Source organism: Arachis hypogaea, chromosome 11 (assembly GCF_003086295.3).
Source record: "Arachis hypogaea cultivar Tifrunner chromosome 11, arahy.Tifrunner.gnm2.J5K5, whole genome shotgun sequence".
NCBI lineage: Eukaryota > Viridiplantae > Streptophyta > Magnoliopsida > Fabales > Fabaceae > Arachis > Arachis hypogaea.
Window position 1 is genome coordinate 106,626,984 of NC_092046.1, and position 72,089 is coordinate 106,699,072.

At 38.0% G+C, this 72,089-nt stretch overlaps 2 protein-coding genes, 1 long non-coding RNA gene and 1 pseudogene across 3 annotated transcripts; all 4 read left to right on the forward strand.

Annotated features, from left to right (window-relative positions):
* The first annotated feature begins 20,557 nt into the window (after positions 1-20,557).
* LOC140176163 (uncharacterized) lies at positions 20,558-21,742 on the forward strand. Its single transcript, XM_072206053.1, has one exon. The coding sequence runs from the start codon at positions 20,558-20,560 to the stop codon at positions 21,740-21,742; it is 1,185 nt and encodes a 394-aa protein (XP_072062154.1).
* A 923-nt stretch (positions 21,743-22,665) lies between these two features.
* On the forward strand, positions 22,666-23,892 carry LOC112721598 (uncharacterized). The gene has a single exon (XM_025772646.1). The coding sequence runs from the start codon at positions 22,666-22,668 to the stop codon at positions 23,890-23,892; it is 1,227 nt and encodes a 408-aa protein (XP_025628431.1).
* Positions 23,893-39,534: 15,642 nt separating this feature from the next.
* LOC112722343 (probable boron transporter 2) lies at positions 39,535-44,181 on the forward strand (annotated as a pseudogene).
* A 172-nt stretch (positions 44,182-44,353) lies between these two features.
* On the forward strand, positions 44,354-50,316 carry LOC140176377 (uncharacterized). Its single transcript, XR_011867656.1, has 2 exons — positions 44,354-44,589; positions 49,696-50,316. It is a non-coding gene; the product is annotated as an uncharacterized lncRNA (long non-coding RNA).
* The last annotated feature ends 21,773 nt before the right edge of the window (positions 50,317-72,089 follow it).

The window sequence follows — 72,089 nt, forward strand, 5'->3', positions numbered from 1 at the left end:
TGCTTTTGGACCACGACTTTAACCGCTCAGTCTCAAGTTTTCACTTGACACCTTCACGCCACAAGCACATGGTTAGGGACAGCTTGGTTCAGCCGCTTAGGCCAGGATTTTATTCCTGTGGGCCCTCCTATCCACTGATGCTCAAAGCCTTGGATCCTTTTTATTTTACCCTTGCATTTTGGTTTAAAGGGCTATTGGCTTTTTCTGCTTGCTTTTCTTTTCCCTTTTTTTTCTCTTTTTTTTCACATTTTTTGTTTTCTATTCACTGTTTTTTCTTGCTTCAAGAATCAATTTTTTTATGATTTTTCAGATTATCAATAATATTTCTCCTTTTCCATCATTCTTTCAAGAGCCAACAATTTTAACATTCATAAACAACAATATCAAAAATATGCACTGTTCAAGCATTCATTCAGAAGAGCAAAAAGTATTGCCACCACATCAAAATAATTAAACTATTTTAAAATTCAAAATTCATGCACTTCTTTTTCTTTTTCAATTAAAAACATTTTTCATTTAAGAAAGGTGATGGATTCATTTTAATAGCTTTAAGGCATAGACACTTAGACACTAGTGATCATGTGATAAAGACACAAACATAAATAAACATAAAGCATAAAAATTCGAAAAACAGAAAATAAAGAACAAGGAAATTAAAGAACGGGTCCACCTTAATGATGGCGGCTTGTTCTTCCTCTTGAAGATCTTATGGAGTGCTTGAGCTCCTCAATATCTCTTCCTTGCCTTTGTTGCTCCTCTCTCATAACTCTTTGGACTTCTCTAATTTCATGGAGGAGGATAGAATGCTCTTGGTGCTCCACCCTTAGTTGTCCCATGTTGGAACTTAATTCTCCTAGGGAGGTATTGATTTGCTCCCAATAGTTTTGTGGAGGAAAATGCATCCCTTGAGGTATCTCAGGGATTTCATGATGAGGGATTTCCTCATGCTTTTGTCCATGAGTGGGATCTCTTGTTTGCTCCATCCTTTTCTTAGTGATGGGCTTGTCCTCATCAATGAGGATGTCTTCCTCTATGTCAATTCCAGCTGAATTGCAAAGGTGATAAATAAGATGAGGGAAGGCTAACCTTGACAAAGTAAAGAACTTGTCTGCCACCTTGTAGAGTTCTAGGGATACAACATCATGAACTTCTACTTCCTCTCCAATCATGATGCTATGGATCATGATAGCCCGGTCTATAGTAACTTCAGACCGGTTGCTAGTGGGAATGATTGAGCGTTGGATGAACTCCAACCATCTCCTAGCCACGGGCTTGAGGTCATGCCTTCTTAGTTGAACCGGCTTCCCTCTTTAATCTTTCTTCCATTGAGCGCCCTCTTCACAAATGTCTATGAGGACTTGGTCCAATCTTTGATCAAAGTTGACCCTTCTAGTGTAGGGGTGTGCATCTCCTTACATCATTGGCAAGTTGAATGCCAACCTTACATTTTCCGGACTGAAATCTAAGTATTTCTCCCGAACCATTGTAAGCCAATTCTTTGGATCCGGGTTCACACTTTGATCATGGTTTTTGGTGATCCATGCATTGGCATAGAACTCTGGAACCATTAAGATTCCGACTTGTTGAATGGGGTTGGTGAGAACTTCCCAACCTCTTCTTCGAATCTCATATCGGATCTCCGGATATTCACCCTTTTTGAGCTTGAAAGGGACCTCGAGGATCACTTTCTTCTTGGCCACGACTTCATAGAAGTGGTCTTGATGCCCCCTTGAGATGAATCTCTCCATCTCCCATGACTCGGAGGTGGAAGCTTTTGTCTTCCCTTTCCTCTTTCTAGAGGTTTCTCCGGCCTTAGGTGCCATAAATGGTTATGGAAAAATAAAAAGCAATGCTTTTACCACACCAAACTTAGAAGGTTTGCTCGTCCTCGAGCAAAAAAAGAAAGAAGAGAGTAGAGGAAGAAGAAATAGAGGAGATGGAGGGGGGTTATTGTTTCGGCCAAGGGATAGAGGTAGTGTTTAAGATGTGTGAAAATGAATGGGTGAAGATGGGTTTATATAGGAGTGGGGAGAGGGTTTGGGTTCGGCCATGTATAGGTGGGATTGGGAGGGAAAGTGGTTTGAATTTGAATGGTGAGGTAGGTGGGGTTTATGATGGATGGATGTGGATTGGTGAAAGGTTTATGGAGAAGAGGGTAGGATTTGATAGGTGAGGGGTTTTGGGGGAAGAGGTATTGAGGTGATTAGTGAAGGGTATTTGGGGAAAAGTATTATGAAAAGGTGTGAGGAAGAGAGAGAGTGAGTTGAGGTTGGTGGGAAGTGTCAAGGATTTCTCATCCCTATACCAATTAGGCGTGCAAAACGCCCTCTACTGCCAATCCTGGCATTAAACGCCAGGCTGCTGCCCATTTCTGGCGTTTAACGCCAGCTTCTTGCCCTTTTCTGGCGTTAAACACCAGTCTGGTGCCCATTTCTGGCGTTAAACGCCCAGAACGGTGCCAGACTGGGCGTTTAATGCCCATTCTGCTGCCCTTACTGGCGTTTAAACGCCAGTAGCCTTCTCCTCCAAGGTGTGCTTTTTCATTCTGTTTTTCAGTTTGTTTTTGCTTTTTTAATTGTTTTTGTGACTTCACATGATCATCAACCTACAGAAAACATAAAATAACAATGGAAAATAGAAATTTAACATAGATATGTAAAATTAGGTTGCCTCCCAACAAGCGCTTCTTTAATGTCAGTAGCTTGACAGTGGGCTCTCATAAAGCCTCACAGATACTCAGAGCATGATGATGGCCTCTCAACACCAAAATTAGAGTTTGGTTATGGCCTCCCAACACCAAACTTAGAGTTTGAATGTGGAGATTTTGTTTGACTCTGCAGTGAGAGAAGCTTTTCATGCTTCTTCTCCATGGTTACAGAGGGAGATCCTTGAGCTTTAAACACAAGGGAGTCCTCATTCACTTGAAGGACCAATTCTCCTCTGTCAACATCAATCACAGCTTTTGCTGTGACTAGGAAGGGTCTGCCAAGGATGATGGATTCATCCATACACTTCCCAGTATCTAGGATTATGAAATCAGCAGGGATGTAGTGGCCTTCAACCTTTACCAAGACATTCTCTACAAGTCCATAAGCCTATTTTCTTGAATTGTCTGCCATCTCTAGTGAGATTCTTGCAGCTTGTACCTCAAGGATTCCTAGCTTCTCTATTACAGAGAGAGGCATGAGGTTTATGCTTGACCCTAGGACACACAGAGCCTTCTCATAGGTCATGATGCCTATGGTACAAGGTATTGAGAACTTTCCAGGATCTTGTCTCTTCAGAGGTAATTTCTGCCTAGTCAAGTCATCCAGTTCTTTGGTGAGCAAGGGGGGTTCATCCTCCCAAGTCTCATTACCAAATAGCTTGGCATTTAGCTTCATGATTGCTCCAAGGTACTTAGCAACTTGTTCTTTAGTAACATCTTCATCCTCTTCAGAGGAAGAATACTCATTAGAGCTTATGAATGGAAAAGTAAATTCAATGGAATCTCTATGGTCTCAGTGTGAGACTCAGATTCCCATGGTTCCTCATTAGGGAACTCCTTGGAGGCCAGTGGACGTCCATTGAGGTCTTCCTCAGTGAAGATCAATGCCTCTTCCTCTTCTCCAGGTTCGGCCGTGTGGGGTATGTTGATGGCCTTGCACTCTCCTTTTGGATTCTCTTCTGTATTGCTTGGAAGAGTACTAGGAGGGAGTTCAGTAAATTTTTTGCTCAGCTGACCCACTTGTGCCTCCAAATTTCTAATGGAGGACCTTGTTTCAGTCATGAAACTTTGAGTGGTTTTGATTAGATCAGAGACTACAGTTGCTAAGTCAGAGTGGCTTTGCTTAGAATTCTCTGTCTGTTGCTGAGAAAATGATGGAAAAGGCTTGCTATTGCTAAACCTATTTCTTTTACCATTACTGTTGTTGAAGCCTTGTTGGGGCCTCTGTTGGTCCTTCCATGAGAGATTTGGATGATTTCTCCATGAAGGATTATAGGTGTTTCCATAGGGTTCTCCCATGTAATTTACCTCTTCCATTGCTGGGTTCTCAGGATCATAAGCTTCTTCTTCAGATGAAGCTTCTTTGGTACTGCCTGTTGCTGCTTGCATGCTAGACAGACTCTGAGAAATCATATTAACTTGCTGAGTCAATATTTTATTCTGAGCCAATATGGCATTCAGAGTATCAATCTTAAGAACTCATTTCTTCTGATTTGTTCCATTATTCACAAGATTCCTTTCAAAAGTGTACATGAATTAGTTATTTGCAACCATTTCAATGAGTTCCTGAGCTTCTGCAGGCGTCTTCTTCAGATGAAGAGATCCTCCAGTAGAGCTGTCCAATGACATCTTAGACAGTTCAGATAGACCATCATAGAAAATACCTATGATGCTCCATTCTGAAAGCATGTCAGAAGGACACCTTCTGATCAATTGCTTGTATCTTTCCCAAGCTTCATAGAGGGATTCGCCTTCCTTCTGTCTGAAGGTTTGGACTTCCACTCTAAGCTTACTCAATTTTTGAGGTGGAAAGAATTTTGCCAAGAAGGCATTGACTAGCTTTTCCCAAGAGTTCAGGCTTTCTTTAGGTTGTGAATCCAACCATGTTCTAGCTCTGTCTCTTACAGCAAAAGGAAAAAGCATAAGCTTGTAAACCTCAGGATCAACCCCATTGGTCTTGACAGTGTCACAGATTTGCAAGAATTCAGCTAGGAACTGATAAGGATCTTCCAATAGAAGTCCATGAAACTTGCAATTCTGTTGCATCAGAGAAACTAATTGAGGCTTAAGCTCAAAGTTGTTTGCTCCAATGACAGGGATTGAGATGCTTCTCCTATAGAAGTCAGGAGTAGGCGCAGTAAAGTCACCAAGCACCTTCCTTGCATTGTTGGCATTGTTGTTGTTTTCGGCTGCCATGGCTTCTTCTTGTTTGAAAAGTTCTGTTAGGTCCTCTATAGAGAGTTGTACTTTAGCTTCTCTTAGCTTTCTCTTCAAGGTCCTTTCAGGTTCAGGATCAGCTTCAATAAGAATGCCTTTGTCCTTGCTCCTGCTCATATGAAAAGAGAGGAGAAGAAAATATGGAATCCTCTATGTCACAGTATAGAGATTCCTTGAGGTGTCAGAGGAAGAGAAGAATAGAAGGAGAAGGTAGAGAAGAAAAAATTTGAACTTATCAAGAGGGATAGAGTTCGAATTGTACATTGAGGAGGAGTGTTAGTCCATAAATAGAAGGATGTGAGAAGAGGGGAAGAATTTTCGAAAATAAAGTAAAAAGATTTTGAAATAATTAAGAGAAATTTTGAAAATTTGGTAAATGATTTTCAAAAACTAAGATTGGGAAAGAAATTAAGTGATTTTTGAAAAAAATTTTGAAATTAGAAATCAAAAAGATATGATTGAAAATTAATTTTGAAAAAGATGTGATTGAGAAGATATGATTGAGAATCAAATTTAAAAGAAGAAAGTTTTTAAAGTTAAAGTTGATTACTTGACCAATAAGAAATTAAAAGATATGATTCTAGAATTAAAACTTTTGATCCTTTCTTACTAGGCAAGTAACAACTTGAAAATTTTGAATTAAATCACTAATTGTAGCAAGGATTTTCAAAAATAGTAATAAATAAAAAAATTGAAAAGAAATTGATTTTGAAAAGATATGATTGAAAAGATATGATTTGAAAAAAATTTGATTTTGAAAAATTATGAATATTTGAAAAATATTTGAATTAAAAACAAAATCTTTCCTCTAGTGTCCTCCTGGCGTTAAACGCCCAGAATGGCATCCATTCTGGCGTTTAACGCCCAAAATGCTACCTTTTCCAGCCAGGTACCCTGGCTGCCATTTAAACGCCAGTTTTCCTTCTTCACTGGGCGTTTTGAACGCCCAGCTTTTTCTGTGTGATTCCTCTGCTGAATGTTCTGAATCTTCAATTCTCTGTGTTATTGAATTGAAAAGAAAAAAAAATTTTGAATTTTTAATGACGAGACACAATAATAAAAAGGATGCAACTAAGATCAAATAAACAATGCATGCAAGACACCAAACTTAGAAGTTTGTATACTAAGGACTATAACAAATTGAAAATGCATATGAAAAACAACAAAAGACACAAAATAAGAGAAATTAAAGATCAGAGCACTGAAATCATCAAGAACAACTTGAAGATCAATGAAGAACATAATGCATATATTCGAAAAATGCAAGAAGAATGCAATTGACACCAAACTTAAGATTAGACACTAAACTCAAACAAGAAACATAAAATATTTTTTATTTTATAAATATTATAAAAAAATTTTCGAAAATTATATGGAAAAGAAAATAAAGGATTCAAAATTTTTAATGAGAATTCCAGGAATCATTGCAATGTTAGTCTAAAACTCCGGTCCAGGAATTAGACATGGCTTACTAGCCAGCCAAGCTTTCAGTGAAAGCTTCGGTCCAAAATACTAGACATGGCCAATGGCCAGCCAAGCTTTAGCAAATCATTATGTTCAACAGCAAGATTGATAGAAATCAACAAGCCCTTGTGATAAGTTGAAACCTCGGTCCAAAAGATTAGACATGGCTTCACAGACAGCCAGACTTCAACAAATCATCATGAAACTCTAGAATTCATTCTTAAAAACTCTGAAGAATAGAATAGAAAATTTTTTTGTATTTTTTAAATTTTTTTTTCAAAAATAAAAAGTAAAAAGCTTAAACATAAAATAAAATTACCTAATCTAAGCAACAAGATGAACCGTCAGTTGTCCAAACTCGAACAATCCCCGGCAACGGCGCCAAAAACTTAGTGCACGAAATTGTGATCATCAATGGCACCAACAACTAGGTACGCACAATTGTAATCTCAACTCTTTGTCACAACTCCGCACAACTAACCAGCAAGTGCACTGGGTCGTCCAAGTAATAAACCTTACGTGAGTAAGGGTCGATCCCACGGAGACTGTCGGCTTGAAGCAAGCTTTGGTCACCTTGTAAATCTCAATCAGGTGGATTCAAATGGATATGAAGAATTAATAATTAAAAGATGAATAAAACATAAAATAAAGATAGAGATACTTATGTAATTCATTGGTGAGAATTTCAGATAAGCGTATGAAGATGCTTTGTTCCTTCTGAACCTCTGCTTTCCTATTGCCTTCATCCAATCATTCATACTCCTTTTCATGGCAAGCTTTATGTTGGGCATCACCGTTATCAATGGCTACTTCCTGTCCTCTCAGTGAAAATGTTCTAAATGCGCTGTCACCGCACGGCTAATCATCTGTCGGTTCTCGATCATGTTGGAATAGGATCCATTGATCCTTTTGCGTCTGTCACACGCCCAACACTCGCGAGTTTGAAGCTCGTCACAGTCATCCCTTCCCAGATCCTACTCGGAATACCACAGACAAGGTTTAGACTTTCTAGATCTCAGAAATGGCCGCCAATAATTCTAGCCTATACCACGAAGGTTCTAATCTTAGATTAGAAACCCAAGAGATACACATTCAAGCTATTGCAAGTAGAACAGAGATGGTGGTCAGGCACGTGTTCATAGGTGAGAATGATGATGAGTGTCACGGATCATCACATTCATCAAGTTGAAGAACGAGTGTATATCTTAGAGAAGAAATAGGATTGAATTGAATAGAAAAACAATAGTACTTTGCATTAATTCATGAGGAACAGCAGAGCTCCACACCTTGATCTATGGTGTGTAGAAACTCTACCGTTGAAAATACATAAGAACAAAAGGTCTAGGCATGGCCGAATGGCCAGCCTCCCAAAGCGTGAACATACAAGTTCCAAGATGAAAAGTATGATCCAGTGTCTCAAATACAATAGCAAAAGGTCCTATTTGTAGAAAACTAGTAACCTAGGGTTTACAGAAATGAGTAAATGATGCAGAATCCACTTCCGGGCCCACTTGGTGTGTGCTTGGGCTGAGCATTGAAGCTTTCACATGTAGAGACTTTTCTTGGAGTTAAACGCCAGCTTTTGTGCCAGTTTGGGCGTTTAACTCCAGCTTTTATGCCAGTTCTGGCGTTTTGACGCCAGAATTTCTATGCTGACTTGGAACGCCAGTTTGGGCCATCAAATCTTGGAAAACGTATAGAATATTATATTTTTCTGGAAAGCCCAGGATGTCTACTTTCCAACGCAATTGAGAGCGCGCCAATTGGGCTTCTGTAACTCCAGAAAATCCACTTTGAGTGCAGGGAGGTCAGAATCCAACAGCATCTGCAGTCCTTTTTCAGCCTCTAAATCAGATTTTTGCTCAGGTCCCTCAATTTCTGCCAGAAAATACCTAAAATCACAGAAAAACATACAAACTCATAGTAAAGTCCAGAAATGTGATTTTTAATTAAAAACATAATAAAAACTAACTAAAATATACTAAAAACATACTAAAAACAATGCCAAAAAGCGTATAAATTATCTGCTCATCAGGGACGTATGGAGAGATTTAAAAAACTTCAATGGAAGCGATGAGAAGAAAGCGGTGCATTCATTAAAATTGAATTCAAGCTGAATCAAGGTACAAGATTCAAAAAATAAATTACCAGAATCAAGGACGTCGTTTGCAAAATCCAAGGGAATGTGTAGGAGCGCAATCAATTGAAAGGTCAACAAGGAATAAATAAACTTAAGAGGAAGATCATCTTACTTAGTAAAAAAAAGAAGATATAAAATAAATAATTGAGGGAATTAAACAAAATATAGATGTTTGCGTTACCTCGAAGTTCTGCAACTCCTTAAAACCTCGTACACTTACCAAATTCACTTTCTACACGCACAAATCGCGTCCCTAAAAGCTAACATGTAAGAAATACTAAACTTGAGAAGATTACAAATAACACAAATGATATTTGCAAGAAGTCAGGAGGATAATCAGGTGCACAATTGAACAAGGATGGTACTTCACAAGGATTTGAAAAAAACGTGAGATTATCAATAGACAATATAAGTAATGAAGTGTAGTGTAAAGGGAGTTAATTTGAAAGCTCAAGAAGGAATTCTGAATCAAAGAGTTTTGACATAGGCAATAATAGGAAAGAGAGTACAACAATTTAGAGCAACTTCAAATTGAACCTAAAGGAATTGATTTATCTTTTTCTAAAGAAAGTGTATAAATACAATATTTTTCAAAAAAAAACTAAATAAATGTAAATATTATGTTATGCTAAATCAAATTCAAATTAAAATAATTTGTGTGAAGTTTATTAAATGAAAATTTAACTGAAATAAAAATAGAAATCTTGCTTTAGGAAGTTTGAAGAGTTTGTAGATACATAGTTAAGTATATATATATATATATATATATATATATATATATATATATATATATATATATATATATATACAAATTTAGGATAATGTTACAAAAGATCAAATTATATTCAAATAAGAAAATCTAAAGTAAAGTATTCTTGTAAAGATAAATAAAGACAAAGTAGTACTCTTAGATAGAAGTATATTGTAACTATATAAAGAAATTATTTATTTTTTTATTATTATTATTTATTATTTTTTTTTTTTGTAGAAAAGTACTTGCAAAATCAAAGACTGTCGTATTCAAAATCCAAATGATGGTTACAATCAGAATCAAACAGAAAAAGAACCAAAATGGAACTATTTTTAAAAGAGATTCTAAAATAAGAGTTGTAAAAGAAAACTACTAGAATTGATACATTTTGTTAAAATAAGGTCAGTTCTCATCATTTTGCAAAGAAACAAATAACCAAAAATTGTAACCTGAGCAGGACACACAATAATTGCAAAACACGAAACAAGAGAACTAAATCGCATAATCAATTTACTACGAATCGCGACTCTTAAGATTTCAAATAGTTTAGGAATCAAAGAGTATGCATTGCACCAAAACTAATTGGAGATCAAATCGACAAATACTAAATTTATGAACAGTGTTAAGGTTGAATGTTCCTTAAAGATTCAAGCAACAATTAGGAACATAATCAAGCAAGGATGTATATGGATGAGGAGATATGGTAGAAAAATATTAAAAACACATTTCAAAAAGAAATCAAGAACTAGAGATTCCAATACAATTGATAAAGAAAAAGACAATCTCAAGCATGAATAAAGATTATACGTCGAAACGGAACTAATCTCTATAACTAAGTTTCTAACGTTCCCAAAACCCGCGACTCGCGTTATCTATGACTCGCATATCGTCTATGACAACCCATTAATGCTTACATATATATAATTCACTAGTGTTAAGCCGGCCAAATTTAATACCAGGAATTATGCAATGCAAGACTAATGGCATTAATCAATAGACCGTGATGTGCATTAAGCTCTATTCTCGTTATTCAAACAAGACCTACTACATGACAGACTCTCAGGATATGCAATTGAAGCATAATCAGTCCATTCCCAAGGCTCTATAGGAAAGACCGCTCTAATACCATATTGTAACACCCTCACTATCAGAAGTCACGCTTCCGGCTGCGCTACTCTGATAGCAAGAAGTATTACGACTACTTTACGTACTAAATAATAAAATAGGAGCCTGTGACTTGACACTGTATCACTGATTTCTTTGAAAACTAGAAATAAATACTTTATTTTAAGAAAAGTACAAGCAGGCATAGATTCAGATACAAGACTCCTTACATAATAACTCAATATATTATAATATAAAACATACAATTCCTATCCCTCTTACAAACTTGTAATAACAAAGACGAGGGAAGAAAAAAATCTAGTTAATACATCAACATATATAAATCAAACGCAGTATAACTCTCCAGAATGCTTCCTCTTCTGGTTCCTGAAAAGGTAAAGCTGTAGGGGGGGTGAGAACCTAACCACACGGTCTCACCACGAAATTTCAAAGTTGTTATAAGAAGATATTTATTAAGAAAACTGTTCTCAAGCTCAGTGATTATCATTGCCTTATGAATCTTTTAAAACCCATAGGAAATCATTTAAAAACTTTTTCAACGGAACAATGTTTAATCTTTCACAAATCCAAAATCTTTCCTTTCTTATAAGAAAATCTCAATCAAAAACCAACCACGCAATCAAACAACACAATCATTAATTCAGCACCAGAGTTCAATCTCAAATGTAGCACGCCAGGACAAACACAGACAAGGCAGACAAGGAAAGCACAAATAGGCAGCAGTTACAGCAAATAATTCAAGTAGCAGTTACGAATAGTTTAGCAATTAGGCAAACCAAAATAAGTTAAAACTCAAGCAAAGCATACAAATGCATATGATGCATGCCTGTCCTATGGCTGATGAGGCTCATCTGCCATCAGTTATCCAGCCAACCCGACAAGTGTGAATTATACTTAGACTGTCCCCCGACGTGCATCCCAAGAGTCTATGCATAGCTTTTTCTCAAATAATCAATATTACTCAATGGGGGTAACATTCCCAGGAATTTATATAGTGTCCGGTCACACACTTACGTCGTAGGGTCAACAGAGTATCGAGTTTTCAAGTTGGTACACGTGGTGGCAAGCCACAGCACTTAATCCAGGGAACCTCGTATCTCAGATATTTCAAATTCATAAGCCATGTGAATAATCCAAAGTTCACATCTCAACATTCTCAACATCATAATCATTCATCAATCCAAATCTCATTTCCAAGTTCATTTCAAAGCCATATTTCAAATAAAATCCTCATCATCCTCTTTTTCATTCTGTTCGTTAACAATCTCAATTCCAAAACAAAATTCTTTCTTTGATAGACAAATCAATCTTAAAACGTATAATGCTTAAAAACAAATCTTTTTAATTAATTACTTTAAATAAAACTTTCAATTTTATAAAATTTCGGCAGCATCTCCTCTAAAACTCGGACATTGCCACCCTTTTCGGGTCCCATCCAAATATTTCTCAAACCTTTTCTCAACCATTTCCAAATCTCAAACATTTTCCAGAATTGAACCAGTTCCAATGTCAAATATTTTCAAATTAACCAATTCTAACAATAAAACTCTTTTTAAAATCGAATCAGCTCAAATATTAAATCATTCATAAAATCAAACCAACTCACAATCAAACCGCTCCCAGAATCAATTTATTTTCATATCTCAAATTATTTCCAAAATCGTTTCATTTATATTACTAAGTAAACTCTAAAACCAAGAAAATCCACCTGTATTAATAATCAAGTAAATGACATTCCAAACCGGTTTTTATCCACAACCACACACCACTCACGCAATCAAGCACCCAATAATTCAGTCCAACAAACCATCACATCCATAAGACAAATATAATCACAGAAGTAAATCTCTTTGCATCGATATCTATTTATCACAACTCTGTAATATAAAATAGATTTTAAGAAAACTCCTACCTCGATTAGTCGCAAGTTGCCTAATTAAACCCATTAAATCCTTATTCTCATGTTAATTGGCAGCAACCGTAGAAATTCTCAAGCAACCGCAGGGATCACGGCAACAACCACATATCTGACATAATTTAGAATTAACGCGGAATGGATATTGAGCGATATTAGAACATAATTGATAATAGAGTATTGCGATAAACAAGAATGGAACCGAATAACCTTACCATGATAAACAAAATAGAACGACACAATAACAGCTTCCAAATTGACCGGACAGCAGCTTCGATACTGGCCGAAAACTCTGATGGTTCAGCAGCAACCTCAATTTTGACATGCAACCCCATAAAATTGACCTTACAACATCTATACATCAGAATCCTTAACTGCAGATAACTAGAACAATTACAATACGAGTTTCAGAGCACAGGAAACTTACTGTGAAGGGAAGAATGACGGAAGTGGAGCAGCAACTTTGACGACAGTCTCCTACAGCAACAACACCATTTCCCGGCAGCCAAAGGTGCGGCGTCGCAGCCTCCAGCAGTGGCAGTGGCAAACGGCGGTGCTTTTCTTCCTCGGTGCGTCTCTCAGTCGCACGTCTCCTCCCCCTTCCCTGGACGGCGACGCACAACAGTGACGGAACCATCGGTGGCCGCGACAAGTTTCAGTGACGACGGCGGCGTGACGGCGGCGTGACGGCGGCCCACACCCTACCGGCGACGTATCTCCCCTCTCAGATCTCTCCTCCATGTATGTGAATGCTTTTTTTTTGTGTGTGAATGGTTTGAAGGTAGAAAGAGTGAGGAGAGGAGGGTTGGGGCTGCGCAGGTGAAGAGGAAAGAGAGGTGGTGAGGATAGAATTAGGGTTAGGGGCAGTTTGGTCATTTTACTAAAATTAAGGGTAGTAGAGTAATTGAAAACCAATTTTAATTCAACAAAATCATCTTTAAAGAAAATATTATTTAATCATAAATTTACAAATTAATTTCGATGAAATATTCTAACTAAAGGATTAGATATAATATAATTAATTTTCTTTATCTTTAACTTAAAGTATTAAATAATATAAATATAAATCATCTAAAATCAAATCATATAAAATTCTTATTATCTTTAATAAAAATAATTTCTGAAATTAAAACTATAAATAAATATATGATTTGAGATTGATTTAAAATAAAACTTTTCAAAATTCTTGGGTCTTACAGAGATCGCTCTCAAGGTATTTTTGGATTAGCAAAAAAGAACTATATCGAAAAAATTTTAAGTAGATATGACATGAAAAGTTGTAGACCAATGGACACACCTGTAACTAAAGGAGATAAGTTCAGTCTCAAGCAATGCCTAAAATTGATCTTGAGAGGATAGCAATACATGATAAACCTTATACATCAGCACTAGAGAGTTTAATGTATGCTCAAGTCTGCACACGTCCTAATTTATCATTCATAGTGGGAATATTAGGCAGATACTAGAGTAATCTTGGCATGGATCATTGGATAGCTCTTAAACGCGTAATGCGTTATCTGAAGAGAACAAAGAATTACATGCTTACTTATCAGAGATCAGAAAATTTGGAGATCATTGGGTACTCTAATTCTGATTTTTTGGGATGTCAAGATAGTAGATGCTCTACTTCAGGCTGTATCTTCATGTTGGCTGGAGGTGCTATTGCATGGAAGTCTAACAAATAGACTCTTATAGCTTCCTCAACAATGGAGGTAGAGTACGTTGCTTGCTTTGAGACATCCAAACATGGCATATGGTTGCGAAACTTTGTCACTGAATTTCGTATAGTAGATGACATTGAAAGGCTATTGAAAATGTTTTATGACAATAAGTCAGCAGTACTATACTCCAACAACAATAAGAGCTTGACAAAATCGAAGCATATAGACATCAAGTTTTTAGTTGTCAAGGAGAAAGTTCAAGAAAAAGAGATTCTCATAGAACATATAGAAATAGAGTATATGTTAGCAGACCCATTAACCAAGGGATTGATCCCTCAAGTCTTTCATGAACACACTGCTCGGATGGATTTCAATATTTTTGATACCTTGGTTTAGTAGGAGTTTATTTTATGCTATATGTCATATGATAGATATTGAATTATCTTTCTGCAGAATTAATTTAATGGTTGATTTCATGTTATGTGCAACGTTTATTTTGTAATATTTGTTTTGTTTTTTTATTTCAATAAAATTGTAAAGTTAGACTAGCTGGAAATAGACATGCACGAGATCACTTGACATATAATTTTCATATTACTCATCCAAATTTGATCTATATCGTTAAATATATTAGTATGATGATCATCGTAGTTTAGTCATGACACTAATGTAATAAAAGCTACAGTAATTCTATATCTAATATATGAGACGGACGAGATTGTTAAAGTAATAAGGAAAATAGTATTCAGATGCGCGCATAAAGTTTATAAGATGTGATTATCTCAAGAAAGAATATATATATATATATATATATATAGAGAGAGAGAGAGAGAGAGAGAGAGATTATTAGGAAATTATTTAATTTTCTAATTTGTTTGTGGACAATACATATATTGATTATAATCACAAATTATGCTATTTTAAATTAAATGACTTATATAATGGTGATTTCATATTGTTATACATGCTAAATTGAACGCGTTATAATTACTTTTGATTTGAAATTAAATAAGAATAAAACTAGATATTATCTTTTGGACTTTAGATACTATTTTTATTTAGATTTTAGGGTTTAATGAATGTCATCCTCAAATATAAATAGTGACTTTAGGGTTTCGATCCCAACATACTAAAGCCGCCTCAGCAACTCTTTTCCCATTAGAGGAGTTGCAATTCAGCCGACCTATTAAGAATATAGAAGATTTTGATTAAGAAAGACTGAGACAATTTTTTTATTAATTTTTAATTTCTATGAATAAAAATACGCTTCCGCACAATAATATATGTTTTTGGTGATTTAAAATCAATGATCTGAATTAATAAAACAATTTATTCTAACATGAATTTCTAAATTTCGAAACCTAACCTAGCCCCCTGCCGAATCACCCACCGATTTGCCTCAGGAATCTTAATTCACATTTTCTTTATCACCACTGCAAAAATGTCAATTGGAATCAGGGTCCACCCAAAATGGAATGGAATTAATCACTTTATTCAAAGCTAATAGATCCTAATTCTGAGAGTATTATTCTTCATCAAGTTCTCTTCTAACAATATTATTATTGTAGCGTGAACTGAAAATACTCAAAAGAAGATCTCAGTTTTTCCAACAGAATCATACAGCCAACTATTGGTCCCTTAAAAGCACACCCAAATATATACTCTAAATCTCCATATTTCTGTTCATAAACAGCATCCCCACTACCCTAATTAGGTCATCGTATCTAAAATTATCAGCTGATGATCAAGACATCTCTGTAGAATTCGTTATTTCCTCTTATAAATTTGTTCTTGTTAAATATTTTTTTAATGCTATCCACCAAATATCTTTATGGGGTTCCTTACATTTGCTGCCATCCACTAATTTTTTTTTTTAATTTTTATGTACATAGAGGATTGGTTAATTACCTCCAATAATTATTTGAAGCCCTGATTAATTGTACATGTTAGGTACTAGTGCTCATCAGTGCCTAACTTCTAACATTCTAAAATGGGTAATTTAATTATTTATAGTTTGCGTGGCTCAAAATTATATCGATTATACACTTGCCCAAAACGAAATTATTGATTATTGTTCAAACTTGAATTTATGCCCCTTTAAAGGATAACAAATTTAGGCTTTGGTTGAGTGAGTTTTTAATTAAAAAAAAAATCTGTTTTTAAGTGCTGTTTTGAAAAAAGATAATATGATGTTTTAAAATTTAAAGTATTTTTCATTTATCAGTTATATTTTACTTCTGTGTTTTGCAGTTAGGATTATTCTATAGAAGATGGGATTCAATCACTTTTAGATTTTGTTATTCTCTCTTCGGATATATTGTTTAGGTTTTTTCCCTGTATTTTGCAGAAGAATCCTATTCTTCTCTTGTTACTAACCTTCAAAGTTGTTTTTGCATTTTTCAAATTGGGCAATTTAAAAAACCTAATCAAATTTATATATTGCATAAAATTTTGTAATTAGATTCTCAGTAATTTTCCATGTGGAGCAAATTTTATAATTTTTTTACTAAAAATGTTAATCTTCTAATATTTTCCTTCTTTTAAACAAAACAACACAACAATAAATTTAATTTCCTTATATTATATAGTCCAATTGGAACTTACGTGAAATTATAAACAACTAAAGATTATTAACCCCTTTTCTTCAACTCTATTTTTCATCAGCCTAAATCTCACAAACTAAGGATGTGCAAGAATATATTTATACAATATGCATAGTTATATCACCTCATATTTATACACACTTATAAAAAAAGAATAAATATTTTTTTTTGTTCCTTGTCTATTTATCTAAAAGACAAAACATCTCTCAATAATTCAAAAATCTCTAATTGATTTCTAACCATTTAAATAATTGGCTTAAGCGGCTCTTCTTACTAGTTTAAGCAATTTCTAATATATGAATATGTCACTATTTTCATTTTATAAGGACCACTTAGATCAATTACTTAAATAATTAAAAATTGATTAAGAATTTTTAAATTATGTAGGATTACTTTATTTTTTGGACAAATAATCTAAAAATGGCGTTTTCGGAAATAAAAAGGAGTCTTACAATTTTATTTAAGATAGAATAATATTAATTGCCTATCTCGTTGTAACTGTGTGCACATACATACATATAAAGCAGTAGAAGTGTAGAACTGCATCGTCCATAAAATTTTCTAAGAATTCATCATGCATCAACATTAAATAATAATTACCACATACATATTATGGTAGGTTATATGAAACTAGAATCCTTTTAGTTGTGTTTAAAATATGAAAAACACACGTATTTAGATCCAAAAGAAAAATAACAGTATGATACGGAGATAGATTTCATAGATATGGAAAGCTCCTTCAGCATAAGATTTTATAATGTTTGGAGACTTTGGGGCACACTTCACTATCTCACTTCACTTTGGTATGGCTGAGCTAATTTTGGTGGCGACTGGCGACAACCCACTATCAAACCTACTTTAGTACTTTGCATGGCTCTTTAATTTATATCAAACATATAATAGTATGCATTAAAACCCTCTAGTTCTTCTTAAATAATATGAAAATTTAAAAGCTATTTCAAAAGCTTAACCAACGCAAGTTGGTTTGAGAGGTACATGGCCATTTAATTTCTCCTTAAACAATAATGTATTAGGTTTCAGTCTTGTGAATACAAAAAGGTTATCGTTTAAATAAAATTAGTATGTCTTTTACAAATTAAGTAATATACTGTATTTCTGTTCTTTGTTTTTTAATTTATTTTCGAAATTTTGGTTCCTCCGTCAACCTTTCTCTTCTTTTGTCCGAATATCTCTGTCAATATATTTGATTAAAAATTAGTTATTTTTAATGATATAATTATATATAATTAAATGTTTGTGTTACTTTTTTTACACCGTCAATTAATAAAAGTAAATTGTTGAATGATATATAATATAGGTAAAGTAAATAAATAATAGAGATATAAAATTTACGGGTTATGCTACGTGCACACTAAAATCAACCAACAAATCAGCTACCATTATAAAATACATCCTGAAATACAAATACGCTATGAAAATAAATTAAACCACACATATATTTATACACAAATATATTGGTATCTGATTTTAGTGGCTGATTTTGGTGTACAAATAGCATTTCTCAAAATTCACACTAAGTTGATTTTTAACAATATTAATTTTTTAAAAAGTAGTTTCGAACAAAATAAATGAATTGAACAAGATGATTTATAATCTTTTAGATTATTAAAAAAACTATTCTCTAAAAAAATAAAATAAAAACGAACGTTTATTAGTCATCTATTTATTTATGACAATTATTTTGACACTTTTTGAAAATTTGAGAATAAATTATTCTTTTTTATATAGTATCTCATAATAAATTTAATTGTACACGTATTTAATATACCAAATAAATCTCATTGTATATAGAATTTGAGAAGTACTTGAGTAATTTTAGAGAATCTTTAATCTATATTTTAAAAATTTATCTTTATTTAAACTTTAACTATGTACTAAGTTTGGCTAAATGTGTTAGTGTTAATAATCAGTTCTGCAAAATTATTTTTAAATGATTTTATTAATTAAATTAATATTTTAAAAAATTATAAATTAATTATTTTTATTATTTGGTCGCTCTATTAATATTTTTGTTAATGATAATATAAAATATTAATTGACAGCATATATAATATCTATTATGTTCAATTAAATTAAATGCTGACTAAATATATTTATAAAAATTTATTTTAAAAGTTGAGAGTCTAGTGTATTATTATTTTACCTGTGAAAACTGAAAAGTATGTATAATAAATTTATTGTACAAATACACGAGATATATAGATGTGTCTTTAAATAGAAGAAATTAAAAAAATTATGGTTGAAATGATATAGGGTGTGTTTGGAAAACACGTTGGAAGAGAAGAAGCAAGTTTAGATTTCTAGAAATATTCAATTTTTGGTTTGGCAAATTTTTTATTCATAAATGCAGAAGTGATTTTGCATTCAAAATCAACGTTTATAAGAAGCAACAATTTTGAGTTTCTGCATTTTACCAACGGGCTTTTAGCCATCAACATTCAATCTTTATTTATATTTTACCAACTTTATCCTTTATGCATGTGTTACGGCCTGGGCCACATATAACATGGACCGACCCGACCCACGAACCACCCGACCCGACCGGTCGGATGCGAGGCACTCAAATACCGACCCGGACACGCATCCTGGACAGATCTCTACAGCTGTATAAGGAAGCTTCGAGGAAAGTGGGTTCTGTCCTTGTGGGACCCGCTTCTGACACGGCATATATGGGAAGGGTCCTACCCCTCCCCAAGGTACGTCACATACCATTCTCACATCCTTCGCCTGCACACTTGACTGACTAGAGCGTCGGAGTGTCTTTGCAGGTGACACCCCCCTCTCCACACGAAGAGCTCGGGACGTTGGCTGTACCCCCCTTCAACCCAGCGACCCGGAACCAGGCGATTCCCCCTCATCAACTGAAGTACCAACCCGAACCGTCCGGTACCCGACCTACCGTACATTTGGCGCCGTCTGTGGGACGCCTGAATGGACGTTGTATTGGGCCCAGGAGGAACAGGCCGCGAGGCCGAGCACAGAGGGGAAGCCTCCGTGGCTTCCTCCTGGGAGCACACGAGGTGCCCTCCACAACGAACCTCACGATCTCAAGAAAGGCGCCCCTTCGGGGGAACTGGCGACAACAGTGCCAGAATAATGCAGGAACTGCGCCACAGGATGCAGGACCTGGAGCGCCGGCTGACAGATCGGGAACATCGCCAACCAACTCCCGAATCAAGCTACTCACGTTCCCCTCTGAGAAGCCACTCCCGGCGAACAGCTAGCACATGATCTGAGCCCGAGAGCGCCAGGGAGGAAGGACGCCCAAGAAGACGCTGCGACCTCATCATTTACACCAGGCGCGAAAGGAGACGCACCACAGATCAAGACCGAGAAGACGATCGACGGGAAGACGGCGAGGGAAGAACAAGGAGAATGCGGGGACCAGTGATAATGGGCGCAACCCCATTTCATCGTTCCATCCTTGAAGTCCGGCTACCAAAGCACTTTGACAAGCCGACGGACATGAGGTACGACGGAACCCAAGACCCGCAAGAGCACCTTACGGCCTTCGAGGCCAGGATGAACCTGGAGGGAGTGGGAGACGAGATAAGGTGTCGCGCTTTTCCGGTCACTCTCGTGGGACCTGCAATACGGTGGTTTAACAGCCTCCCGTAGGGCTCGGTGGCCAGGTTTTCGGATATTAGCCACGCCTTCATAGCCCAATTTACTATCAGAATCGCAAAGGCAAAGCACCCGATCAATCTGCTCGGGGTGACGCAGAGGTCCGGCGAACCGACCAAGAAATATCTAGACCGGTTCAACGACGAGTGCTTGAAGATCGACGAGCTGACTGATTCGGTTGCTAGCCTGTGCCTGACGAATGGACTTCTAAACAAGGACTTCAGAAAGCACCTCACCACGAAGCCAGTGTGGACAATGCAGGAGATCCAAAGTGTAGCCAGGGAATACATTAACGATGAAGAAGTCAGCCAGGTCGTGGCTGCCAACAAATGGCAGCCCCCTACAATCAAACCCGGCAGCACGGAAGCAGAGAAAGACAGAAGGAACACACCAGAGACGGCGGTCCGAGCAAGACACCCAAGCCGTTTTCTCGAGTCGGGAAGTTCACCAATTACACCTCCCTCACCGTCCCCATCATAGAAGTTTATCAACAGATAGTAGAGAAGGGAATTTTGTCGAAGCCCCAACCTCTGAAGGACCGGACCGGGGGAAACAAGAGCCTCTATTGTGATTATCACAAAGGCTATGGGCACAAGACACAGGATTGCTTCGACCTGGAGGACGCGCTGGAACAAGTGATCTGGGACGGAAAACTGGCCGAATTCTCCCACCTCATCAGGAAGCCAAGGAGGCGAGATCGCGACCACGAGGGAGAGGACAAGACCCGCGCGGTGAAGCGACGTCACGAGCCCGAGGACAACGAACACGGCCTTACCATAGTGAACGTGGTAACGGCAAGAGACGCACCCCAAGGTCAAGGTTGGCAAACAAGAAAGATGCCAAGGTCCTGGCGGTTTTCTCATCTTCTGTGCGAAGCTCCAAGAGGCTCCCACCCATCTCATTCCGGTCCAGAGGACCAATGGTTCGATGAGGCCACGGAAAACCATCCCATGGTCATCACAGCCAGAGTGGGAACCGGCCTCTTCAAACGGATCCTCGTGGACACCGGGGATGACTTGAATATCATGTTTCGCAACGTGTTCGACATCTTGGGCCTACGGGATGCCAATTTAAAGACGCACCAGCACGGTGTGGTAGGTTTGGGCGACCACTTCATCAAGCCAGATGGGATAATCTCCCTACCAATATCTGTAAGGTCAGGACAGGGGAGAAGGTCGGTAATGGCCGAGTTCGTGGTTCTACGAGACTCCGCGGCCTACAACGTCATCCTAGGGAGGAAGACTATCAACGACCTCGGAGCAGTGATCAGCACAAAGATGTTGATAATGAAGTTCATAGCTGATGACGGATCCGTGGGATCCATAAAAGAAGACTTGGAAACGGCAGTCGCTTGCGATAATGCCAACCTCTCCTTAAGGAAGAAATCTAAAGAGGCATCAGGGTGTTCCTTGCCGACTTGGACGCCAAAGTCAGCGACAAGCCGAGACCCGAGCTGGAAGGGAACTTATAGAGGTTCAGAGTCGGGGACACCGAGGAGAAGTTCACCTACGTGAACAGAAACCTCCCACACGACCTAAAGGGACCTCTAATGGAAATGATCAGGGCTAACAGTGACCTATTTGCATGGACGCCAGCCGATATGCCGGGGATAGACCCCCAACTCATGTCACATCACTTGGCCGTGATGGCGGAGGCCAGACCGGTAGCTCAAAGGAGAAGGAAAATGTCGCAAGAGCGAGCGGAATAGGTGGCCAGGCAGACGACTAGCCTAATCGAAGCAGGATTTATTCGAGAACTCGACTACTCGACATGGCTATCGAATGTAGTTCTAGTGAAAAAGAACAATGGGAAATGGAGGATAAGTGTGAATTACTCTGATCTCAACAAAGCATGCCCCAATGACTGCTACCCCCTACCCAACATTGATGCACTCGTCGACGCAGCGGCGGAATATCGGTACCTGAGCTTTATGGACGCTTATTCAGGCTATAATCAGATACCGATGCACCGACCTGACGAAGAGAAAACGGCATTCATAACGCTGGGAGGGATATATTACTACTAGGTAATTCCGTTCGGCCTGAAGAACGCTGGGGCAATGTACCAAAGGCTAATGAACAAGATATTTAGTGACCTCATAGGCAAAACGGTGGAGGTGTATGTAGATGATATCCTTGCAAAGACCACCCGTCCTGAGGACCTCATAAGCGACCTGGGAAACATGTTCACCTCCCTTCGACAACACGGCATGAGGCTCAACCCATTCAAATGTGCCTTTGCCATGGAAGCAGGAAAGTTCCTAGGGTTTATGATAACCCAAAGGGGGGTCGAAGCCAACCCGAAAAAGTTCCAAGCAATACTCCAAATGAAGAGTCCAGGTTGTCTCAAGGATGTTTAGAGGCTATCAGGTAGACTCACCGCCTTATCCCGTTTCCTTGGAGCGTCGGCTGCTAGGGCGCTGCCATTTTTCAACCTCATGAAAAAAGGGATAGTGTTTGAATGGACTCCGGCGTATGAGGAAGCATTTAAGCATTTCAAAGAGATCCTCGCAACACCACCCATGCTCGGGAAGCCCAAACTCGGAGAACCGTTCTACCTGTACCTGGCCATAACAGAGGAAGCGCTAGCGGCAGTTTTGGTACGGGAAGAAGGGAAGGTTCAACAACCAATTTACTTCGTGAGTAGAGCACTGCAAGGAGTAGAACTGAGATACAGCAAATTAGAGAAGCTGGCCCTGGCACTGCTAACCTCCTCTCGAAGACTATGGCAATACTTCCAGGGTCACCAAGTGGTCGTGAGAACGGACCAGGGAATCCGCCAAGTGCTCCAAAAACCCGACTTAGCGGGAAGAATGATGACTTGGGCCATCGAGCTATCTCAGTATGATTTGCGATATGAACCCCGACATGCGATTAAGGCACAAGCAATGGCAGACTTCTTGGTAGAGGTAACGGGGGACTCGACCGAGGAGGCGGGCATACGGTGGAGGCTCCATGTGGACGGGGCCTCCAACCAAATGTCCGAAGGTGCCGGGATCATCTTGGAAAGCCCTGCCGGGGTCATATACGAACAATCAATCAAGTTCGAGTTTCCCGTATCAAATAACCAAGCGGAGTACGAAGCCCTCCTGGGTGGCTTGATCTTAGCTCGAGAAGGCGGAGCTACGAGGCTGGAAGTGTGCAGTGACTCACAGGTCGTCACCTCGCAAGTAAATGGAAGCTACCAAGCCAGAGACTCGCTATTACAGAAGTACTTGGAGAAGGTCAAAGAGCTGAGCAAACAATTCGAGGAGGTCACGGTCCAACACGTTCCGAGGGAAAGGAACACACGGGTAGACCTCCTATCCAAACTAGCAAGCACGAAACCGGGAGTCGGCAATCGATCCCTCATTCAAGGCATGATAAAAGAACCAACAGTTGCCCTCTACCTGACAAAGATAGGCCCCTCCTGGATGGACCCCATCACTTATTTCCTAGAAAACGGCAAACTCCCCGATGACGAGAAGGCAGCCAAAGCGTTGAGAATGGAGGTAGCCAAATATGCAATCATACAAGGTAAACTGTTTAAAAAGGGACTCAGTCAGCCCTTACTGAAGTGCTTGCATCCCGACCAAATGGACTACGTACTCAGAGAGGTCCATGAGGGGTGCTGTGGTCACCACATCGGAGGCAAAGCCCTAGCAAGAAAGCTCATCCGAGCTTGATATTACTGGCCATCGATAATGATGGACTCTAAAGAATTCGTAAGGAAATGCGTCAAGTGCCAAGAGAATGCCAACTTCCACAAAGCGCCGGCAACCGAGCTAAGCCTATTGACGTCCTCCCGACCTTTCGCACAGTGGGGAGTCGACCTACTGGGACCTTTCCCAGTCGGCCCGGGATAAGTCAAATACCTCATAGTTGCTATTGACTACTACACCAAGTGGATAAAGGCTGAACCACTGGCCAGTATATCCTCAGCCAATTGTCGAAAGTTTATGTGGAGGCAAGTGATAACTCGATTCGGCATCCTGGAAGTCATTGTCTCTGATAACGGGACACAGTTTGCTGACAAAAAGTTCATGGAGTTCCTCACCGGCTTGGGCATAAAGCAAAAATTCTCCTCTGTAGAGCATCCCTAGACGAACGGTCAAGTTGAAGCCGCAAACAAGGTTGTCTTGCTGGGCCTCAAGAAATGGCTGGATAACAAAAAAGGTGCATGGGCTGACGAACTCGCCTCGGTTCTCTGGTCTTACCGAACAACCAAGCAGTCGTCCACATGAGAAACCCCTTTCCGCCTGACATACGGGGTGGACGCAATGATACCTGTAGAGATTGGCGAGCCGAGCCCACGATTACTCCTGAAGGGAGTAGAGAAAGCGGTGGAAAAGGACCTAGCAGATGAGGCTAGGGAGATGACCCATTTGTCAGAAATAGCACTAAAGCAAAGAATGGCCCTACGCTACAACACCAAAGTGCTCAAGAGAGAATTTGAGCAAAATGACCTCGTCCTGCGACGCAACGATATCGGGTTACCGACCCAAGGGGAAGGTAAACTGGCGGCAAACTGGGAAGGCCCCTACAGAGTCAAAGAGGTTATTGGCAAGGGCGCCTACAAATTAGAGAAGCTCAATGGCAAGGAAGTCCCGAGAACTTGGAACGCAGGTAACTTGAGAAGATTTTATTCCTAGCTCAAACACGCCGATTAGGCGATCTGACGAGCTCAGCGATTTACTTTTGTTAAATACTTATTACGGCAAGGCAATAGACTTGTTTAATTATTGATTAATGTTTACTTGTCAAAATTACCTCCCCACTTGCTCTTTTCCATTTACACATCCCACGACAACAATTTCCTTGTCAAAATTAAACGGGACCACGATACGGTGCCCCGGGACTGATCACCCTAGGAGCCAACTAAGCTAAAGCCATAACAAACGGCTACAGCAATAGTAAAGCCACGACTTGGCTTCGTCGAAATACCAGCACAACGGTAAACGAACGCGAGCGACAAGTCCATACCAGCAAAATGGTAACAAAACAAAACAAAAACGTTCTACCAATAGGCAAGAAAAGATGATAATCACAAGTCGACCAAGCGACCACTAAAGTATTAAAAAGCTAGTCCCACAAGTTCTACAAACAAAATACAAAGGAACATGAGATCATTTCTTGGGCATGTCAATAATCTTGCCATCCCTGATTATTTTAAAGACGCCAATTGCCGACGTGTCGAAGTCGGGAGCCACGATCTTCACCTGGGCCTTAAGAGCTTCCTCAGTCATCAGGATCGCGCTCTTTCCCTGCTTCACGGTCTCTTTATGCTTCTTCTTAAGCTCTTCAACCTCAGCTTGAGCGGTCTCAGCCGACGAGACGGCCACATCGCGTTCTTTCTCCAAAGCGACCACCCGACCTTGCGCGGCATTGAGCTGACTTTCCGAAGTCATCTCCCGCTCGGTTAGACGGGATACGGTAGCATCAGAGGTCTTCAATTTTTCCTCAACAGACGCGGCCTTCTCCTCGGCAGCCTTAAGCTTCTCCTCCGCCTTGGATAGCTGCTCCCGAAGCGTTTCAACTTGAGTTTTGAATTGATTATTGGCTGTAGCAGCAGATTCAAGCTTCCTACGCAGCGACTGCATCCCCGACAACTTGAACTCGGCCTTCCGAACTATAGCAGCAGCACGGAGGAGGGTACGGTACATCCACCTTGCTTGCCCCGCGAGGTCAGAGCCATGGAAGTGCTCCTCCATGCTAGGAAGCAACTGGGCATCTATGAAGGTCCCGGCGTCAAAGTTCTTCTCCATCACGGTGAGGGCTCCTTCAGGGCTGGAAAATGACCTCTGCCTCTTGGGGGTGGGGATAACCTTCAAGTCATCATCATCATCGACTTGTTGAGCAGAGGTCGAATGCCCAGTACCGGCCGCCTCCTCATGAATGGGAGAGACACACGCCCCGTCAGAATGTTTATCTGACATCTCGGCATCACGGGGAGAGGGCACCGGCTGATCCTCCTTATTCTCGGGACGAGTCTCCGGCTTCCCGTCAGCCTTCTCTCCATCGCTTTCCTCCAAAAAAGTCTTGAACAAATTCTCAAGGCCTGTCACCTTGGCAGACATCTCCACTGCAACAAATAAATAAACAAGTTAGTCGTGAAATCGGCATAACCAATCAAAGCAACAATGCAAGAAACACAAGTCAGAGTTACTCACAAATATAATTTCTGGCAACCTCCCGGTCACCCATAAGGAGGTGGGGATTCACATGATTTCTCCCAAAGACGGCCAACAACACGTCGGCAATCTTTCTGTCCACAACGGACATCCCCTTGTAAGTCACCTTAATAAAGGTGTTGGACCCCGCCCCGAAACTCCAATACGTCGGGATGAGGTGTTCCCCTTCTAACGACAACCAGAAGGGATGGCGACCTTTGACTGGGTGCACCTTAAAATATTTATCCTTATACCCATGGTAAGAGTCTCCAAACAAGCCAAAAATCCTTCGACCCTGGGCAGATCGGAAGGACATGAACCCCTTCCTCGCTTTCCCTTCCTTGAAAGGATTCGTGAGGTTGAAAAAATAAAGAAAAACGTCGACGGACACCGGCAGCTCTAGGTATTCACACACCATCTCGAAACAGCGGATGGAAGCCCAACTGTTCGGATGCAGCTGCGACGGCGCCATGGAGATCCGGTTAAGGAGCGCCATTTGAAAGGCAGAAAAAGGAATACGGACCCCCACTTGGGTGAACATGGACTTATAAAATCAAATCCAATCGGGAACCCGGGGGAAGTGGAAGTTGAGCTCGTATAGCCGCTTGCCAAGGGCAAGAACGAAAACGTCATAATTGGCCTCCTCGTCAGTTCCGCCGCACAAGTACTTGGCTTGGCGGAACTCGATAAGCTCCTCCTCGCCCATCTAGTTCGGGGATTCTTTCACGTCAGAAGTCACCCAAGCGTATGGGTCGTAATCCGCGGCGGAGGTGGAAGCTCGTGAGACGATGCGAGGCACACCTACAGTAGGGGACCACTCGGTTAGTCTACGAGGTCGGGAGCTCGGAAAAAGCCTAGAAACTACATTTAGCCTATTCAGTAACTAAAATTAAGCACGGCTAAAGCAGAATCCAAGTGAAAGCCTAAAAAGCTAATACCCTGGAATGGTAACCCCCCTAACGCACCTACTTAACGCAAAGGTCATCTAGCATACAAATCAAACAAGCAGCATGCATGCAGAAGAACTAATGATGGAGGTAAAATGAACATGAAGCAGAAAGAGAGGAGATGAATGTTTTCCTGGATTAGCTGCAAAAATTTGAAAGAGAGGGAAAAGGAGCAAATGCACAGGGACGCAGAAATGATGCTCTGGGAAACTTGAGAGAGAAGAAGATGGAGATGGATGGAGTGAAGAAATGAGACGAAAACAAAAGGCAAAACTATTTAAAACTGCCCGACTCAAGAAGCGTGAAAGGCCTAGGGGCAAAATTGTCTTTGCGCGCGGAGTTTTGAAATAACCCATTATGAGCATTTAATGCTTTGCGCGAGGAACGAGGCGACGAATGGTTATCCCAACAACGAACAGACACACGCGCAAGAGGCATGTCCTCTCCACGGGCGGCCGACCTGGCGACAACGTATGAAAGAAGAGATAACACGCCACCAACAACCTTCACGATCATTGCTGGCGCGTTGGGGGCACTGTTATAGCCTGGCCCACATATAACATGGGCTGACCCGACCCACGAACCACCCGACCCGAATGGTCGGGTGCGAGGCACTCAAATACCGACCCGAACACGCGTCCTGGACAGATCTCTACAGCTGTATAAGGAAGCTTCGAGGAAGGTGGGTTCTACCCTTGTGGGACCCGCTTCTGACACGGTATATATGGGGAAGGTCCTACTCCTCCCCCAAGGTACGTCACATACCATTCTCAAATCCTTCACCTGCACACTTGACTGACTAGAGCGTCAGAGTGTCTTTGCAGGTGACACCCAAACTTGGTGCACGAAATTGTGATGTCCAGGCTCAAACAATCCCTGGCAACGTGAGCAACTTGGTACGCGCAATCGTGATTACACTTTGATTATGTAAAATTCATGGCTCTTTCTTTCCCTGGCAATGGCGCCAAGAACATGGTGCCGATACCATGGTTCACAACTTCGATACAACTAACCAGCAAGTGCACTGGGTCGTCCAAGTAATACCTTACGTGAGTAAGGGTCGAATCCCACGGAGATTGTTGGTATGAAGCAAGCTATGGTCACCTTGCAAATCTCAGTTAGGCAGATATAAATTGATAATGAGGTTTTCGAAATTAATTAATAAAATAGGGATAGAAATACTTATGTAATTCATTGGTGAGAATTTCAGATAAGCGAATAGAGATGCTTTCGTTCCTCTGAACCTCTGCTTTCCTGCTATCTTCATCCAATCAGTCTTACTCCTTTCCATGGCTGGCTTTATGCAAGGGCATCACCATTGTCAGTGGCTACATCCCCTCCTCTCAGTGAAAAATATGCTCACATGCTCTGTCACAGCACGGCTAATCATCTGTCGGTTCTCGATCATGCTGGAATAGGATTCACCCTCCTTTTGCGTCTGTCACTAACGCCCAGCACTCGCGAGTTTGAAGCTCGTCACAGTCATTCAATCATTGAATCCTACTCGGAATACCACAGACAAGGTTTAGACTTTCCGGATTCTCTTGAATGCCGCCATCATTCTAGCTTACGCCACGAAGATTCTGATTAAGAGATCTAAGAGATATTCATTCTAGCTTATTTCGTGTAGAACGGAAGTGTTTGTCAGGCATGTGTTCATGGGGGAGAATGGTGATGAGCGTCACACATAATCATCACCTTCATCACGTTCTTGGGTGCGAATGGATATCTTAGAAGCGAAATAAGATGAATTGAATAGAAAACAGTAGTACTTTGCATTAATCTTTGAGGAACAGCAGAGCTCCACACCTTAATCTATGGAGTGTAGAAACTCTACCGTTAAAAATACATAAGTGAAAGGTCCAGGCATGGCCGAGATGGCCAGCCCCCAAAACGTGATCACAGGATCAAAATACAATCCAGGATCCAAAGATGGTCAAAAAGACGTCTAATACAATAGTAAAAGGTCCTATTTATAATAAACTAGCTACTGGGGTTTACATGAGTAAGTAATTGATGCATAAATCCACTTCCGGGCCCACTTGGTGTGTGCTTGGGCTGAGCTTGAGTGTTGCACGTGTAGAGGTTCTTCTTGGAGTTGAACGCCAGCTTTTGTGCCAGTTTGGGCGTTCAACTCTGGTTTTGGCTCCTTTTCTGGCGCTGGACGCCAGATTTGGGCAGAAAGCTGGCGTTGAATGCCCGTTTACATCGTCTATTCTTGGCCAAAGTATGGACTATTATATATTGCTGGAAAGCCTTGGATGTCTAATTTCGAAAGCAATTGGAAGTGCACCATTTCGAGTTTTGTAGCTCCAGAAAATCCACTTTGAGTACTCTTGATGTTCCACCATTAGTTGCTTCCAATAATTGTGTGGAAGAAAATGTCTCCCCTGAGGTATCTCAGGGATCTCTTGATTTGCAGTCAAATGTTCTACCACTGAGCTATAGACCCTTGATGGAAGCTTTTTGTCTTTCCTTTCCTTTTTCTAGAGGTTTCTCTGGCCTTAGGTGCCATCAATGGTTATGGAAAAAACAAAAAAGCTTATGATTTTACCACACCAAACTTAGAATGTTGCTCGCCCTCGAGCAAAAGAAGAAAGAATAGAAGAATAAGAAGATATGGAGGAGATGGATGGGAGTGTGTATTCGGCCATATGGGTGGGATTGGGTGGGAGAGAGATGTTGAATTTTGAAGGTAGTGGGTGTATGGATGTGAGTGGTAAATGGAAAACAGAAGGGATGATCATGAATGGAAAGAGAGATGATGAGGTAGGTGGGGATCCTGTGGGGTCCACAGATCCTGAGATGATCCTGTGGGGTCCACAGATCCTGAGGTGTCAAGGCATTTACATCCCTGCACCAATTTAGGCATGTAAAATGCCCTTGCACACAACTCTGGGCGTTCAGCGCCAGGTTGGTGCCCATTTTGGGCGTTCAACGCCCCTTTGCTGCCATTCCTGGCGTTGAACGCCAGAACCATGCTTGTTCTGGGCGTTCAGCGCCAGGATGCTGCCCATCCAGGGTGTGATTTTTCTTCTGCTGTTTTTGATTCCGTTTTTGATTTTTTTTTGTTTATTTTGTGACTCCACATGATCATGAACCTATAAAGACATATAACTAAGAAAAATATAGTTAGATAAATAAAAATTGGGTTGCCTCCCAACAAGCGCTTCTTTAATGTCAATAGCTTGACAGTGGGCTCTCATAGAGCCTCACAGATGTTCAAAGCATTGTTGAGACCCTCCAACACCAAACTTAGAGTTTGGATATGGGAGTTCAACACCAAACTTAGAGTTTGGTTGTGGCCTCCCAACACCAAACTTAGAGTTTGACTGTGGGGGCTTGGATTGACTCTGCTTTGAGAGAAGCTTTTCATGCTTCCTCTCCATGGTTGCAGAGGGAGATCCTTGAGTTTTAAACACAAGGGAGTCCTCATTCCATTGAAGGACTAGTTCACCTCTGTCAACATCAATCACAGCTCTTGCTGTGGCCAGGAAAGGTCTTCCTAGGATGATGGATTCATCCTCTTCCTTTCCAGTATCCAGGACTATGAAATCAGCAGGGATGTAAAGGCCTTCAACCTTTACTAACACGTCATCTACTTGTCCATAAGCCTGTTTTCTTGAACTGTCTGCCATCTCTAATGAGATTTTAGCAGCTTGCACCCCATAGATTCCCAGTTTCTCTATTACAGAGAGGGGCATGAGGTTTATTCCTGAACCAAGGTCACACAGAGCCTTAAAGATCATGGTGCCTATGGTACAGGGTATTATGAACTTTCCAGTATCCTGTCTCTTCTGAGGCAATGTTAGTTGATCCAGATCACTTAGTTCATTGATGAACAAGGGAGGTTCAAATTCCCAAGTATCAATGCCAAATAATTTGGTATTTAGCTTCATGATTGCACCAAGAAACTTGGCAGTTTGCTCTTCAGTAACATCCTCATTCTCTTTAGAAGAGGAATACTCATCAGAGCTCATGAAGGGCATAAGGAGGTTCAATGGAATCTCTATGGTCTCTAAATGAGCCTCAGAGTCCTTTGGTTCCTCAGAGGGAAGCTCCTTATTGATCACTGGACGTCCCAGGAGGTCTTCCTCCTTGGGATTCACATCCTCCTCTCCTTCTTTGGGTTCGGCCATGGTGCTTATGTCAATGGCCTTGCACTCTCCTTTTGGATTCTCTTCTGTATTGCTTGGGAGAGTACTAGGAGGGATTTCAGTGATCCTTTTACTCAGCTGGCCCACTTGTGCTTCCAGATTTCTAATGGAAGACCTTGTTTCATTCATGAAACTTACAGTAGCCTTAGATAGATCAGAGACTAGATTTGCTAAATTAAAAGCATTTTGTTCAGAGTTCTCTATCTGTTGCTGAGTGGATGATGGAAAAGGTTTATTATTGTTAAACCTGTTTCTTCCAACATTATTAAAGCCTTGTTGAGGCTTTTGATCCTTCCATGAGAAATTTGGATGATTTCTCCATGATGAGTTATAGGTGTTTCCATAAGGTTCACCTAAATAATTCACCTCTGCTATTGCAGGGTTCTCAGGATCATAAGCTTCTTCTTCATAAGAGGCCTCTTGAGTACTGTTGGATGCAGCTTGCATTCCATTCAGACTCTGAGAAATCATATTGACTTGCTGAGTCAATATTTTGTTCTGAGCCAATATGACATTCAGAGTATCAATCTCAAGAACTCCCTTCTTCATAGGCGTCCCATTACTCACAGGATTCCTTTCAGAAGTGTACATGAACTGGTTATTAGCAACCATGTCAATGAGTTCTTGAGCTTCTGCAGGCGTTTTCTTTAGGTGAATGGATCCACCTACAGAAGTGTCCAGTGACATCTTTGATAGCTCAGATAAACCATCATAGAATATATCCAGGATGGTCCATTCTGAAAGCATGTCAGAAGGACACTTTTTGGTCAGCTATTTGTATCTTTTCCAAGCTTCATAGAGGGATTCACCTTCTTTCTGTCTGAAGGTTTGAACATCAGCTCTAAGCTTGCTCAGCTTTTGAGGAGGAAAGTACTTGGCTAAGAAAGCCGTGGCCAGCTTATCCCAAGAGTTCAGGCTGTCTTTGGGTTGAGAATCCAACCATAATCTAGCTCTGTCTCTTACAACAAAAGGGAAAAGCATGAGCCTGTAGACTTTAGGATCTACTCCATTAGTCTTAACAGTATCACATATCTGCAAGAATTCAGTTAAGAACTGAAAAGGATCTTCAGATGGAAGTCCATGAAACTTGCAGTTCTGCTGCATCAGAGAAACTAATTGAGGTTTCAGCTCAAAGTTGTTTGCTCCAATGGCAGGAATGGAGATGCTTCTTCCATGTAAATTGGAATTAGGTGCAGTGAAGTCACCAAGCATCTTCCTTATATTATTATTATTTTCGGCTACCATCTCCTCTTCCTGTTCAAAAATTTCTGAAAGGTTATTTCTGGATTGTTGTAATTTAGCTTCTCTTAATTTTCTCTTCAGAGTCCTTTCAGGTTCCGGATCTGCTTCAATAAGAATATTCTTGTCCTTGCTCCTGCTCATATGACAAAGAAGAGGGCACAGAAAAAATAATAATAATAGAGATCCTTTATACCACAGTATAGGGATCCCTTTGTGAGTGGAAGAAAAGAGGGAGATAAAGAATGTAATGGAATGGAAGAAACACAACTGTGAGGAGGGTAGAGATGTGAGATGAGATGTTAGTAGATGAATAAATAAATAGAATGAGATGAGAGAGGGAGAATTTTCGAAAAATATTTTTGAAAAAGAGTTAGTGATTTTCGAAAATGGTTTTTGAAAAATGTTAGTATTTTTCGAAAATTTTTAAAATCAAAAAATAAAAATAAGAATAATTAGTTAATTAAAAAAAATTTTGAAAAAGAGGGAAGATATTTTCGAAAATTAGAGAGAGAGAGTTAGTTAGGTAGTTTTGAAAAAGTTAAGAAACAAACAAAGAGTTAGTTAGTTAGTTGAAACAAATTTTTGAAAAGATAAGAAGTTAGGAGGTTAGAAAAGATATTTTGAAACCAACTTTTTGAAAAAGGTAAGATAAGAAGATATTTTAGAAATTAGTTTTGAAAAAGATTTGATTTTTAAAATCTCAATTAATGACTTGATTCATAAGAAATCACAAGATATGATTCTAGAACTTAAAGTTTGAATCTTTCTTAACAAGCAAGTAACAAACTTGAAATTTTTGAATCAAAACATTAATTGTTATTGTTATTTTCGAAAATTTGGTATAAAAATAAGAAAAAAGATTTTTGACAAATATTTTTAGAATTTTCGAAAATAACTAAGAAAAATGAAAAAGATTTGATTTTTGAAAAAGATAAGATGTTCAAATTGAAAATTTGATTTGACTCATAAGAAACAATTTGATTTTAAAAATTTTTGAAAAAGTCAATCCAAATTTTCGAATTTGATGAGAGAAAAAGGGAAAGATATTTTTTTGATTTTTGAATTTTTATGATGAGAGAGAAAAACAACAAAAAGACTCAATGCATGAAAATTTTGAATCAAAACAATGAATGCATGCATGAATGATATGAATGTCAAGATGAACACCAAGAACACTTTGAATGTCAAGATGAACATCAAGAACATATTTTTGAAAAATTTTTTATGCAAAGAAATCATGTAAGACACCAAACTTAGAAATCTTTCATGTTTAGACTCTAAGAAACGAAAAATACACATGTAAAACAAGAAAAGACACAAAACATGAAAACATCAAGATCAAACAAGAAGACTTACCAAGAACAACTTGAAGATCATGAAGAACACTATGAATGCATGAAATTTTCGAAAAATGCAAGATGCACATGCAAATGACACCAAACTTATGACATGACTCATGACTCAAACAAGAAACACAAAAAAATGTTTTTGATTTTTTTTTTATTTTCTAATTTTTTTGGATTTTTCGAAAATTAATTTGAAAAAGAAAAATAAGGATTCCAAAATTTTTAATATGAATTCCAGGAATCTTGCCATGTTAGTCCAAAGCTTCAGTCCAGGAATTAGACATGGCTCACTAGCCAGCCAAGCTTTCAATGAAAGCTCCAGTCCAAAACACTAGACATGGCCAATGGCCAGCCAAGCTTTAGCATTTAACACCAGAGTATATTGCTCTTGATAACAAATTGCAAGCCTCAGTCCAAATAAATTTAGACATGGCTTTACAGCCAGCCAGGCTTTACATGCTTCATGAAACACTAGAATTCATTCTCAAAAATTTTGAATAAAAAAAAATATTTTTTTTTTTCGAAAACAGGTGAGAAAATTTTGAAATATTTTTGAAAAATTTTTGAAAAGAAAACAAAACGAAAATTACCTAATCTGAGCAACAGGATGAACCGTCAGTTGTCCAAACTCGAACAATCCCCGGCAACGGCGCCAAAAACTTGGTGCACGAAATTGTGATGTCCAGGCTCAAACAATCCCGTCAGCATTCTCTCCATCGCTTTCCTCCAAAAAAGTCTTGAACAAATTCTCAAGGCCTGTCACCTTGGCAGACATCTCCACTGCAACAAATAAATAAACAAGTTAGTCGTGAAATCGGCATAACCAATCAAAGCAACAATGCAAGAAACACAAGTCAGAGTTACTCACAAATATAATTTCTGGCAACCTCCCGGTCACCCATAAGGAGGTGGGGATTCACATGATTTCTCCCAAAGACGGCCAACAACACGTCGGCAATCTTTCTGTCCACAACGGACATCCCCTTGTAAGTCACCTTAATAAAGGTGTTGGACCCCGCCCCGAAACTCCAATACGTCGGGATGAGGTGTTCCCCTTCTAACGACAACCAGAAGGGATGGCGACCTTTGACTGGGTGCACCTTAAAATATTTATCCTTATACCCATGGTAAGAGTCTCCAAACAAGCCAAAAATCCTTCGACCCTGGGCAGATCGGAAGGACATGAACCCCTTCCTCGCTTTCCCTTCCTTGAAAGGATTCGTGAGGTTGAAAAAATAAAGAAAAACGTCGACGGACACCGGCAGCTCTAGGTATTCACACACCATCTCGAAACAGCGGATGGAAGCCCAACTGTTCGGATGCAGCTGCGACGGCGCCATGGAGATCCGGTTAAGGAGCGCCATTTGAAAGGCAGAAAAAGGAATACGGACCCCCACTTGGGTGAACATGGACTTATAAAATCAAATCCAATCGGGAACCCGGGGGAAGTGGAAGTTGAGCTCGTATAGCCGCTTGCCAAGGGCAAGAACGAAAACGTCATAATTGGCCTCCTCGTCAGTTCCGCCGCACAAGTACTTGGCTTGGCGGAACTCGATAAGCTCCTCCTCGCCCATCTAGTTCGGGGATTCTTTCACGTCAGAAGTCACCCAAGCGTATGGGTCGTAATCCGCGGCGGAGGTGGAAGCTCGTGAGACGATGCGAGGCACACCTACAGTAGGGGACCACTCGGTTAGTCTACGAGGTCGGGAGCTCGGAAAAAGCCTAGAAACTACATTTAGCCTATTCAGTAACTAAAATTAAGCACGGCTAAAGCAGAATCCAAGTGAAAGCCTAAAAAGCTAATACCCTGGAATGGTAACCCCCCTAACGCACCTACTTAACGCAAAGGTCATCTAGCATACAAATCAAACAAGCAGCATGCATGCAGAAGAACTAATGATGGAGGTAAAATGAACATGAAGCAGAAAGAGAGGAGATGAATGTTTTCCTGGATTAGCTGCAAAAATTTGAAAGAGAGGGAAAAGGAGCAAATGCACAGGGACGCAGAAATGATGCTCTGGGAAACTTGAGAGAGAAGAAGATGGAGATGGATGGAGTGAAGAAATGAGACGAAAACAAAAGGCAAAACTATTTAAAACTGCCCGACTCAAGAAGCGTGAAAGGCCTAGGGGCAAAATTGTCTTTGCGCGCGGAGTTTTGAAATAACCCATTATGAGCATTTAATGCTTTGCGCGAGGAACGAGGCGACGAATGGTTATCCCAACAACGAACAGACACACGCGCAAGAGGCATGTCCTCTCCACGGGCGGCCGACCTGGCGACAACGTATGAAAGAAGAGATAACACGCCACCAACAACCTTCACGATCATTGCTGGCGCGTTGGGGGCACTGTTATAGCCTGGCCCACATATAACATGGGCTGACCCGACCCACGAACCACCCGACCCGAATGGTCGGGTGCGAGGCACTCAAATACCGACCCGAACACGCGTCCTGGACAGATCTCTACAGCTGTATAAGGAAGCTTCGAGGAAGGTGGGTTCTACCCTTGTGGGACCCGCTTCTGACACGGTATATATGGGGAAGGTCCTACTCCTCCCCCAAGGTACGTCACATACCATTCTCAAATCCTTCACCTGCACACTTGACTGACTAGAGCGTCAGAGTGTCTTTGCAGGTGACACCCAAACTTGGTGCACGAAATTGTGATGTCCAGGCTCAAACAATCCCTGGCAACGTGAGCAACTTGGTACGCGCAATCGTGATTACACTTTGATTATGTAAAATTCATGGCTCTTTCTTTCCCTGGCAATGGCGCCAAGAACATGGTGCCGATACCATGGTTCACAACTTCGATACAACTAACCAGCAAGTGCACTGGGTCGTCCAAGTAATACCTTACGTGAGTAAGGGTCGAATCCCACGGAGATTGTTGGTATGAAGCAAGCTATGGTCACCTTGCAAATCTCAGTTAGGCAGATATAAATTGATAATGAGGTTTTCGAAATTAATTAATAAAATAGGGATAGAAATACTTATGTAATTCATTGGTGAGAATTTCAGATAAGCGAATAGAGATGCTTTCGTTCCTCTGAACCTCTGCTTTCCTGCTATCTTCATCCAATCAGTCTTACTCCTTTCCATGGCTGGCTTTATGCAAGGGCATCACCATTGTCAGTGGCTACATCCCCTCCTCTCAGTGAAAAATATGCTCACATGCTCTGTCACAGCACGGCTAATCATCTGTCGGTTCTCGATCATGCTGGAATAGGATTCACCCTCCTTTTGCGTCTGTCACTAACGCCCAGCACTCGCGAGTTTGAAGCTCGTCACAGTCATTCAATCATTGAATCCTACTCGGAATACCACAGACAAGGTTTAGACTTTCCGGATTCTCTTGAATGCCGCCATCATTCTAGCTTACGCCACGAAGATTCTGATTAAGAGATCTAAGAGATATTCATTCTAGCTTATTTCATGTAGAACGGAAGTGTTTGTCAGGCACGTGTTCATGGGGGAGAATGGTGATGAGCGTCACACATAATCATCACCTTCATCACGTTCTTGGGTGCGAATGGATATCTTAGAAGCAAAATAAGATGAATTGAATAGAAAACAGTAGTACTTTGCATTAATCTTTGAGGAACAGCAGAGCTCCACACCTTAATCTATGGAGTGTAGAAACTCTACCGTTAAAAATACATAAGTGAAAGGTCTAGGCATGGCCGAGATGGCCAGCCCCCAAAACGTGATCACAGGATCAAAATACAATCCAGGATCCAAAGATGGTAAAAAAGACGTCTAATACAATAGTAAAAGGTCCTATTTATAATAAACTAGCTACTAGGGTTTACATGAGTAAGTAATTGATGCATAAATCCACTTCCGGGGCCCACTTGGTGTGTGCTTGGGCTGAGCTTGAGTGTTGCACGTGTAGAGGTTCTTCTTGGAGTTGAACGCCAGCTTTTGTGCCAGTTTGGGCGTTCAACTCTGGTTTTGGCTCCTTTTCTGGCGCTGGACACCAGATTTGGGCAGAAAGCTGGCGTTGAACGCCAGTTTACATCGTCTATTCTTGGCCAAAGTATGGACTATTATATATTGCTGGAAAGCCCTGGATGTCTACTTTCCAACTCAATTGAAAGCGCGCCATTTCGAATTTTGTAGCTCCAGAAAATCCACTTTGAGTGTAGGGAGGTCAGAATCCAACAGCATCAGCAGTCCTTCTTCAACCTCAGAATCTGATTTCTGCTCAAGTCCCTCAATTTCAGCCAGAAAATACCTGAAATCACAGAAAAACACACAAACTCATAGTAAAGTCCAGAAATGTGAATTTAACATAAAAACTAATGAAAACATCCCTAAAAGTAACTAGATCCTACTAAAAACATACTAAAAACAATGCCAAAAAGCGTATAAATTATCCGCTCATCACACCCCCCTCTCCACACGAAGAGTTCGGGACGTCGGCTGCACCCCCTTCAACCCAGTAATCCGGAACCAGGCGATTCTCCCTCATCAACCGAAGTACCAACCCGAACCGTCCGGTACCCGACCTACCGTACAACATGTTATCATATTTTTATGAAATTCTTATTATTTCTGTTTATACGAACTTCTCTTTTTTTATTATTTATTATTTTTATTTTTTGTTAATTATTTGTTTGACATTAACCCAGTAATCCGGAACCAGGCGATTCTCCCTCATCAACCGAAGTACCAACCCGAACCGTCCGGTACCCGACCTACCGTACAACATGTTATCATATTTTTATGAAATTCTTATTATTTCTGTTTATACGAACTTCTCTTTTTTTATTATTTATTATTTTTATTTTTTGTTAATTATTTGTTTGACATTATACATTTTTATAATTGTGATTTTTTTTGTATTATTTTTTTATTATCTTTTTATAATATAATTTATTGATCCTATTAAGTAAAGTATATTAAACAAAAAATTAATCGTAAATAATAATAATAAAAAAATTATTACATACTAAAAAAGAGTACTAAGAGTATTAAAAATATACTATATAAAAAATTATAAAATTTTATTTATTTATTTCAATCACTACCAAAGTAAATATTTAATTTTTTAGTACTCTCTAAAATTTATATTTTGTTAGTTTTAATTAAAAATTATATTTTTGTCAATTATTATATGTTATTTTTATTTTAATATATAAATATTAATTTTATTATAAAATTAATTAGTAAGATCTATTCAAATATTTAAATTAAAATGATAAGATAATATATAAAAATTATTTAAGTTGATGTCTATCTTAGTAATTTTTTAACCAAAAATAATTTTGAGTAGTGTAATTCAAACAATATTTATTTTACTATAATTCATTTTGATATAAAGATTGCTAAACATAAATCACTTTAACACAAACTTATTTTTCATCAAAATAAAGTTTACAAAATCAATTTTATACAAACTCCCGTTTATACTGTCTAGAAAAATAGAAGAAATTAAAAACATGGTTTGCAGAAAGGTTCTTCATTTCTGTGTCACAATTCCATTTTCATGGTACAGTTCGTAGTCGTACTCCTAGCGCTGCTTCGGCTGCTTCCACTTCAATCTTCTTTCATTCATTCATTCACTCACTAGTCACACTATATATAACAACTCATCATTCGCTAACCCACATTCTCACCAAAAACACCATATCATTTCTCTGCTTTCTATTTATATTTATATTTATCCTCACGCTTTGCTCATTCATTGCCTCACCAACCATTACTTCATTTTCTTTGTTGTCTTAGCGTCATGTAACTTCCTCATCTTCTTCTTGTGACTCTGGTATGCTCCATTCTCCTTGCAAAACACACAAAGTTTTAAGTAATTTTGAATTTTTATTATTAAAGCACCCTTTTTCTATCCTCATTTTGTTCCAAAGTTACTCCAAAGTGTTAGTTCTGATCAACTGCGCCATCTTCCTCGTGTAAATGTGTAACCGCTCTGTTATCCTCAAATGCTTCTGAAATTATAACTAATGCATGTGGCAATGATGAGTTTCCGTTAGAAATTTATGTTCATTTAATTTGAGTTTAGTTTGGTGGGTGTGTCATGTAACTTGGATACAGGTTAGCGAAACTTTCCATCACCCTGGTAACTATTAGAAGAGTTGTGCAAAATCCGTGTCGTTTTGGTTCAATTACTAACTCATTTTGTTATTAAGATAATATGATCTATTCATTCTTCCTATTGTTCTATGAAATGTAAATTATCCAAGTTGGTTCATTTATTTATTTTCCTCAATCATGACAAATGGACATCCATTTCCCCTGCTTTCCTCTTTAGGAAGAGTATGGCATATAGGGTTCTGGTTTCTTAGCCTAAACTTTTGATTGAGTTTTTTTTTCCAAATGTACAACTTTGATCACAATTTTTGTTTCTCAAGTCCTTTGAAGTGATTCGTTATCTTAGAATCACATATTCTGTTTCATTTCATTGTACTATAACGGATAACTTAAGACCTTCATGGAAGAAACATTTGTTCCCTTTCGCGGGATCAAGAATGATCTCAAAGGAAGAATTCTCTGCTATAAGCAAGATTGGACCAGTGGATTCAAGGCAGGCATCAGGTATGTGATATTATGCAAATGGTGCAGATTCAAGCTTTGTCAAAGATTTAATTTTCATGTTTATGTTGTGTAGGATCCTTGCCCCAACTACATACATATTTTTTGCATCAGCTATTCCTGTTATCTCTTTTGGGGAGCAATTAGAGAGAAATACTGGTACAAAATTATTTTTCAGGTTCAGTCTCCGTTTTAATATTTTCATGATCCTTTTGTTTGGTTCGTATAAGTAATGCTTTATTGGTTATATGTTGTAGATGGAACTCTAACTGCAGTGCAGACCCTAACATCGACTGCGCTATGTGGCATTGTCCATGCAATCCTTGGAGGGCAACCTCTCCTCATACTAGGTGTAGCTGAGCCAACTGTTCTGATGTATACATTCCTATACGATTTTGCAAAGGATAGAAAAGATTTGGGGCAAAGGCTGTTCCTCGCTTGGGCTGGATGGTATTCTTTGATATCCTTTTAGTGATTACTTAGTATAGAGGGAATTTAATGCTGCCTTGAGAACTATTCTTTACTATCTTAATGATGTTTAGGGTATGTGTTTGGACTGCCTTATTGCTGTTTTTGTTGGCCATCCTTGGTGCATGCTCTATTATTAACAGATTCACACGCCTTGCTGGTGAACTATTCGGTCTGTTGATCGCAATGCTCTTCATGCAGCAGGCCATAAGGGTAAGTACCAGAGTAATATACAACTTGGTTAGTTAGTAGATAGGAATCCTACATAATCAAGCAAAATGATGCTCCAGTTGAATAAAAGGATTAAATAATATCTTTCCATCTTCAAGGGGCTAGTGGAGGAGTTTGGTGTACCACACCAAAGAGAAGGTATCAATCAGATTGCACACCAATCCTCTTGGCTGTTTGGGAATGGAATGTTCGCCTTGGTTTTGTCATTTGGCCTTCTGTTTACTGCATTAAGAAGTCGTAAAGCTAGATCGTGGCGTTATGGCACAGGTATTGAGCAAACTTCTGAATTCTGATGTAGGATTCAATGGGAAATTTAAAGCATTGCTAGTTAGATTGCAAGTTTGGTTAAGCTTAGACAAACTACTTTCATGTCCTTCTCTGTCTGTTAGTCTTCTAGTCAGCTCCAGTTTTGAATTCTTTCAAAATTGCTTTCCTTAATGCAATATGATGATTGGATTCTGTGGTAGTGGCTGATTAACATTATCTTATAGGTTGCTTGAGGGGATTTATAGCTGATTATGGAGTTCCTCTTATGGTTCTTATGTGGACTGCTGTGTCTTACATACCAGCCAATAATGTTCCAAGGGGAATCCCAAGGCGGCTTTTCAGTCCAAATCCATGGTCTCCTGGTGCATACTCAAATTGGACTGTAATCAAGGTATCTCTAATTACTTTGATGCATATATTTTTCTTATAGTTGACAACGGATAATATCATTTCAGAAAGAAAGAGTCTAATTCTAGCTTATGCTGGGTTTTACAGGATATGTTGAATGTGCCTCTTATTTATATAATTGGAGCATTTATACCAGCAACTATGATTGCTGTGCTTTACTACTTTGATCACAGTGTTGCATCCCAACTTGCTCAGCAGAAGGAATTTAATTTAAGAAGACCCTCTTCTTATCATTATGATCTTCTTCTCTTAGGCTTATTAGTAAGTAATTTATTTTGAATACTTGGAAACAATTTCCATACTGGAGAATAACAACATGTGACTTGTGCATAGACACGTTGCAAATAGTTTTGCTGTAGAATCTCATTCATATGATTGCACAAATTCCAGACCATATTGTGTGGACTTATTGGAATCCCTCCTTCCAATGGTGTTATTCCTCAATCTCCAATGCATACGAAAAGCTTAGCCACTCTAAAGCATCAGGTAATATAAACTATGCTTACAGTATTCCTGTTCGTCATTATTTTCCTTTACAAATGAACTAATTAAGCTTCATTGATATTTTGTTCTGTGTGGAATAGCTTTTGCGGAACAAACTTGTATCTAGCGTACGAAAAAGTATTCAGAAAAACCTGAACCTGAGTCAATTATACCGAAATATGCAAGAAGCATATGATCAAATGCAAACTCCATTATCCCACCAAATGCCACCTGCATTGGTAAACATAATGCAATTTCCTATTGATTTGAAATTTGTGACCTACCTTGCATTTATTCTTTATTTGTTTTCCATTTAGGGGCTAAAGGAGTTGAAGGAATCCACAATTCAACTAGCCTCAAGTCACGGATATATTGATGCCCCTGTAGATGAGGTTGTTTTTGATGTGGACAAAGATGTTGATGACCTTTTGCCTGTTGAAGTTAAAGAACAGCGACTAAGCAATCTGCTACAAGCAATGCTGGTTGTGGCATGTGTCGCAGCCATGCCTCTTTTGAAGAAGATACCAACTTCAGTGCTCTGGGGTTACTTTGCTTTCATGGCAATTGAAAGCTTACCAGGAAATCAGTTTTGGGAGAGAATATTGTACCTGTTCACTGCTCCAAGCCGAAGATATAAGTATGTCCATGCTCATAGCCTATTTTGTTATTTCATGTTATTTGGTTGAAAAAAATAACATTCTTTTTCTTTCGACTAGAGTTCTGGAGGAACAACATGCTGCCAGTATTGAGATTGTGCCATTCAAAACTGTCGTCAAGTTTACCTTGTTCCAGACAGCTTACTTGCTTCTCTGCTTTGGTCTAACCTGGATACCAATTGCCGGGGTCCTTTTCCCATTGTTAATCATGCTTCTCATCCCTATAAGGCAATATTTCCTTCCTAAGTTTTTTAAAGGAGCTCATCTTCAAGATTTGGATGCTGCAGCGTACGAGGATATGCCTGCTATTCCTTTCAACTTTTTGTTTGAAGTAAGTTGTGTGAAGCATTATCAACTTATAATAAATGCAGAATTTTGGGAATTCAACACTAAATGGTATGAATTGTGACAAAAATAATACCCTTCAAGTGAGAATACACAAAACCCTGCTCATGTTATTGTTATCCAATTTAAATATAACCATTTTCTGCATTTTAAAGGATTTTGTTGGGTGGATTATAAACTTAGTAGGCTCTGATCACAAAAATCTACCTAGTACTACATTACATGCATAGTCTTGTTTTCAGCTTGATGTTTATGTACTTGACAACAGGAGTCAAATATTGAGGCAACAAATTTCAACACTAATGGTGGGGAAATTCTTGATGGAATTATCACAAGGAGTCGTGGGGAAATTCGCATCACACAAAGCCCAAAAACATTAAGTTCAACTCCAACACCTTCTAGTGATATTATACCTGCTAATGGAAATACCTCAAAGCATACACAGCCCTCAAGTAACTGAATTGAGAGAGTAAAAAGCAGCATAGGATGAACCATGAAGCAGAGTAAATTGAAAGAAACTTCTTGTTCATGGCCTTTGATATGTAGGGGCGTTTAACTAATTTCGAGTTAAAAATATCATTATGAGCTTGATTCATGTAACAAAAGTATTGGATCTAAACCTGTCTTGGGTTTATTTTATGTAGTTTACGTTATTAAGATTCAATGAAGAGATTAGTAAACTCCTTTTTAGTCTTACAAAAATTTTTGTTACTATTAAAGCTTTGCATAATTGTATGGTTGGCTCTGAATCATAAACCTTGGTTCTACTAATTAGTTGCCAAATTTTCTGTGTATGATCTTGACTCCTGAAAAGGCCAAATTTAGATTAAGCGAACATTTAGTTGTTAATTTGCTCACCTTTTCCTTTATCCCTGTTTTCTGATAGAACAAGGCTGATATTGGGAATTTCACGCATATGCATTTATTTATTCTTTGAAGGTATCTTCATGAAAAAAATAGCGAAGTAAGGTGTGACAATGAAGGCATATAAAAGAGTAACAACACCATGATATGATATCACATATGAGACGTGCTTTTTATAGCTAGGCGTTTGCTTTTCCTTGTTGGAGAACAAATATGACTGAATGAGAATAAGTGGCAACTTTCAAGGTATGCCTTTTTACTCAATAAGCTCTATTTTGCTTTTCCAATGATGAGTCGAGGGTCGTGAGTGAGTTGTTACAGGAGCACCCATCTTTGTGTTATTTTGCTTTATTGTTGCTGGTGATGGCTGAATGGATGAGTTTTATTGACTTACATGACCGAAGGAATGTTCATGGCAAATTTACATTCTAGAAAGCCTAATTATATTCCATTGCATTTCAAAATAATTGTCTAATTGAATTGAAAAAATAACATACTAAACTCAGAAAACTTGAATATCTCTGTATGTCCCCTACTTCCTTTCGATGCCATTTGACTGTGAATATACCTGAATGATCATTTTGGTTGTGTACTTTGTATTCACACGTTTTCTTCGAGATAGAAAATAGAGAAGAATGTGTTACAACTTACAATCAAGTGGATGAGAAATATTCCATCGGTGGGGACCCATCTAGCTAGATAAGAAACATAATCTAGTGGAAATCATACACTAATTGCACTCTCATATATTACAACTTACAATTACAAGCAACGAAGCCAACACTAATATAGTATTTGAACCAAATTCTGTCGTTTTGCCCGTTTTAAAAGTATTTTTCTTTTCCAGTCTGTTTGAAAATTTTTAATGGTACAGGATTAAATTGAATTCTATTTAGAATTGAATTTTAGTTAGAATTAAATTGAGTTATACTATTTGAAATAAATTAATAAAACTATAAAATTAAATTAAATTTTAATGTTTAAAATATTTATCAGATAAATTAAAATGTTATAATAGACAACTTTATTCTTTATTAATATAACATTGTATTTAAATAATAAATATACTTATTTATTAAATTATATGAAATAATTAAAAAAATTATATCTTTCAACTAAAATTTACTCACCTCTTTTAGAAAAACAAAAATTAGATTAATCTAAAAATATTAAGTTAAAAAAATATTGTTATTAATTAAAAAAATTAAAAAGTTCTCCATATTTATTCCAACAACAAACTAACAACAAAAAACAAACTGAATTATTAAGAACCAACTTATTTAATGGTCTAATAATATAGCAAGTAAAAAAAGTCAGTTATTAATAACAAATTGTAATAACTAATTAATTAACAACAAATTATAATAATTAATTAATATTATTAAAATGAAAAAAAATTATGCTACCTTATGTTAGTATCATGATTAACACAATTTCACTTGAAATATTCAGAGGTAGCAGTCTATAAATGTTTAGTGTCATTAATCTAAGTTAAACACAAAAAAATCTATATGTGTTGATTTTTTTTTTTAGATTTATATAGTAGACTTTTCAAAAAGAATAGATATATATTATTAAGTGAGTTGAAGAAATAGGAAGGGAAGGGAATCAAAATGGTCAGAGAAAAAAGAGTGGTGTTAAAAAATAGAAGACGTTGAAAAAAAATGAATAAAAAAAGGTAAGAAGTAATTAAATTAAAAGGACATTTTAGATATTTTAAATTTTAAGTGAAATTCTAATAGAATAAAATTTTAAATCAGACCTATTTGAGTGGAAATTGATTTTGAAAGAAAACAATAAAATTGAATTGAATTTTATTTAAATTAATTTAATTATTTTTGTTTTAAACACTAAAATTAAATTCAATTTCCATAAAAATTAAATTTTAAGGGGTTTCTAAATACTCTGTTAAGAATTTAAGAATTTTTAGTCAATTAGGATCATTAAATGATTTGCTGAATTAAGGCTGAACTATAAATTTGTGTTTGGTCAAAAAGATAATAGCTAATAAACTAGGGATGAATTCATATGCACTATTAGTGTAATTTTTTCCCAAACATCCATCACTAGAAGTATTTAATATCCAAAATTTCTAATTAAACTAGCATGGAGTTCAGCCATATGAGTTACATGCATGTTGTTACTCATTTTTTTAACATAATAACAAATTACTAAAATTAATTAAGTGTTGATAATTTAGAAATAGCACACAAAGTATTTCCTGAACAGGAAAACAAATCAAGTAATAATTTTTTTTAAAGAAAATGAGTAAAGAAGAGAGTGGAAGCGAGAGTTTAAGGGTGAAACACAAAGAGGATGACGGCCATGCTATCGAAAGAAATAAGGGGAAGAGTGAGGGTGAATGTGCACCTAGTGTCAAGGAGAATTTTTTTTCGCGAGAGTTTTTTAAAGGCTTCAAAGGTCTTTTTTAGAAATAAAATTATTAATGCAAAGAAATCTAAGGCCTTTGCACTTGTAGGATATCTTTCTAGAGATGGTATAGCAACGGTGGTAGGTAACTAGAGTGATTCTCAACCTCCGTGTGTTAGCTTTACAAAAGAGACAAAGCTCTAATTAGCAGAACCTTATAAAGATGCCTTAGTGATCAAGGTCTTAGACAAGAACTATAGTTACACACCTCTTTCATATAAGCTTTGAATGGTCTGGCGCATCAAAGGTGAATTCGATCTTCTAGATGTGGGATTTGGGTATTACCTGGTGAAATTTAATGCTGTTGAGGATCGAGATAAAGTCATGCTTGGTGACCCGTAGTTGATAGATGGGCATTATGTCGCTGTAAAACCATGGGATGTAGATTTTCGGCCATGTAAACAGTCCTTCGGGTCGACGCTCGTATGGATTCGGATTTTGGGACTTCCAATCTGGTTCTACCAAGAACAGGCTATGATGCATATTGCTTCTGCAATAGGTATCTCGATCAAAGTGGACTTGGCCACTAAATTGGCAGAGAGAAAGATGTCCGTGCATGTGTTCAAATAAATCTAGGATTGTCGGTGATCAAGAATATTATTGTGGAAGGAGAACTCATGCAGTGGAATATAAAAGTCTAAATCAGATATGTGCTTCTTGTGCACGTTACGGTCATGAATGCTTGAGTAGAATCACCATGGAAGGGAAGGGTGTTGATCCTGACACCACCAAGACCCAGGTTGGTGAAATAACTCAAATTAATGATAAAAAAATTCAAAAATCAAATGCAACGGATGATGTTGTGACAGGTGTAGTTGTTGGCGAGAATTACGGACCTAATATGAATGATGATTCATTGGCTAATAACTTGCATGAGGTTCACGTTGAAGAGGCATGCATGCAGGAATGAAGAAGTGGGTTGGGAGCAAGTATTAAGGAACGGGAAATATAAGTTGGGCCAAAAGAAATTTTTTAAGACCCAAGAAAGGAAATACTCAAGCAAAGGTTCGGATAGGAAAGCAAGGCTCACGTTGCATGCTCCTCTTGCTCTAGCAGCGTGGGTTGCGTGTGAGGAATAGAGATGTGTCTGCTATGCCGTCTTCTCACCAGACCCTAGCGCCCCGCAGCTCCTCCTTCTGAAAACGGTCAAGACCGCCGTCCTTATAGAGCTCCCCAACGGAGAAGAATGGAAGCATGGTGTTCTATTCTTCTATCTTTATATTATGAATAATTTAAATATAATAATTTGGAATATTAGGGGTGCATCTAATAAGTTAGCTCGAGTGAATTGTAAAGAGCTTGTTAGAAAATTTAAATCTGTCTTTTTTATTGTGGTTAAAACTCATTGTCATTTTCAACACTTGAAACTGTTCTGGAAAAGGCTTAGTTATCATTCTATTGGTACAATGGAGGCAACATGGGTATCTGATTCCTTCTTACAATGCCGGATGCTTGCTGCAAGTGGGTAGATGCTTTTGATTAGTGTAACATTCTTACCTTCAGAATGTCACGCTTCCGGCTGCGCCATTCTGATAGCGAGGATATTACGACTTCTTCTACACACTTAATAATAAAATATGAGTTTTTAACTCTCAAACTATATTGCTGTTTTCTTTGAAAAATCGAAAATACTTTTTTATTTTCAAACATGCATATATAACCAAATTCAATCACAATCCTAATATATATATATATACCAAACTTCTTATATAAGTAATTTACAAATATTACAAGCATACATATCATTATAACTCTTATCTCTCTTACAAAAATATAATAATAGAGGCGAGGAGAATCTATAATATATGTATACAAACAGAAATTGCATAGCTAAGAACTTAGCAAAAACTTCATAAGCTTCCCCATCCGTCCTGAAAAGAGAAGTTTGTATGGGGTGAGAACATCATCCTTGCAGGTTCTCAATAGAGGGTTTAAGAATTGTTAAAAAAATTAATTTCAACTACAGTGATTATTGTTCGTCTTATGAATTTATTAAAAACATTAACGATTAATTATCCCACAACAATATATGTACAAAACTCACTTTTCCCTTGGTAATAATTTCAAAACTCAATTAATATCCCATAATATAAATAAATACGGCTCCCGGCCCATTACCAAATCAAATCACGGCCTCTGACCCAAAACATATAAAAAAAATCTTGGCCTCCGGCCCAAACAAAGCTAATCAACACTATTATCAACTCATCACCAATACTTAATATAAAAAATACCATATCAGAAACAACCCTCAGCGTTACCATCGCCAGGATAAGGAATCTCTCAGTTGTTCCAGCACAGACAAAACAATACAAGGAATACACAAATAAATAGGATAGTTAAAGCATTTAGTTCAATTAGCATATAGGTACAATTATTCAAATAGGCAAGCTAAATACAAGATGCACACCTAAACAATATACACAAATGCAAATGATGCATGCCTGCCTTATAGCCAATGAGCTCATCTATCAGTTATACAGCCAAATCTAACATGCCCGGTAGCGAACTCTGGATAGTCCCTTGGTGCGCGCATCCCCAAACTCGTAGTCATATTCATTCATCAATATCATTGGGAGAATCATCTGGGAAGGTTTAAGTGTCCGACCACATCTTGCGATGGAGGGTCAATAATTACCAACCCGGAGCAAGCAGGACAAAACCACCATCCTTGCGTCTACTTGGGAAGCTCAAATTCCAACCAAGAGCAATAATGAGTCCATATTTGACGATATATTTTTGCTTGAATTGGATGCATTTCATCATATAAACTCACATTTATTCACTAGAATAGCATACTTTTGTGTTTGATCCCTAAATTGAACCTAAATGTGAAAACATGCGTTTTTGTACTTAAATTAGTTATTTTAATCCCACTTTTATGCCACTCGATGCCATGACATATTTGATGATTGATTTTAGGTCCTAAAGGGAAGTTTGGCAAGGCAAAAGTGGAAGGAAACATGTACAAAGGGAGAAAGCATGAAGAAAACAAAGGAGAAGCACACATTGGAGTGTGCGTGCGCACAACCACCTGTGCGTACGCACAAAAGCCACAAAACTATGTGTGTGTACGCACGACAACCTGTGCGTACACACAAGCAGAAAATCAGCATGTGTGCGGACGCACACACCTGTGCGTCCGCACACGTCCCAGCGTGTGACCTCATTAATGCAAATTGCTGGGGGCAATTTCTGGGCCTCGAGGGCCCAATTTTGAGACTTTCTGAAGCTGATTCTTCCTATATTAGACAAGGCCTCACTCCATGTGATGTGGGGAGCAATTAGGGTTTAGTTTAGCATAATATAGTTCATTTTTTAGAGAGAGAAGCTCCCCCTTCTCTCTAGAACATAGGGTTTTTAGTTTAATTTCTATGTAATTTCTCTTTTTAATTCTTGTTTTCATCTAGTTTCTTCTACCTTTCTTTATTTTATTGTCTTAATTTCCTTATTTATCTTGTTAATTTCTCATTTTATTTGTCCTTTATGTTTATGCACACTCTTGTTACTTTAATTTACATTTAATGTAATTTTATGTTTTATGTCATTTATTGCTTCATTGAGTTGCTATCTTTATTTTCCTTGCTTGGTAGATGTAGCATTTATTATTTTTTGTTATTTTATTATGCTTTCTTTATGCACACCCCTATTTTCTCACTTTTATTCTTCTTTTCCCTTCTTCTTTCTCTCTACTTCTCTTCTTCTTTTCTCTTCCTCCCTCTTCTTCTCCCTTCACCCTATTTGCTACTTGTTCTTCTTTGTTTTGCTTGAATTTCATTATTATTTTGATAATTATATTAGTTTTAGTTTGTTAGTTTATTCATTAAATAAATTGCAAGTGTTCGTTTGATGATTGAATTGCTTGTTGCTTGAAGTTTCTTCCAATGCACTTGTACTTCGCTTTAATTTACTAGTACCTAGTGGGTTTGGATATTCATGTTTTGATTGTACCACTAGGACGAATTATCTAAGTGCATTGAATTAAGTGAATTGAGTTGAAACTTACTTCTTCATTATAATTCTCATATTAAATTTCATAACATGTCCAGTACTTGTTCCTTGTTAATGCTTTGCATTTGTTTGAGTGACTTAACTTGATCCTATCAAGCTGAGCACTTTTTGTAACAAGTACCTCTCCATGTAACCTTTTTATTATGCTTCATGATGAATAAGGAGTTTCCGTTCATTATGAGATTGGTTGTTGCTTATTGTGCTATTTTATATCAATCTTGCGCTTTCACGTGCACAATTTCAATAACCAATATCAAATACTCAATTCACTTTTGTGGTTACTTAGGGTTGCTTGTGCCTTAAGTTTACTTATTCTTTACCTGCAACCTAGGCTACTTCATTGAGGAACATGTGCTATTTCTTTTGAATAGGTGGTTGTTGTTGTTACCCCGCCGATGTGGGTGTTTTAAATCGTGCACACTTAGAATACTACAGTCTTCTATCATACCACACAACTTACTTTTTCTCAAGTGTTATTTCTTTGTTTACAAAGTAATCGGAGCCCCCGGAGCCCACCAGCTAAAGGTGGAGCCTCATAGTCCTTCACCCATGGATCATGTGCAAGCATGGAGGACCGTGCATTATTTAAGTGTGGGGGAGGATCGCCAACTTCAAGGGGGTAAAATTTCTCTTCTTAGACACTTTGCAATATTTTTTTGTTCTTTTTCATCAATTTTTGAAATTTTTGTTCTTATTTGCACTTTGTTTGGTTTGTTTTTATATATTTCTTTAATGCTTATAGTATTAGGGTAGTAAATATTTGCATGTTACATGTTATATTGAATAATTTTGGTAAAAACAACAAGAAATTTTCATGAAATCCCTTTTAGGGCATGCCATTAATTGAATTGAGAAATTATTTTTCAAACTTGCTTGAAGTATTTTTTTCATAGAACATAGAAAAGAGCTAGAACAACATACCTTGTGAGATTTGAACTTTAATTGTATGGTTGCACATCTTCAACCATAAAGTTTGTTCTTGTGTGATAAACTCCTTTTATGATTGTAATCTTTGATTTGCTTGATTCTATATGTCCATTATTTTTTATTTGAATGCATGTATATGATTGAGGCCATTGTTTCAAATAGCTCACTTACCCAAATAGCCTACCCTTCATCTTCCATTGTTAACCAACTTTGAGCCTATGCTAAACCCATTTATTCTTAATTTTAGCACATCACAAGCCTTAAGTGAAAAATAATAAATGTCCCTTGTTTGGATCTTTGATTAGCTTAGGCTAGTGAGTGTGTTTATCATTTAAGTTTGGGAAGTTTGGGAACATTGTTTGGGATAAAAGGGTGTTTTTATATTTTTGTCAAAATATTGAGAATTTGGTACATACTCATGTATGAATTATGTTAAACCATATGCATTGATGTTCTTGTATATATTTTAGTTTGAGAAAAAATGATGAGAAAATAAATAAAAGAAAAAAAAAGAAGATAATAGAAAAAAAAAAAAGAAAAAGAAAAGTAATAAAAAGGGGACAAAATGCCCCAAAGCGAAGTCAATAAGAATAAATGCATATGTGTGATGATCAAAAAGAGAATACATGAGTGTATGAAAAAGTGAAGAATGGGTAGTTAGGTTAGCTTTGAATTGTATAGGTTGTCATAGGTTTGGTAGGAAGCTTAGGTTGATCAAAGATTCAAATGCTTGACCATATGCATCCTACCTTGACCCTAGCCCCATTACAACCATGGAAGTCCTCATGATATTTGTATGCATGCACTAAATAATTGTTGATTGTTAGATGACTTGCAAATCTTTGAGAAACATGACTAAAGGAGAATTGAGTGATTAAGCCCTAAACACTGAGCGAATTGAGTGAATACACATCCAGTGAGGGGTTCGATTGCTCAATTCTATGTTCTTGTGCCTTATATTGTATCTCTTTGCAAGCTGTTTGTTGGTTAGTTTTGAAAATCTCAATTCAATTCTTTGGACTTTGATCATAGTGCATTAATTCTTTGCCTTGGCCCCAGGGCTTGTCTTGGATTAATTGGAATCTCTTGTTTGTTTTGTGCCAAACTAAATAGGAACCATAGTGTATTTATATAGATAGCATTTAATGTAGTTGCATGCATGTAGTTGGTTTTATTGAATAAATTGTTTTTCCCCTTTTCCTTCTCCTTTGATTGTGATTAGCATGAGGACATGCTATTGTTTAAGTGTAGGGGAATTGATGAGTCCATATTTGACGATATGTTTTAGCTTGAATTGGATGGATTTCATCATATAAACTCACATTTATTCACTAGAATAGCATACTTTTGTGTTTGATCCCTAAATAGAACCTAAATGTGAAAACATGCGTTTTTGTGCTTAAATTAGTTATTTTAATCCCACTTTTATGCCATTCGATGCCATGACATATTTGATGAGTGATTTTAGGTCCTAAAGGCAAGTTTGGCAAGGCAAAAGTGGAAGGAAGCATGTACAAAGGGAGAAAGCATGAAGAAAACAAAGGAGAAGCACACATTGGAGTATGAGTGCGCACAACCACCTGTGCGTACGCACAAAAGCCACAAAACCATGTGTGCGTACGCACAAGCGGAAAATCAGCATGTGTGCGGACGCACACACCTGTGCGTCCGTACACGTCCCAGCGCGTGACCTCATTAATGCAAATCACTGGGGGCGATTTCTGGGCCTCCAGGGCCCAATTTTAGGACTTTCTGAAGATTATTCTTCCTATATTAGACAAGGCCTCACTCTATGTGATGGGGGGAGCAATTAGGGTTTAGTTTAGCATAATGTAGTTCATTTTCTAGAGAGAGAAGCTCCCCCTTCTCTCTAGAACCTAGGGTTTTTAGTTTAATTTCTATGTAATTTCTCTTTTTAATTCTTGTTTTCATCTAGTTTCTTCTATCTTTCTTTATTTTATTGTCTTAATTTCCTTGTTTATCTTGTTAGTTTCTCATTTTATTTGTCCTTTATGTTTATGCACACTCTTGTTACTTTAATTTACATTTAATGCAATTTTATATTTTATGTCATTTATTACTTCATTGCGTTGCTATCTTTATTTTCCTTGCTTGGTAGATGTAGCATTTATTATTTTTTGTCATTTTATCATGCTTTCTTTACATGCCCACCAAGTGTTTGATAAAATACTTGGTTGGGTTTTTGCTTAGTTTCTCACACTCTTGGTTGGGAATTTGGGTGTTTGGGTGAACTTGAGTGGTGGATGTCCATTCCATATTGTGTGAGGGTTGTTAATTAATTTGGTTTCCCTTGACTCTATGTGACCCCTTTAGTGTTGACTTAGGACTTAGGGATTGAGATTAATTATGCCTAGTTGACTTATCCTCGATGTAGGGTTAACTAATTGGGATTAATTTACACACAATTACCATGTTTGTGGTCCACAAATAGGATATGAATCCTTAAATTACCCACTTCTTGCCAAAAGTTATTTTTAGCATTTAATTTCCCTTTCGTGCTTTAATTGCTTTGACTTTCAATTTCTTGCATGCTAAGTTACCTTCTTGCACTCTAATTTCTTGCCATTTTAATTCCTTGCTCTCTCTTGCATTCACAACCCCCATTTCTTCCATAGCCAATAACAAGAACATTTCATTGCAACTCCTAGGGAGAACGACCTGAGGTTTCATTACTCTCGGTTATTTGTTTTGATTCGAATTTAATATTTGATTGATGGCCAATTTGTTGGGTTAGGACTATACTTACAACGCCAATTCTTATTTTTGATAATCGAATTCCTAACCTATGCAAATTGGCCGTTATCAAATTTGGCGCCGTTGCCGGGGAGTTGTAATGGTGCTTGTTATTGGCTATTGTAAATATGTTAACATATAAATAGTTGTTTTTGATTGATTTCTTATTGTTGCTTGTTTTTGCTAGTCTTAGGAGTTTATTTTATTTGTTCTTATTACCTTTGGTTTTGTTTCCTTTTTTTTCTATGAATTCTCACCCATTGCATTGCGAGTTTTGTTGCTATTGTGCTATAGAAATTTGGAAATTTCAAATGCTTGTTACATGAATGGGATTAAAGGAATTCACAACAAGATTTGGGTGCACAAGTTTTGGAATCTCAAAAGCCTTGGAGAATACAAGCTTGGGTGGAATTTCAAGGAGGTTTGATGAGAGCTCTCCACAAGTCCAACTTAAGGACAATAAACCAAAGTGCTAGGTGGAGACACCCCACTATGGTAATATTGCTCCAACTCTTCTCTTTGATTAATAAGTTGCCTTAATTGCATTTTTATTTATTTTAGTTAGCTTAGGATTAGTTTAATTTTGAATTTAGTAGGTTGGTTTTGGTATGGATCATGATTTTGTGATGTTTTGAATGTTTTGGGGTTGATATGTTGATGTGCTAAGGCTTGGACCCTTAATTTTGAAAGAAAAAATTTTGTGAAACAGGGCATCTGTGCGTGCACACCATGCTGTGCATACACACAAAACTGCATTTTTCTCTACCTGTGCGGCCGCACAAGCTTGTGCGTCTGCACACTCCTTGATATGCCCTCTATTCGCAGTGCCAGCATGCCCTATCGCGCGCACCTCCCTCTATTTTGTGACCTGTGCGTGCGCACTGCTGTGTGTGTAACGACCCAATTTTCAATATGTCTAGATCATATCGGAAACTGAGCGCTACCAATTTGTCTTCCTAATTATTATCTATTATTTATCATATGAGCCTGATTCGCTGTTAAAAATGTAGTTAATTTGTGAGGTATTTTTTTTCTTTGAAAACGTTTGGATTAATAGACGGAATCATTCATAATCATTCCACAACTGATAATAGATAAAATAGTTATAAACAACCACACATAAATACATTGCAAATAGTTAATAACATTCAGTGATCCAGCCTTTATTTAGGTATAGATTTTTAGTTAGAACACCCCTAGATATAGCTAGATAATAACTATATACATATATATACATACAACATCCCAGGCCCTGACCTGTTCAAGAAGTCTCTAAGCTGGCACCCAGGCCAGCCTAGACCCTATACTCACCTAGTCCCTCTAAAATACTAAAGCGAGGGAAAGTACGTTCTAAGTCTTCAAAACTCAAGTCAGCTGGAACGTCATCGAAAGGTAGAACATCATCTGTTACTCCTCTGCACAATCAAACATTGCCATATGACATCTCTCTGGTACCTCATCAAGTAACCACACCACATGAGTCTCGTACACAGGATTTAGGTTAAAGTTCACATACAAATAGGGTGCAGACATTGGCTGGTCTCACTGTATATACATATAAACAGAGAACGAGATTCACCCTAGACTCAGAAGACTATCTAGAGCGGAATCCTCCCTGCAGAACCATCATCAACGAACTACGGTAAGGTACTCTTACTTCCATCTGAAGGGGGAAGAGAGAGAGAAGGGGTAAGAACTGGGGAGTTCTTAGTAGGGCCGGGGTTATTAGTTAAGTTCATTAATTCCGTGTTGTTTAGCAGACGAATAGCAAAATACCGAGAAGTAGTGAACAGAAGATACAGATAAATAGAGAAAATAGAGAAAACAGAAAGCAGAACACAAACAAAAGAATACAAGAAAATAAAACGCAAATACAAAGAATAGAATACAAACAAACAGAGCATACATTCATTCAATAATCACAACAGAGGAAATACACAACCAAGTATGATGCATATCTGTCCTATGCAGGCCATGAGTCACGTGTCGGTTTACACCCTGCAGCCCGACATTACCTAGGAACAAGTCCCAGATATGGTTTATTCTCTTTACTTTACTCTGGTTACTCTATTCTCTGTGTTACTTTATTCTACTCTGATTTCTCTGTTTAACGTTTGTTTTAAGGCTTATGTAAATTTCGGAATGAATAGTTAGCCTGTCCCAAGTATAGATTCATTAAGTCTATACTAAAACAGTTTAACTTTTCATATAATACCTAACCCTAGTCGCAACTCAAGGACTAACTATATTGCCCTAGTTCGTTCACTAATCTCTGTCTGTTTTTCTGTTATTAAAACTTTACAGACTTTTCTTCGGTTTTTATCTTTTCTTTAACTTCTTATCTTTCCTTTATCTTTGCCTCACTAACATGTTATTACCACTCCCTAAGTATTTTATGAAGGTAATTATGAGATTCTGTGCTTAAAGTTGTCTTTCTAAAGCTTTTACAGAAAACTGCCTTTTCAGCATTATTTTGTTATTATTTATTATTTTATTACTAAATTTTCGAAAATTACCTTGCCTTTATCTTTTAACCTTTAAAATTAACTTTTTACCCCGGTAACTTTTAATATTTCTACTTTAACAACCCTAACTTTCAAAAATTACAAAATAACCCCTCAAACACCAAAATAATTACAACCTTGCCCTTTTTAAGATCTAAGGCCTGTTCTTCCATGTTCTTCATCACACTCAAAGTGTTCTTCGTGTTCTTCGTAATTTCTTCAGATTCTTTCTCTATTTTTACCCGTTTTTCAGTCTTTTCAGCAACCGATTTTTACCATAATTCAAAATAAATTAGCAGCCACTAAAACCCCATATTTTCTACATGATTTTAACACAAATTGAACCCTAATTTAAGCTCTAGGTTTTGTTTTTCCAGCAGCCCTCAAGAACAACATTCATAGCTTAAATATCATCAAATTTCATCAAAATTTCAACAAACTTTCACCAAGAATAACTCATATAAGCAATCAATTTCAAGCATAACCAAACCATATCATAATCACACATCTCAAACACAATCAATCAAGATTAAATTCGTCACACCCTACCTGGTTTTGCTGCTCCAAATTCGGTTATACTTTCAGGTGGTCCTTAAGCACTTTTTCCTCCTAAATCACATCAAGAACAACTTTAAATCCACAAACCCTCAACTGACCAAATCTCCCTCAGCATGTTAGGAAGGGATATCTCACCTTAGACTTGCTAGAAATTAACATTTCTTGGCCCTCAAGTCAAGTTTAGCATGATTCCTAAGGAAGAACATCAAGAAAACACATGTTTAAGCATGTTTCCTTGAAAACCGAATTGAAGAGGGATGGAGACAGCCATCTCACCTTATTTCCAGCCTTGATATGTTACATGGTTATGTAGAGAAAGAAGAGAGGATTATTTTGGTGAAATCGGAGTTTTAATTTGAGTTTTAGTTCAGAAGAAATCAAGCTTTGAAGATTAAGTGTTCATGAAAGTTTCTCTCTTTTCTCTCTTGTTATTTTCGGCCAAAATGAGGAAATGATACAGCCTTGGAGGTCTTGAGGGTTTAAGGTGAGTTGTGATTGGTTGGCTTGGAGGTGGGTTAAAATAATATTAAAATATCTCAGGTGTATAACTACTAAAACTAGGTGTATCGGAACACTTATAAAAATATCTCTAAAAATTATTTTCTGAGCTACTAGCATAAATGACGCTAGTAACATATTTATTATGGGAATAAAATATATATAATGAGGCCTTAGCATTGCTAAAGTCATCAGAGAGTGCTGGTGCTAAGCTGCACCAGTAAACTATGAACCCAGTTAAACGGATTTTCAGTTTTTAACTAAAACTGACCAGGTAACCTTATAATATCATTCAAGAAGCTTCTAATAATAATATAATGATAATATTATCCTATTATCTCTCTTCTCTCATGAATCAAGTCCGGTTCATAAAACTGAGATTATTTACGAAAAATAGAATCAAAACTCCAAACCGATACGGTTCAAAAACTAGGTTTTTCGTGACTGCATTATCGAGCTTGCCTCAAAAAGTTCTAGCTTAAAGAAGATGTAACGATAATGAGGATCAAGATACTTGATGATATAGAAGTGGTTCTCCCCTTACTGATCTTCCGGAGAAATCAGTACTTTCAGAAAAGATCTCGCGTACTCGAAAAAACTAGGTTGTTACAGTGTGCGTACGCACGAGTCTCCTTTCTTGCACTCTTCGTGCGTCTGCACACCAATGCGCGACCCCTCTGGTGGGAGCGTTAGCACAGCCTGTGCGCCTGCACCCCATACCCCTTTTGGCTCTTGTGCGTGCGCACGGACCTGTGTGCGCGCGCACACATGATCCTTCTCCAAAAAAAAAGTCTTCTGTGTGTGCTCACGACCTTGTGCGCACGCACACTTCTTACTCCCTCTTCTGCTGGGAGAGCTCGCATAGAGTGTGCGAGCGCACACCTTTCCTTTTCCAAATCGTGTGCGTACGCACACATGTCTGTGCATACGCATTCCCCTGTTTTCTCACTTTTATGCTTCTTTTCCCTTCTTCTTTCTCTCTACTTCTCTCCTTCTTTTCTCTTCCTTCCCCATCTTCACCCTTCACCCTATTTGCTACTTGTTCTTCTTTATTTTGCTTGAATTTTATTATTATTTTGATAATTATATTAGTTTTAGTTTGGTAGTTTATTCATTAAATAAATTGCAAGTGTTCGTTTGATGATTGAATTGGTTGTTGCTTGAAGTTTCCTCCAATGCACTTGTACTTCGCCTTAATTTACTAGTACCTAGTGGGTTTGGATATTCATGTTTTGATTGTACCACTAGGACGAATTATCTAAGTGAATTGAATTAAGTGAATTGAGTTGAAACTTCTTCATTATGATTCTCATATTAAATTTCATAACATGTCCAGTACTTGTTTCTTGTTAATGCTTTGCATTTATTTGAGTGACTTAGCTTGATTCCTATCAAGCTGAGCACTTTTTGTAACAAGTACCTCTACATGTGACCTTTTTATTATGGTTCATGATGAATAAGGAGTTTTCGTTCATTATGGGATTGGCTGTTGCTTATTGCGCTATTTTATATCAATCTTGCGCTTTCACGTGCACAATTTCAATAACCAATATCAAATACTCAATTCACTTTTGTGGTTACCTAGGGTTGCTTGTACCTTAAGTTTACTTATTCTTTACTTGCAACCTAGGCTACTTCATTGAGGAACATGTGCTATTTCTTTTGAATAGGTGGTTGTTGTTTTTACCCCGCCGATGTGGGTGTTTTAAATCGTGCACACTTAGAATGCTACACATTGTCTTCTATCATACCAGACAACTTACTTTTCCTCAAGTGTTATTTCTTTGTTTACAAAGCAATCGGAGCCCTCGGAGCCCACCAGCTGAAGGTGGAGCCTCATAGTCCTTCACCCATGGATCATGTGTAAGCACGGAGGATCGTGCATTATTTAAGTGTGGGGGAGGATCGCCAACTTCAAGGGGGGTAAAAATTTCTCTTCTTAGACACTTTGCAATATTTTTTTTTGTTCTTTTTCGTCAATTTTTGCAATTTTTGTTCTTATATGCACTTTGTTTGGTTTGTTTGTATATATTTCTTTAATGCTTATAGTATTAAGGTAGTAAATATTTGCATGTTACATGTTAGATTGAATAATTTTGAGAAAAACAACAAGAAATTTTCATGAAATCCCGTTTAGGGAATGCCATTAATTGAATTGAGAAATTGTTTTTCAAACTTGCTTGAAGTATTTTTTTCATAGAACATAGAAAAGAGCTAGAACAACATACCTTGTGAGATTTGAGCTTTAATTGTATGGTTGCACATCTTCAACCATAAAGTTTGTTCTTGTGTGATAAACTCCTTTTATGATTGTAATCTTTGATTTTCTTGATTCTATATGTCCATTATTTTGTGTTTGAATGCATGTATATGATTAAGGCCATTGTTTCAAATAGCTCACTTACCCAAATAGCCTACCCTTCATCTTCCATTGTTAACCAACTTTGAGCCTATGCTAAACCCATTTGTTCTTAATTTTAGCACATCACAAGCCTTAAGTGAAAAATAATAAATGTCCCTTGTTTGGATCTTTGATTAGCTTAGGCTAGTGAGTGTGTTTATCATTTAAGTTTGGGAAGTTTGGGAACATTGGTTGGGATAAAAGGGTGTTTTTATATTTTTGTCAAAATATTGGAAATTTAGTACATACTCATGTATGAATTATGTTAAACCATATGCATTGATGTTCTTGTATATATTTTAGTTTGAGAAAAAAATGATGAGAAAAATAAATAAAAGAAAAAAAAGAAGATAATAGAAAAGAAAAGAAAAAGAAAAGTAATAAAAAGGGGACAAAATGCCCCAAAGTGAAGTCAATAAGAATCAATGCATATGTGTGATGATCAAAAAGAGAATACATGAGTGTGTGAAAAAGTGAAGAATGGGTAGTTAGGTTAGCTTTGAATTGTATAGGTTGTCATAGGTTAGGTGGGAAGCTTAGGTTGATCAAAGATTCAAATTCTAGTCCACTTGACCATATGCATCCTACCTTGACCCTAGCCCCATTACAACCATGGAAGTCCTCATGATATTTGTATGCATGCACTAAATAATTGTTGATTGTTAGATGACTTGCAAATTTTTGAGAAACATGACTAAAGGAGAATTGAGTGATTAAGCCTTACACACTGAGCGAATTGAGTGAATACACATCCAGTGAGGGGTTCGATCGCTCAATTCTATGTTCTTGTGCCTTATATTGTATCTATTTGCAAGCTGTTTGTTGGTTAGTTTTGAAAATCTCAATTCAATTCTTTGGACTTTGATCATAGTGCATTAATTCTTTGCCTTGGCCCTAGGGCTTGTCTTGGATTAATTGGAATCTCTTGTTTGTTTTGTGCTAAACTAAATAGGAACCATAGTGTATATATATTTATATATATAGCATTTAGTGTAGTTGCATGCATGTAGTTGGTTTTATTGAATAAATTGTTTTTCCCCCTTTCCTTCTCCTTTGATTGTGATTAGCGTGAGGACATGCTATTGTTTAAGTATGGGGGAATTGATGAGTCCATATTTGACGATATATTTTAGCTTGAATTGGATGGATTTCATCATATAAACTCACATTTATTCACTAGAATAGCATACTTTTGTGTTTGATCCCTAAATTGAACCTAAATGTGAAAACATGCGTTTTTGTACTTAAATTAGTTATTTTAATCCCACTTTTATGCCACTCGATGCCATGACATGTTTGATGAGTGATTTTAGGTCCTAAAGGCAAGTTTGGCAAGGTAAAAGTGGAAGGAAGCATGTAAAAAGGGAGAAAGCATGAAGAAAACAAAGGAGAAGTGGTGCACGAAATTGTGATCATCAATGGCGCCAACAGCTTGGTACGCATAATTGTAATCTCAACTCTTTGTCACAACTCCGCACAACTAACCAACAAGTGCACTGGGTCGTCCAAGTAATAAACCTTACGTGAGTAAGGGTCGATCCCACGGTGATTGTCGACTTGAAGCAAGCTATGGTCATCTTGTAAATCTCAGTCAGGCGGATTCAAATGGTTATGGAGAATTGATAATTAAAAGATGAATAAAACATAAAATAAAGATAGAGATACTTATGTAATTCATTGGTAGGAATTTCAGATAAGCGTATGAAGATGCTTTGTTCCTTCTGAACCTCTGCTTTCCTATTGCCTTCTTCCAATCATTCATACTCCTTTCCATGGCAAGCTTTATGTTGGGCATCACCGTTGTCAATGGCTATTTCCCGTCCTCTCAGTGAAAATGTTTCAAATGCGCTGTTACCGCACGGCTAATCATCTGTCGGTTCTCGATCATGTTGGAATAGGATCCATTGATCCTTTTGCGTCTGTCACTACGCCCAACACTCACGAGTTTGAAGCTCGTCACAGTCATCCCTTCCCAGATCCTACTCGGAATACCACAGACAAGGTTTAGACTTTTCGGATCTCAGGAATGGCTGCCAATAATTCTAGCCTATACCACGAAGGTTCTAATCTTAGATTAGAAACCCAAGAGATATACATTCTAGCTTGTTTGCATGTAGAACGGAAGTGGTTGTCAGGCACGCGTTCATAAGTGAGAATAGTGATGAGTGTCACGAATCATCACATTCGTCAGGTTGAAGAACGAGTGTATATCTTAGAGAAGAAGTATGCGTGAATTGAATAGAAAAACAATATTACTTTGCATTAATTCATGAGGAACAGCAGAGCTCCACACCTTAATCTATGATGTGTAGAAACTCTTCCATTGAAGATACATAAGAACAAAAGGCCTAGGCATGGTGATTATGAATGATTCCGTCTATTAATCCAAACGTTTTTTTTTTAAAAAAAATACACCTCGTAAATTAACTATGTTTTAACAGCGAACAGGCTCATATGATAAATTATAGATAATAATTAGGAAGACAAATTGGTAGCACTCAGTTTCTGGTATGTCTAGGCGTACTGAAAATAAATAAAGAGAAAAATAATTCACAACAGCAATAGTGTGTATATACATGTATATAGATATTATTTAGCTATATCTAGGGGTGTTCTAACTAAAGGTCTATACTCTAATAAAGGCTAGATAACTGAATGTTGTTAGCTGCTTGTGATGTATTTATGTGTGGTTATTTATAACTGTTTTATCTGTTATTACTTGTGAATTGATTATGAGTGATTCCGTCTATTAATCCAAACGTTTTCAAAAAATATATATATACCTCGCATAACTACGCTTTTAACACCGAATCAGGCTCATATGATAAATAATAGATAATAATTAGGAAGACAAATTGGTAGCGCTCAGTGGCCGAATGGCCAGCCTCCCAAAGCGTGAACATACAAGTTCCAAGATGAAAAGTATGATCCAGTGTGTAAAATAAAATAGCAAAAGGTCCTATTTGTAGACAACTAGTAACCTAGGGTTTACAGAAATGAGTAAATGATGCAGAATCCACTTCCGGGCCCACTTGGTGTGTGCTTGGGCTGAGCATTGAAGCTTTCACATGTAGAGACTTTTCTTGGAGTTAAACGCTAGCTTTTGTGCCAGTTTGGGCGTTTAACTCCAGCTTTTATGCCAGTTCTGGCGTTTTGACGCTAGAATTTCTATGCTGACTTGGAACGCCAATTTGGGCCATCAAATCTCGGATAAAGTATGGACTATTATATATTGCTGGAAAGCCCATGATGTCTACTTTCGGACTCAATTGAGAGTGCGCCAATTAGGCTTCTGTAGCTCCAGAAAATCCACTTCGAGTGCAGGGAGGTCAGAATCCAACAGCATCTACAGTCCTTTTTCAGCCTCTGAATCAGATTTTTGCTCAGGTCCCTCAATTTCAGCAAAAAAATACCTGAAATCACAGAAAAACACACAAACTCATAGTAAAGTCTAGAAATGTAATTTTTATTTAAAAAGTAATAAAAATATAATGAAAACTAACTAAAATATAATAAAAACATACTAAAAACAATGCCAAAAAGCGTATAAATTATCCGCTCATCACAACACCAAACTTAAATTGTTGCTTGTCCCCAAGCAACTGAAAATCAAATAGGATAAAAAGAATAGAATATACAATGAATTCCAAAAACATCTATGAAGACCAGTCTTAATTAGATGAGCGGGGCTATTAACTTATTGCTTCTGAACAGTTTTGGCATCTCACTTTATCCTTTGAAGTTCAGAATGATTGGCGTCTATAGGAACTCAGAATTCAGATAGTGTTATTGATTCTCCTAGTTCAGTATGTTGATTCTTGAACACAGCTACTTTATGAGTCTTGGCCGTGACCCTAAGCATTTTGTTTTCTAGTATTACCACCGGATACATAAATGTCACAGACATATAACTGGGTGAACCTTTTCAGATTGTGACTCAGCTTTGCTAGAGTCCCTAATTAGAGGTATCCAGAGCTCTTAAGCACACTCTTTTTTTTCTTTGGACCACGACTTTAACCACTCAGTCTCAAGTTTTCATTTGACACCTTCACGCCACAAGCACATGGTTAGGGACAACTTGGTTTAGCCGCTTAGGCCAGGATTTTATTCCTGTGGGCCCTCCTATCCACTGATGCTCAAAGCCTTGGATCCTTTTTATTTTACCCTTGCCTTTTGGTTTAAAGGGCTATTGGCTTTTTCTGCTTGCTTCTCTTTTTTTTATTCACTGCTTTTTCTTGCTTCAAGAATCATTTTTATGATTTTTCAGATCATCAATAACATTTCTCCTTTTCCATCATTCTTTCAAGAGCCAACAATTTTAACATTCATAAACAACAAATTCAAAAAAAAATGCACTGTTCAAGCATTCATTCAGAAAACAAAAAGTATTGCCACAACATCAAAATAATTAAACTATTTTAAAATTCAAAATTCATGTACTTCTTTTTCTTTTTGCAATTAAAAACACTTTTTATTAAGAAAGGTGATGGATTCATAGGACATTCATAACTTTTAGACATAGACTCTAAAACACTAATGATCATGTAATAAAGACACAAACATAGATAAACATAAGGCATAAAACAGAAAATAAAGAACAAGGAAATTAATGAACGGGTCCCCCTTAGTGATGGCGGCTAGTTCTTCCTCTTGACGATCTTATGGAGTGCTTGAGCTCCTCAATGTCTCTTCTTTGCCTTTGTTGCTCCTCTCTCATGACTCTTTGGTCTTCTCTAATTTCATGGAGGAGGATGGAATGCTCTTGGTGCTCCACCCTTAGTTGTCCCATATTGGAACTTAATTCTCCTAGGGAGGTGTTAATTTGCTCCCAATAGTTTTGTGGAGGAAAATGCATCCCTTGAGGCATCTCAAGGATTTCATGATGAGGAATTTCCTCATATTCTTGTCCATGAGTGAGATCTCTTGTTTGCTCCATCCTTTTCTTAGTAATGGGCTTGTCCTCATTAATGAGGATGTCTTCCTCTATATCAATTTCAGCTGAATTGCAGAGATGAAAAATGAGATGAGGGAAGGCTGAAGAGAGGAACTTTTGTGTGGTCTAGAATTTAGAATAAATTCCCGTTGCAAGTATAACTTCTAAACCAACAAAAGTCCTTTCTTACAAACGTTTTGGTTGTCACAAGTAACAAACCCCTAAATAAATTGATAACCGAAGTATTTAAACCTCGGGTCGTCTTCTCAAGGAACTGCAGGGAGGTATGTTCTTATTATTGGTTATGAGTTTTGTAAATTGGGGTTTTGAAAGTAAGGAACAAGCAATTTAAATGACAAATAAAATAAATAAATAACTGTAAAATAAACTCTTGCCAAGGTATGAGAAATTGGAAGTCCTATCCTAGTTATCCTTATCAATGGTGATGAGAATTGAGTTTTAATCCCACTTAGTTAGCCTTTACTAAAGCAAAAGAAGGTCAAGTGGATCAATTAGTTTGATCCTCAGGTCCTAGTCAATTCCTAAGAAAGGACTGGAATTATTAAAGTTCAATTCAATTAGCAAAGACAACAATTATCAATCATGTTGAGTTTGATAACTCAAGAGTTGCCAATTAATCAACCAAAGCCAAGAGAAAAAAAATACAAATTATTAATGTAAATAAAGAAAGCAATCATAATTCTGAAATACCTCAAATTATATTAAATAGAAAATCAAATCTAAACATGAATGGTTCATAAGCTAATTTGGCAACAAAAGTAATTAAAGGAAAGCATTAAAAGATCTGAAAATAAAAGAGAAATATAAAGTAAAAGGAATATTGAACCTGATAAAGAGTCGGAATACTAAATTGAAATAACAAGAAATCCTAATCCTAAAACCTAAGAGAGAGGAGAGAACCTGTCTCTCTAAAAACTACATCTAAACTATGAAAAGTGAATAATTGGAGACCTCCTATTAATGGATGCATTTCCCCACTTCATAACCTCTAATCTGTGCCTTCTGGACTTGGATCTGGGCCAAAAAGGGTTTTAGAAATCGCTGGGAGCATTTTCTGTAATTTCTGGTGCGTGGCGTCTGTCATGCGTCTGCGTGGGTCACGCGGTCGCGTCATCTGGAGTTTTTCTTGTCACGCGTTCGCTTAGGTCATGCGTCCGCGTCATCTGTGTTCTGCTCATAGCGCGCGTCCGCGTCAGTCACGCGTTCGCGTCGCTGCTAGTTTCTTCAAAAACTCCATTTTGTGCTTTCCTTCCATTTTTGTATGTTTCTTTTCCATCCTTTAAGTCATTCCTGCCTTAGAAGATCTGAAACTTCTCAACACACAAATCACGGCATCGAATGGTAATAAAGGGTAATTAAAAATAAATAATTTCAAAGCATAAGAAACATGTATTTTACATATATCACATAGTAAGGAAGGGAAAGTAAAACCATGCAATTTACATGAATAGGTGAGTGAAGGATTGAATAATTCTCTTGAATTAAGCACAATATATATCATAAAATATGGGTTTATCAACCTCCCCACACTTAAACAATAGCATGTCCTCATGTTAAGTCCAAGATAAAGAGTAAGGTAAGGTTAAAGTGGTGAAATTTCATGCAATGCAATCTATCCTAAGTGCAACTACCTAAATGAATCATGCAATTCTAATTGTTATTCACTTGTATATAAAACTTACATGTAGTTAAATTAATTCACATTCTCAAGGAATCATATATGCATAGTCAAACCCTAGATAATGTTAAAGCACTTTTACAATTGAGATGGGTAAAAATATTTTTCAAACTTGCAAGACAATTAACAATTCAAGCAGAGATATATGGTGATGAGCTATTGAACCCTCACTGGATTTTGTGTTTACTCTCTAGTCACTCAGTGTTTATTGGGTTAATCACTCTATTCTTCTTTTTATCCTTACTTTCTATAACTTTGTTCTTCATCTAACCAATCAACAATTATAGAATACGTCATACAAAAATCGTGAGGTCTTTTTCAAGGTTGTAATAGGGCCAAGGTAAAGGTAAGGGTATATGTATAAGGCTAAGTGAGCTAATAAGTGAATCCTTGATTAGTCTAAGATCTCACCTAACATACATATTTTGTAATTCAAAGTTTCTTAACCTATTTGCCTAACTTTTCTCACTTTGTATTGCAATGCTCACACATTAACTTAAATTTTATCACATGTGCATTGATTCTTTTTATTTTGCAATTGGGAAATTTTTTGTATCCCCTTATTTAAATACTGAAAATAAACTTCTTTTTTTTATGCACATGGGAGTTCAGTTGTTTTGGTTTTACATGAGCATGCTTCCCAAATTTCTGAAATAATTAATTTTTTTAAATTCCTACTTTGTTTCTATCATCCCATGTTCCCATAAAATTCCCTACACTTAAATAATACACAATTTCTATCCTAAGCTAACCAAGGATTCAACTTGGAATTTTTATTTTATTTTTCTGCTTAAGGCTAGTAATGTCGTTTATAGAACAAGAGGGGATTAAAAAGCTCAAGGAGGCTAACACGGGTGATGTAAAGGTAGGCTAATTTGGGATAAGTGAGGAAAATTCAAATGATGGCCTCAATCATCTCTTAGTATGTATCTATACTCTATAAATGGACATATAAATTAAAACAAAGTAAAGAACATCAGAATAAAAAAGAAGGACGAAACACACAGGAATGAAAATTATGGTTTGAATGTAACCATATAATTAAGCTCAAAACTCACAGGCTGTGTGTTCTCTAGCTCAAACATCATATATTAGTTATACATGTCATGCAAGTAGAAATTAAGAGTTCCCATTATTCTCAATGTAAAAAAAGAATTTTTTTTTTGTTTTGGGTGGCTTTAAAGTTTTAGTGTTCCTCCTTGATGAAATGTTGTTAACTAACTAACATGTTATGTTCTATATACAAGGTGTGTGGATTGTTTTTGATTATGTTAAAGTCTCTAGTTTACTTCCTTTTTATTTTCAATTTAAACCAAACTATTATATGCTAAAAGGGGTAAACTATACTAATTAATCCACATATTCTATAACTAATAAGTTAGAATTACAACTAAACTAAATGGCTAAAATATGAACTAAAGTGCAAAATGCAGAAAATAGAGTAAAAACACATGAAAAGAACAATGTATAAGTACTGAAAGATAAAAATAAAAATAAAGATAAAAATACAAAAAAATAATCAAAATAAAATAAAAGAGTCTGTAGTGGTTCACCAAAAAATGCGCTAGAGATGGCGACCTCCCCACACTTAAAATAAAGCATCGTCCTCGATGCTCACTCAAGCCGGGTGTGAAGGAGTGTCATCACTGGAAGGATGGGCTGCTGGAGTCTCGGTGGTGGCCTGAGGATCTGCAGACTGGATGAGGGTAGGAGGATCTGTCTGCTGCAGTGGAGGCTCTGACTGGATAGGAATCTCTGCATCTGCAGCCTGAATCTGGTGTGGCACCTCCTGCTGTGGCGCAGCCTGCTCCGGGCCTGCCTGTTCAGCCTGGGCATGTGTCTCCTCCTCATGAGTGCTCGCCTCCGCCTCAGATGTGTCAGAAGGGGTGTCAGGCTCGGAGAGGATGTCTCCGCCGGATCGGATCATCAACTTGAGGTGCTCATAGCGTCGCTTGTTGCGATGCTCCATACGGTCCAGGCGGGTGAAGAGTCGATGCACCAAATGGTAAATAAGCTCAGGAGCAGGTGGAGGTGCAGTAGGTGAGGCTGGTGCAGCAATGGAAGAAGAGGGGGCAGCTGAAGGCGTGGCTGTCTCAGCAGAAGTGGTGAGGAATGGAGGTGTATATCCAAAAGCCAGAAACTTCCTGCTGTGAGGAATGATCTTCTTGCAGTCTGCAGCAGTCGGCTTCGCATCAGCGTCCTCCCAAGACACGTCAGCTCGACGGCCTAGCTGGGTAACCAGGTAAGGGAAAGGAAGGGTGCCTCTGACATGGACCCTGGCCATATAGTGCCGGATGAATCGTGGCAGATACAGGTCCTTACCCTCCATCACACACCAGAGGAGGGTGATCATAGCAGCAGGCAGCTCCGTCTCGTGAGTACTCAGCATAACAAAGTTGCTCAGGATCTGGTGCCAGAGCCGAGCCTCATCATTCAGATACATAAGTTTGATTCCTTTAGGCATTGTGGTGTTCTTACCCATGACCCATGGGACAGTAGGGTCAAGGGCTATCCTTTCCTTGACAGCATCCTAGTCGAATCTCAGAAACCTCATATCCTCTTCAGCCTTTTGGTAACCGTCAGGCTGATCTGACTTAGGCTGAAGGCGCAGAATATCCTCAATGACCTCTTCAGTGACCAGTATCTGTTTCCCTCTGAGGTGCACTATATCCAGGGAAGTCTTGAAATAATTGCAGTAAAACTCTCTTACCCAGGAAGCATTGACCTCAGTCAAATTTCTCTCCAAGAAGAACCAGCCTATTTGTTTGATCTGATCGGAGGTGTACTGCTGTAGTTCTTCTGGAATTTTCAAAGTCTTCTCCAGGTACAGATTTCTAGAGGTAGCAAACACTGGATACTTCAGCTCACAGTATCGGTCAAACTTAGTTGGATCATTGGCAGGGAGGAGCTGGTCAGCCTTCTCCTGCGGGGTAAAGTGCTTTTCTCGCCAGGAGTCATCATGCATAATCTCCAGGAGAGACATAGAGGATTCAACTCTTTTCCGTTTGCCAGTTGTTGCCTTTCCTTTTCCCTTTCTTTGAGGGTCAGACATCCTGAAAAACAGAAATCTAGGATATAATAAAAGCAGAAAAATAAGTAGGCAAATAATAAGATAAGCACAAAGTGGCAAAGGAGCAGTAGAATTATGAAATGAGTTAAAGAAATGTATATTCTGGATTGTTTCGGAGGTAAAAATCTGAGATGAGAAATCACAAACCAAAATAATATATGAGTGGAATACTTGGTAATTAGGAGCAACAATAATCATGCCAGGAGTTAAAAAAGTTGAAAGAGTTAGTTTAAAAGCAGAGGGGGACGTTTGAAAGTTAAAAGTGGGTAAAATTGAAAAAAAAAAGAGGTTAGAAAGTAAAAATCAGCGAGTTAGTAAAAAGAAAGTCAGAGTAAGTGGCATGATTATTGGTTTCTAAGTAACAAGAATTTCACAATTTTAAGCAACAGACAACTCATAAGCAAGGAAATCTAGTTGTTGATGATTCATATAGATATAGAAATGGCGAAAAGTGAAAGCTAATCATCAATAATGTGATTTATTAACCGGAAAAAAAGAGGAATAAGAAAGTGAGCCCGTACATTCATGAATTGGTTTGGTAAAAAGCTGAGGAGTGCCAAATTCAAATAGCCAAAACCAAAACATGAATGAATATCAAAACAATTTACAGAAAATTGGGCAGCATTCCGGCTAAAATTGGATGTTCCCGGGTAATAAACAGCAGGCAGAATAGTTCATATAAATTAAAACAAACTGCAAATAGATATAAATAATATGAACATAAAAGAGCAGTCGCAATAGCAGCATGAACAGTAAGAACATCATATGAACAATACTAACATCACAGTAACAGCAGAATTGCAAAAATTATAAAACAAGTAGCAAGAACAGCGCAATTAAACAGGCCTAAATCCACTAACCACATCCTAGCTACCTAACCACCTAGAATCCACTACAACATACATTGCTAACTATCCTAAATTTAAACATAAACTGACAAAAAATATGCAAATAATGATGAATGAAAGAAATGTGGCGTTCGGCAGAACCTGGTAGGCGTATGAACTAAGCTAGGCAACTGAGAGATGGCGGGGGTGTGGTTGTGGTGGTGCTGGGAGGGGCACGGTGGTTGGTGGCTGTTTAGTGGCAGGGGGGTTCCGGGTGGGGGTAATGGTGGAGAGAGGGTTCAGGAGGAGGAAAGGAAGGGGGTGAGGGTGATGGTGGTGGGAGGTGCGGCGGTGACGGCACGGTGGTGGTGGTGGTCACGGAGGGGGCAGCGGTGGTGGAGGGAAGAAGAGAAGAGAAAGAGAAGAAAGAGAGGGAAGGAAGAAGATGGGGTAGTGTTGCGGTCGTGGCTGGGTGGTCAAGGGTGGTGCGGCCGGTGGAGGTAGTTGGGGGGAAGAATGAGGCGCGATGGGGTAGGGTTTCGCGTCATTGGGGGTTAGTGAATTTGAATCCACGCGAACGCGTGGAGCACGCGATCGCGTGGCTAGGGTGGAATGGGGTTGACGCGATCGCGCGAGTTACGCGATCGCATGGAATGGGTAGAAGGATGAATGACGCGGTCACGTGAGGCATGCGACCGCGTCGCTGGAAATTGTGCTAAACGCACAATTCCAGCGTCGTTTCAGCGCAACTCTCTGTCTCCTTTGCGGTGTTGTGCAATCCATGCGACGCAAACGCATCGCTCACACTTTCGCGTGGGATGGGTGTTTTGTAAGTGACGCGTTCGCGTGATGGATGTGAACGCGTGGGCCGTTTTGTGCTAAACGCACGACAGCCACACGATTCCAGCCCAGATTTCTGGGCATTGGATTTTTACGCCGATTTCTAGATCACGTGTTCGCGTGATTGACGCGGACGCGTGGGAGGAGTTTTTTGCAATTGACGCGAACGCTTTAGCGATGCGATCGCGTCGCACGCCTTTCTCCCCTTTTTTTATATATATGCAAGTATGCAATTATGCAGTATGCAATGTTAATGCAAATGCTATGAATAACATCCAGGTTCAATAAAAATAA

Bases quoted from the DNA above. Each gene is read 5' to 3' on its own strand.
- LOC140176163 (XM_072206053.1), top strand. From the start codon at position 20,558: ATGGCAGCCCCCTACAATCAAACCCGGCAGCACGGAAGCAGAGAAAGA.
- LOC112721598 (XM_025772646.1), top strand. From the start codon at position 22,666: ATGAAAAAAGGGATAGTGTTTGAATGGACTCCGGCGTATGAGGAAGCA.